Source organism: Lactuca saligna, chromosome 3, assembly GCF_052625555.1.
Source record: "Lactuca saligna cultivar CGN05327 chromosome 3, ASM5262555v1, whole genome shotgun sequence".
Lineage (NCBI taxonomy): Eukaryota > Viridiplantae > Streptophyta > Magnoliopsida > Asterales > Asteraceae > Lactuca > Lactuca saligna.
This window is the reverse complement of record NC_136419.1, coordinates 57,863,977-57,936,065: the sequence shown is the minus strand read 5'-3', so window position 1 is coordinate 57,936,065 and position 72,089 is coordinate 57,863,977. Positions and strand designations below refer to the sequence as shown.

General features: G+C 33.7%; 2 protein-coding genes across 2 annotated transcripts; both read left to right on the top strand.

The window, feature by feature from the left end:
- Positions 1 to 24,419: 24,419 nt before the first annotated feature.
- On the top strand, positions 24,420 to 25,845 carry LOC145033693 (uncharacterized). Its single transcript, XM_078982255.1, has 2 exons — positions 24,420 to 24,770; positions 24,842 to 25,845. Exons 1-2 carry the CDS (start codon positions 24,454 to 24,456, stop codon positions 25,710 to 25,712), a joined length of 1,188 nt encoding a protein of 395 aa, XP_078838381.1. The 5' UTR covers positions 24,420 to 24,453; the 3' UTR covers positions 25,713 to 25,845.
- A 9,839-nt stretch (positions 25,846 to 35,684) lies between these two features.
- Positions 35,685 to 37,782, top strand: LOC145036640 (uncharacterized). The gene is made up of 2 exons (XM_078985100.1): positions 35,685 to 36,058; positions 36,763 to 37,782. The coding sequence occupies exons 1-2, from the start codon at positions 35,742 to 35,744 to the stop codon at positions 37,640 to 37,642; spliced, it is 1,197 nt and encodes a 398-aa protein (XP_078841226.1). The 5' UTR covers positions 35,685 to 35,741; the 3' UTR covers positions 37,643 to 37,782.
- The last annotated feature ends 34,307 nt before the right edge of the window (positions 37,783 to 72,089 follow it).

Genomic DNA, 72,089 nt, shown 5'->3' with positions numbered 1-72,089 from the left:
AGTTGCTAAAATGACTTCCATATGGATTTTTCTTTCCATGGCTGCAATTCATCAATGGCCTCTCTACCAGTTGGACATAAAAAATGCTTTCTTACATGTGGAGTTGCAAGAAGAAGTTTATATAGAGCAACCTCCTGGGTTTGTTGCTCAGGGGGAGTCTAAATTGGTATGTCGACTGAGGCGTTCTCTCTATGGGCTTAAACAATCCCCACGAGCATGGTTTGGTCGCTTTAGCTCGGTCCTTCAAAAATTTGGTATGAAGCGGAGCGAGACTGATCATTTTGTCTTCTATCGTTGCTCCTCTAACCATTGCATATATTTGGTTGTTTATGTTGATGACATCGTGATTACCGGAAATGATCAGGATGGAATTCAGAAGCTCAAGCAACATCTATTCCAGCACTTTGAGACAAAAGATTTGGGAAAACTCAAGTACTTCTTGGGAATAGAAGTGGCACAATCCCAACAGGGTGTCTTTATCTCCCAACGAAAGTATGCATTGGATATTTTGAAAGAAACCGGCATGACTGATTGCAAACCAGTAGACAGTACAATGGATCCAAATGTCAAGCTGCTTCCAGATCAAGGGGAGCCCTTATCAGACCCAAGCAAATACCGAAGGCTTATTGGCAAACTTAACTACCTCACGGTAACTCGTCCTGATATAACGTTCCCGATGAGTGTCCTTAGCCAATTCCTGAGTACACCATGTGACAGCCACTGGAATGCAGCCGTCCGGGTTTTGAGATACATTAAGAAAACTCCGGGAAAGGGCCTATTATATGAGAACAAAGGAAACACTCAAGTAGTAAGCTATACAGATGCTAATGGTGCAGTTTGTCCATTTGAAAGACGCTCAACCACAGGGTATTGCGTTTTTATTGGGGGTAATCTTGTTTCATGGAAAAGCAAGAAACAGTATGTAGTTGCTTTATCAACTGCCGAAGCCGAATATCGAGCCATGGCAAAAGCAACATGTGAGCTTATATGGATGAAGCATTTCTTTGAAGAGTTGAAACTTATAAAGGTTCAACGGATGCAATTGATATGCGACAATCAAGCGGCCCTTCATATTGCATCAAATCCGGTCTTTCATGAACGAACCAAGCACATAGAGATTGACTGCCATTTCATTCGACAGAAAATTCTTTCAGGGGAGATTGCTACAAGTTTTGTCAAGTCAAATGATCAACTAGCAGACATATTCACAAAGTCTCCCGTAGGTCCAAGGATTAATTATATTTGTAACAAGCTTGGAACATACAATTTGTACGCTCCAGCTTGAGGGGGAGTGTTGAAAATTAACTGTAAATTAGTTGTATATTAGGCTGTCAATAAGGAGTAAATCAAGGTGTATAATCTCCATGTTTAAATAGTTGCCTAGATTAGTGAGATAGGCTCTAGTATAAATTAAGGCCCTGTACTTCTTTATTCCTTACGAAATACATATCACAATCTTCTTTAATGTTTGGGATATATCTTCAAGAAATGTTATATGCCTTTTGCATGCCATGAAATGTTAGTGGATTAGTAAGGGTATTTATTGTGTAGCGGGTTTCAAGTGTTCGGGTATTATTCTGGTTTTCGGTCAGGCTCGGTTAGGGGCATCGTGTTGAAGACTTATGGTCCGGGTTCAGTAGGATAATTCTCCAACATCGTTAGGGTTTGATGGCATTATCATGGTACTGGGTTGGCCTTTGGATGTGCCAAAGGAAGTGGTCTATTTGCGGAGGTTTTGTTCTGAGCATCTGTTCTTCGGACTTTAGGATTTGAGTGTGGTATCATTTTATAGTATTTAGGGTTATCAATATTGTTGGGATTTGGGAAGTGCTCAACTGGTCTTCAGGGGTTGTGTGGTATTTAGGATGGATAGCGTTGGATCTCTAGCCATGATAGGCGCCGGTTGTCGGTAGATCGATCATTGGAGGGTAAGAAGGATTGGGAATCCTTCAATTCTAGTATGCTACGAGGAATTAGTCCAATCCAAGTGGGGGAGATGTTGGGTTTTGAGCAATCTAACACTCCTAAGTGTACATGCAACCCTAAATACCTTGGATCTATGTTTTCTCTATTATACATCCAAATATCAACTTTCCAATGTATTGTACTATTCTAGCATACAAAACTTTGAATAACACAAGTTAGAATAACATACCTTTTGTTGGTGCTTGTCTTCATGAAGCTTGAGTGCCTAGTGCCCCAAGTGTGACACCTCAAATGCTTCACACAACACCATAAGCACTTGGAATAACTTAGAGAGAAACTTGAACACTCCATGAAATCGTTTAGCCCTCACACACACACATAGTCCGATTTCTTGAGCCATGGGTTTCTTTTATATGGTGGCTATTAGGGTTACACCATGTAACTCATGACTTTACCCATTCCTTATGCTCCATGGATTTTAACCTCCATGGAGTATCCATGGGTCACCCCATGGACTTAGTCCAACATAAGGAATCTTGGATCACAAGCCCACATATATAAGAATGAATGATTTACACAATCAACCCATATATTTAATTAGTCTCCTTTTGATCACTTAATTAATTCAAAATTAATTCTTGATCAATACTAATTAAATAACCTTATTAATATATTAGAACTTATAATATATTAATAAACCTTAAGTGTTATTTCTCTCATGCAAAGTGAAACACAAAATAATACTAGTCCTATATGGCCTCAACACTTTGAGCGTAAATAAAACACATTTTATCTAAGCACCATATTGATCACTCATTATTCATGTTTCGATTAATCAACTTAATACTTCAATTGAAACAGTAGTGATGCCATGCTCCAAGCATGCATACTATGTTTCTCTAAACAATAGCTATGCCATACTCCAAGTATGCACACTATGTTTACATATGGTCATCTCTTTGTGAAATGTATATCAATTGAACATGACCTCAATGATTCTCATTTCACAATCCCAATCCTTATTGTAAATGTAAGAATACCAAGTTCTTGTCATTTACCGTAATCTATGCAATAATCCTGTTGTAATGATATTCACACAAGTCACAAAGACTTGGCAACAAACATTACAAAGTATTCCAATGGAAAGCAATTCCATGGAGATGAAGTCTCAAATTCAAAGTACATTCCTTTGAACATCCTTCTTTGCATTTACACAGATTCAAAGAATAACTTCCACCTATGGAAACGATTCCATATTCCCATCTTGACCATCACTTTTGAACAAGAGTTTCCTCTTTCCAAAATATGTCAATACGATCCTTACTCTATACTTCTAATTGTCCATGAGTAACCAAACTTTGGAAAACCCCAAATTGTTCTCGACAATTGCTTAATCATCTTAGTCATATCCAGTTCTAATCCCTTTCCCTTCTTAACGCCCTAAGCATTAGGAAAATTTAGAATGGATGAATATTATAACACATGCAATCGATCCTATATCCGAAGCATATGGGATACGATTCATGCTATAATATTTTTATTTGCCATGTTCTCATAATTCGAACTATGAAGAGGGATGCCGTAATCATAATCGAATTTTGAGAAAGCAACATATATAGAAATTCCTTATGTTGAACCATTTCAACATAACATTCATATATATTCTTGACTAAAGTTGATTAAAATCTCAATCTAAGCTTGTAGAATTGAAATGAAGTATAAATTTCTCTCCCTTAATTATAGTAAAACAACTTTTCAAAGCGAGTTGAAACTTTTGTTTTCTATAATTAACATTGCTAACTTGCAACATATTCATCATGTTCCCACTAGCATAATGATTATTATCTAACTAGCATAACACTTTATGCTCCCACTAGCTTTGACATGTACCTAGAAATCAGTCATATTTCTGATACTAGATTGTCTTGATAAGACTTTATCAAATCATACACCTGGAGTCTAACCCTTTCCTTAGATAGCTCACATGTGAGTCAAAACCTTTGCCATTCTCATTAGTTAATGTGCCGGTTAACCACACACGCTCCACTAACGACATGAGAATCCAAACTTCACACTTGCTATCCACTTAAATCTACTTAGTGAAAGAGTTTCCTCACTATCATTTTCATGAATCAGAGAGAAACCTTATGACACTTAGATTTTGATGGTGTATGTGTTCTTATCCATGTGAATTGTCAAAACCAGAGTCACAAGACAAAGATAATGACAAATCCAAACTCATATGGACTGAACTCAATCTAATTTCTTGCAACCTGGCAGCTCAAGGGCCTGCCATTGCTTCCAAGCTGTTATGCAACCAGTTGAGAACTCTTAGAACTCCAATGCAAAACCAACTTTAACTGGAATGGGCACAGAATATGTCAACACGATAGGTTACAAACCTCAGGTCGTGGTCTAGTGATTAACAAAACTCTTGATTAGTTCTTGAATCTACCTTAGGATCCTTTTAAGGCTCCCACTGACCTCTTGACATATAAGACTCTCTTTGTCAAGAACCATTCCTCGACAAAAACGAATATTCAAGAGTTAGTGCAGATTCTTATCAAGTTAAACACTTCTCACAATTGGTCTTAGTTGGTCTTTGTTTTATCCAAAACATCACAACTTACCAATTACAAAAGTACAAGAGTAAGAACACATTCTACTCTACATTTAACAAGTGTTTTAAACCTTTTTTAAGATTATGTCACTCAAGGCTTAATCTTGGAGTATGACTCTAAGATTTAATTTTGGAACGAAGTATAATTTATCTTTTGATCTAACCATTTCATCAATTCACGATTCCTCTCCTTTAGCCAAACAAAATGAACTAAGGTGTCCTTAGAGGATCAATTGTGACATGGTTTCATAATCATTAAGATAATCATAAAACAAGATACTCAAGTACTCTCCCATCTCTTCAGATTAGAAAAAGTTTTATCTTTCTGCCTTATTTGATTCTTCTTACTCATTATATCTATCATTGAAACTTTTCCAATGATCCAAAACTATACTTAAACATGTAAGTATAACCATATTTACTAAACTTTAGTAAATCATAATGAATAACCTTATCAACTTTGTGGTGGACCTGATCAGCGCACAACCAAGTGTATCCGATCGCTTAGTCCTTCACTTGACTCACATGCGAATGTGAACAAGGAATTAGTCTTAATTTCCCAAATATATAAAAATTCTCATGATCATACAATACAAGTTGCACGATTCCAAGTTTCTATCCAACTGAAACTTGGGTGATGAGAATCTTTCCTCATTTGGTAAATTATGACACTACCACTAATGAAAGAATCAAATCCATTTACCCATATTGCTTATCAATGGAAACATATAATCAACAATTTTTCACAAATGCCATTGTAAGGATACTTAAAATAAATAAAACGAAAACCATATTTCTTTTATTTTAAAACTTTGCGGAAAAAATTTATCCTTACAATCCATATGGAAAACTTGTTGTTATCTATTCATAAGAAATATATCATAACTCTTAAGTAACGGCTCAAAATTCTGATCACCGAACCATGCGATCGAAATCCATCTTCGCGATCAGAATCAGCATATACTTCCTTTAAGTTTCTTCACCTTTTCTTTGATTCTTAAACCATCAACATGTGACCTCGTCACATTATGCAATAAGAATCTTAGAATAGAAACTTAATAGAGTTAGACAATGGACTTTACCTGAAGTAGAGTCAAACCTATTGACTTTACCATCCTTAATATGTTTCAGGTAAATTTAGCAGCTTCGCAACCAAAATCTTTCCTTTGGCAACAAAATCATATGGACTCTTTGGAAACGTACATGGAACTATCACAGACTTAACCTTTCTCTTTACCATTTGGTCAACCGAATTGACTATGTCCGATCCCTTTCCATTGGGAAGAGAAAGTTTTTCCTGGACCTCCAATGTCACCATTTTCAATGTCCAAATAGGTTTGGAAAGTAGATCTTCCAATCCAATTTGCTTTACTAATGCTCCAAATCATTGCTGATTTAGCATCATCGAGCAAATAGGTAAGATCATTAAGGGTCTTGTCGCGACCTGTCATCAGGGAGTGACTGAAGAACCAAGTCAGCAGCCAGCTACCTCGAGACTTCGACACCCGACTCTCCCGACTTGTCAATATGTGGCTTAATCCCCAAGATCTAGGCACACATATAAACTTTGCTTGCCAATAGGGATAGAGTGACTTAGAACTTATCAAGTCTTAAAACTTGTGGGATAGGGAGATTTATTGGAGGAGGTGGATTAAGTGAAGTATGATTTCTGGTCCCACAAATGCCCAACAAATGGATTGATCTTTCACCTTCATTTCCATTTGGGATATCATCTTCATTAGGAAGCTTGTTCCTAAAGATTTGGGAAGACCATAGCTGTCTAAACTAGACATCTATAATGGGAGAAATTCAAGTTAGTTGATTTAAAGTCCTTAATACAACACCCAATATGAAGTATTAAGGCTAGGACCCAATAACCTATTTATAATTGGAAAAGGGATGCCGTAATCCAAGTTATAAAATAGTTAAAGGTAGGCAAATGAGATTTACCAATTTCCACCATGAAAACGAAATATTTTATTATTAGGTTTTATTGGTTTTGAAACTCCTAGATCTTTTGAGATACATTGAACTTTTCAATGGCATGTTTGAATCTCGATTGTGCCCTCTCAAGTTTGTGACTGGGATGCCGAGGATCACAAACAAGGTGTGAATAACCATACAAATTGACTTGGTACCCTCAACAATATTACCTAATCGATGTGCTGGTTAACCACACGCGCTCCACCGATCTATAATAAAGTCAAGTTACCCTTTGCCACTCTTACTAGTCCATATTAGTGTGCCGGTTAACCACACACGCTCCACTAACGACTTGGTAAGGTACAAAGTGTAATTTTATGGGCTAGCACCTTTTCACATTTTCCTAAGTAACTAAGATTGGGAATTTATAAGTGTTTAGTTACTTAGTATTTTTCATTATACTTTTAATGAAGGGAGAATTATAGTCCATTCCTACCCGTTCCGCTAACGACCCTCCACCAGTCAAGGAAGCGGTGGGTGAGAGTGGACTCCCATTAAACTGCCGTTTTATAGGCAGTAACCTTATACCCCCCTTATAGACTGGCTTCGTGAATGAGGCCTACTAACGGTAAGATTGACTTCATCTTATACATATCTATATAATTAAAATTATAATAATAGTATAAGGGTTGAATTTTAAACTTTTAAAATTTCAATGTTCAATTTTGGAATTAAAGTATACATGTGGAGTAACTTTTCAAATTCCAAAACTTGAGGGCAAGTTTTGAAACTATTTCAAGACTCTTTAAATCACAACTTATGAGTTTAATGGTTCATTAAAATGAAGACTCTTCATTTTAATGTAACCCCTTATTCTTTTAAAAACACTTTAAAGAAGTGTCTCTTCAACATCCATAACATGAGGACAAGTTATGGAGTCATTAAACTATTTAATGGAAAAAACTCTTACATTTTATGTAACCTACAAAACTTTTATGAGTTTTTAAGATTCATAAATATGACTTTTCACATAACTTGAAGACAAGTTACAAAAACATATTTTATAAACTTCTTTTAGACTAATATGGATTGAAAACAACTAAAACATAATTTTGTCATTATCAATCTAAACTAACTCATAAATCAAGGAAACATAAAATTCTTGAAAAATTCATAACTTGAGGACAAGTTATGAACTCCATACAATTTTCAACAAGATCATGAATTATATCAACAAACTATTTGCACACAATTCCTATGATCTAACAAAACTCATAACCATGATCATTCATAATCAACAATTTTCAAGAATAACATGAACACATATAAACTTGAAATTTTTATTATAGCATTGAAATTGGTTTAACATAATTATTACCACATTCAAAACAAGTTTTATAAGCCCAAAACAGTCAAAGGTAATGATTCTAGACCAATTCCAGCACCAAAACTCGTAAATATGTTGTCTGGGGGTCCAACTCGTCGAGTGCATGAACAAACTCGGCGAGTTGGATGCATTTTGCCTTGGACTCGTCGAGTCCCTTCATGGACTCGGCGAGTCTGCTGGGCAGACAGCACCAAAAGTCGATTTTTAAGCAGTTTAAGCAAGTACAATAAGAAAACAAGCCTTGGCTCTGATACCACTGTTGGGTTTTGAGCAATCTAACACTCCTAAGTGTACATGCAACCCTAAATACCTTGGATCTATGTTTTCTCTATTATACATGCAAATATCAACTTTCCAAGGTATTGTACTATTCTAGCATACAAAACTTTGAATAACACAAGTTATAATAACATACCTTTTGTTGGTGCTTGTCTTCATGAAGCTTGAGTGCCTAGTGCCCCAAGTGTGACACCTCAAATGATTCACACAACACCATAAGCACTTGGAATAACTTAGAGAGAAACTTGAACACTCCATGAAATTGTTTAGCCCTCACACACACACATAGTCCGATTTCTTGAGCCATGGGTTTCTTTTATATGGTGGCTATTAGGGTTACACCATGTAACTCATGACTTTACCCATTCCTTATGCTCCATGGATTTTAACCTCCATGGAGTATCCATGGGTCACCCCATGGACTTAGTCCAACATAAGGAATCTTGGATCACAAGCCCACATATATAAGAATGAATGATTTACACAATCAACCCATATATTTAATTAGTCTCCTTTTGATCACTTAATTAATTCAAAATTAATTCTTGATCAATACTAACTAAATAACCTTATTAATATATTAGAACTTATAATATATTAATAAACCTTAAGTGTTATTTCTCTCATTTTAGTTTATCCAAGTGCATGATGCCATGCAACCCAAATGGACCATGCCGCGTCGGGTTAAGTCTTACCAATTATAGTTATGGACTTAGACATTAATCCAACAGTCTCCCACTTGGGTAAGTCTAAAACTATTATTGCAAGTATGACTTCAAAACCCGACTAGCAATCGTAGCTCTCAAAAGCTTCTATCGAACTCTGACCTTGTAGATGAACTCTGACCTTTGTCAATGACTTGTCCATTAGATAAGTGATCATATATTCCTCCATTCTAGATATCATATGGACTGAGACATGGATTATAATCATTCTCTCTGTCCATTTGTTGCTTCCCGATTTCTGATTTATGACGACTGACTAATTGAACTAATCAAATCAGTCCAGGCCCGGCCGAGCACTTACTTTTGTCATCACTAAATCATCGAGGGGCCCACAGATATCGCTTTTATCCTGAAGGTAAAAGGAATGGATAAACTTCGACTCATATGCTTGTACTAACTATTTGTTGAATCATACACAAAGGCACGTTTTATAACATCGAGTTACCAATGCGTTTACGTGCAATCAATGTATAACCAACTCATAGTCAACAACTCATATCTCAAGGTTTGAAGAATATAAGATATTATCGTCTCATGATTCACTCGTGATAAAATCCATGAATTGAATCCAAATGAGCGTGGGTTGAATCCAATACTCATCCCTTATGAGTACTCATGAACGTTGTAGCAACTATTGCATTTTCTAAAGCACTTTAGACAAATCATACAAGCCAAATTCATGACAGTCTTGATTCATATCTACTTCCAACATATGACCGATTGTGGATGGTTTGAATGACTTGGTCATTCGGGAGAATGACCTAGTTATTCTGGAAGTCAAAACATGCAAAGTGAAACACAAAATAATACTAGTCCTATATGGCCTCAACACTTTGAGCGTAAATAAAACACATTTTATCTAAGCACCATATTGATCACTCATTATTCATGTTTCGATTAATCAACTTAATACTTCAATTGAAACAGTAGTGATGCCATGCTCCAAGCATGCATACTATGTTTCTCTAAACAATAGCTATGCCATACTCCAAGTATGCACACTATGTTTACATATGGTCATCTCTTTGTGAAATGTATATCAATTGAACATGACCTCAGTGATTCTCATTTCACAATCCCAATCCTTATTGTAAATGTAAGAATACCAAGTTCTTGTCATTTACCGTAATCTATGCAATAATCCTGTTGTAATGATATTCACACAAGTCACAAAGACTTGGCAACAAACATTACAAAGTATTCCAATGGAAAGCAATTCCATGGAGATGAAGTCTCAAATTCAAAGTACATTCCTTTGAACATCCTTCTTTGCATTTACACAGATTCAAAGAATAACTTCCACCTATGGAAACGATTCCATATTCCCATCTTGACCATCACTTTTGAACAAGAGTTTCCTCTTTCCAAAATATGTCAATACGATCCTTACTCTATACTTCTAATTGTCCATGAGTAACCAAACTTTGGAAAACCCCAAATTGTTCTCGACAATTGCTTAATCATCTTAGTCATATCCAGTTCTAATCCCTTTCCCTTCTTAACGCCCTAAGCATTAGGAAAATTTAGAATGGATGAATATTATAACACATGCAATCGATCCTATATCCGAAGCATATGGGATACGATTCATGCTATAATATTTTTATTTGCCATGTTCTCATAATTCGAACTATGAAGAGGGATGCCGTAATCATAATCGAATTTTGAGAAAGCAACATATATAGAAATTCCTTATGTTGAACCATTTCAACATAACATTCATATATATTCTTGACTAAAGTTGATTAAAATCTCAATCTAAGCTTGTAGAATTGAAATGAAGTATAAATTTCTCTCCCTTAATTATAGTAAAACAACTTTTCAAAGCGAGTTGAAACTTTTGTTTTCTATAATTAACATTGCTAACTTGCAACATATTCATCATGTTCCCACTAGCATAATGATTATTATCTAACTAGCATAACACTTTATGCTCCCACTAGCTTTGACATGTACCTAGAAATCAGTCATATTTCTGATACTAGATTGTCTTGATAAGACTTTATCAAATCATACACCTGGAGTCTAACCCTTTCCTTAGATAGCTCACATGTGAGTCAAAACCTTTGCCATTCTCATTAGTTAATGTGCCGGTTAACCACACACGCTCCACTAACGACATGAGAATCCAAACTTCACACTTGCTATCCACTTAAATCTACTTAGTGAAAGAGTTTCCTCACTATCATTTTCATGAATCAGAGAGAAACCTTATGACACTTAGATTTTGATGGTGTATGTGTTCTTATCCATGTGAATTGTCAAAACCAGAGTCACAAGACAAAGATAATGACAAATCCAAACTCATATGGACTGAACTCAATCTAATTTCTTGCAACCTGGCAGCTCAAGGGCCTGCCATTGCTTCCAAGTTGTTATGCAACCAGTTGAGAACTCTTAGAACTCCAATGCAAAACCAACTTTAACTGGAATGGGCACAGAATATGTCAACACGATAGGTTACAAACCTCAGGTCGTGGTCTAGTGATTAACAAAACTCTTGATTAGTTCTTGAATCTACCTTAGGATCCTTTTAAGGCTCCCACTGACCTCTTGACATATAAGACTCTCTTTGTCAAGAACCATTCCTCGACAAAAACGAATATTCAAGAGTTAGTGCAGATTCTTATCAAGTTAAACACTTCTCACAATTGGTCTTAGTTGGTCTTTGTTTTATCCAAAACATCACAACTTACCAATTACAAAAGTACAAGAGTAAGAACACATTCTACTCTACATTTAACAAGTGTTTTAAACCTTTTTTAAGATTATGTCACTCAAGGCTTAATCTTGGAGTATGACTCTAAGATTTAATTTTGGAACGAAGTATAATTTATCTTTTGATCTAACCATTTCATCAATTCACGATTCCTCTCCTTTAGCCAAACAAAATGAACTAAGGTGTCCTTAGAGGATCAATTGTGACATGGTTTCATAATCATTAAGATAATCATAAAACAAGATACTCAAGTACTCTCCCATCTCTTCAGATTAGAAAAAGTTTTATCTTTCTGCCTTATTTGATTCTTCTTACTCATTATATCTATCATTGAAACTTTTCTAATGATCCAAAACTATACTTAAACATGTAAGTATAACCATATTTACTAAACTTTAGTAAATCATAATGAATAACCTTATCAACTTTGTGGTGGACCTGATCAGCGCACAACCAAGTGTATCCGATCGCTTAGTCCTTCACTTGACTCACATGCGAATGTGAACAAGGAATTAGTCTTAATTTCCCAAATATATAAAAATTCTCATGATCATACAATACAAGTTGCACGATTCCAAGTTTCTATCCAACTGAAACTTGGGTGATGAGAATCTTTCCTCATTTGGTAAATTATGACACTACCACTAATGAAAGAATCAAATCCATTTACCCATATTGCTTATCAATGGAAACATATAATCAACAATTTTTCACAAATGCCATTGTAAGGATACTTAAAATAAATAAAACGAAAACCATATTTCTTTTATTTTAAAACTTTGCGGAAAAAATTTATCCTTACAATCCATATGGAAAACTTGTTGTTATCTATTCATAAGAAATATATCATAACTCTTAAGTAACGGCTCAAAATTCTGATCACCGAACCATGCGATCGAAATCCATCTTCGCGATCAGAATCAGCATATACTTCCTTTAAGTTTCTTCACCTTTTCTTTGATTCTTAAACCATCAACATGTGACCTCGTCACATTATGCAATAAGAATCTTAGAATAGAAACTTAATAGAGTTAGACAATGGACTTTACCTGAAGTAGAGTCAAACCTATTGACTTTACCATCCTTAATATGTTTCAGGTAAATTTAGCAGCTTCGCAACCAAAATCTTTCCTTTGGCAACAAAATCATATGGACTCTTTGGAAACGTACATGGAACTATCACAGACTTAACCTTTCTCTTTACCATTTGGTCAACCGAATTGACTATGTCCGATCCCTTTCCATTGGGAAGAGAAAGTTTTTCCTGGACCTCCAATGTCACCATTTTCAATGTCCAAATAGGTTTGGAAAGTAGATCTTCCAATCCAATTTGCTTTACTAATGCTCCAAATCATTGCTGATTTAGCATCATCGAGCAAATAGGTAAGATCATTAAGGGTCTTGTCGCGACCTGTCATCAGGGAGTGACTGAAGAACCAAGTCAGCAGCCAGCTACCTCGAGACTTCGACACCCGACTCTCCCGACTTGTCAATATGTGGCTTAATCCCCAAGATCTAGGCACACATATAAACTTTGCTTGCCAATAGGGATAGAGTGACTTAGAACTTATCAAGTCTTAAAACTTGTGGGATAGGGAGATTTATTGGAGGAGGTGGATTAAGTGAAGTATGATTTCTGGTCCCACAAATGCCCAACAAATGGATTGATCTTTCACCTTCATTTCCATTTGGGATATCATCTTCATTAGGAAGCTTGTTCCTAAAGATTTGGGAAGACCATAGCTGTCTAAACTAGACATCTATAATGGGAGAAATTCAAGTTAGTTGATTTAAAGTCCTTAATACAACACCCAATATGAAGTATTAAGGCTAGGACCCAATAACCTATTTATAATTGGAAAAGGGATGCCGTAATCCAAGTTATAAAATAGTTAAAGGTAGGCAAATGAGATTTACCAATTTCCACCATGAAAACGAAATATTTTATTATTAGGTTTTATTGGTTTTGAAACTCCTAGATCTTTTGAGATACATTGAACTTTTCAATGGCATGTTTGAATCTCGATTGTGCCCTCTCAAGTTTGTGACTGGGATGCCGAGGATCACAAACAAGGTGTGAATAACCATACAAATTGACTTGGTACCCTCAACAATATTACCTAATCGATGTGCTGGTTAACCACACGCGCTCCACCGATCTATAATAAAGTCAAGTTACCCTTTGCCACTCTTACTAGTCCATATTAGTGTGCCGGTTAACCACACACGCTCCACTAACGACTTGGTAAGGTACAAAGTGTAATTTTATGGGCTAGCACCTTTTCACATTTTCCTAAGTAACTAAGATTGGGAATTTATAAGTGTTTAGTTACTTAGTATTTTTCATTATACTTTTAATGAAGGGAGAATTATAGTCCATTCCTACCCGTTCGGCTAACGACCCTCCACCAGTCAAGGAAGCGGTGGGTGAGAGTGGACTCCCATTAAACTGCCGTTTTATAGGCAGTAACCTTATACCCCCCTTATAGACCGGCTTCGTGAATGAGGCCTACTAACGGTAAGATTGACTTCATCTTATACATATCTATATAATTAAAATTATAATAATAGTATAAGGGTTGAATTTTAAACTTTTAAAATTTCAATGTTCAATTTTGGAATTAAAGTATACATGTGGAGTAACTTTTCAAATTCCAAAACTTGAGGGCAAGTTTTGAAACTATTTCAAGACTCTTTAAATCATAACTTATGAGTTTAATGGTTCATTAAAATGAAGACTCTTCATTTTAATGTAACCCCTTATTCTTTTAAAAACACTTTAAAGAAGTGTCTCTTCAACATCCATAACATGAGGACAAGTTATGGAGTCATTAAACTATTTAATGGAAAAAACTCTTACATTTTATGTAACCTACAAAACTTTTATGAGTTTTTAAGATTCATAAATATGACTTTTCACATAACTTGAAGACAAGTTACAAAAACATATTTTATAAACTTCTTTTAGACTAATATGGATTGAAAACAACTAAAACATAATTTTGTCATTATCAATCTAAACTAACTCATAAATCAAGGAAACATAAAATTCTTGAAAAATTCATAACTTGAGGACAAGTTATGAACTCCATACAATTTTCAACAAGATCATGAATTATATCAACAAACTATTTGCACACAATTCCTATGATCTAACAAAACTCATAACCATGATCATTCATAATCAACAATTTTCAAGAATAACATGAACACATATAAACTTGAAATTTTTATTATAGCATTGAAATTGGTTTAACATAATTATTACCACATTCAAAACAAGTTTTATAAGCCCAAAACAGTCAAAGGTAATGATTCTAGACCAATTCCAGCACCAAAACTCGTAAATATGTTGTCTGGGGGTCCAACTCGTCGAGTGCATGAACAAACTCGGCGAGTTGGATGCATTTTGCCTTGGACTCGTCGAGTCCCTTCATGGACTCGGCGAGTCTGCTGGGCAGACAGCACCAAAAGTCGATTTTTAAGCAGTTTAAGCAAGTACAATAAGAAAACAAGCCTTGGCTCTGATACCACTGTTGGGTTTTGAGCAATCTAACACTCCTAAGTGTACATGCAACCCTAAATACCTTGGATCTATGTTTTCTCTATTATACATGCAAATATCAACTTTCCAAGGTATTGTACTATTCTAGCATACAAAACTTTGAATAACACAAGTTATAATAACATACCTTTTGTTGGTGCTTGTCTTCATGAAGCTTGAGTGCCTAGTGCCCCAAGTGTGACACCTCAAATGGTTCACACAACACCATAAGCACTTGGAATAACTTAGAGAGAAACTTGAACACTCCATGAAATTGTTTAGCCCTCACACACACACATAGTCCGATTTCTTGAGCCATGGGTTTCTTTTATATGGTGGCTATTAGGGTTACACCATGTAACTCATGACTTTACCCATTCCTTATGCTCCATGGATTTTAACCTCCATGGAGTATCCATGGGTCACCCCATGGACTTAGTCTAACATAAGGAATCTTGGATCACAAGCCCACATATATAAGAATGAATGATTTACACAATCAACCCATATATTTAATTAGTCTCCTTTTGATCACTTAATTAATTCAAAATTAATTCTTGATCAATACTAATTAAATAACCTTATTAATATATTAGAACTTATAATATATTAATAAACCTTAAGTGTTATTTCTCTCATTTTAGTTTATCCAAGTGCATGATGCCATGCAACCCAAATGGACCATGCCGCGTCGGGTTAAGTCTTACCAATTATAGTTATGGACTTAGACATTAATCCAACAGGAGAATCATTCATGAATTCAGGCGCAGGAACTAATATGGAACTAGGATAGGTTTCGCATCCCCATAGGCAAGGCCCGTGTAATTATGGCAATACAGGTGGGACCTGGTAGAGACTGTTGGGTCAAGGGTTTAAAACTCAAGTTGTAGGACTTAGTGTGTAGTTAGTATGTGACGTGGAAGGGTTTATAGGCTGGGTATCCTAGTTATTTGGACTCTTGAGGAACGGGTGGTTGGATCAGGTGCGAGGCTGGTAGTCTCAGCAATGGATTGGGAACCTTTTACCTTCCGATTTTGGGAGGGGTGTCTTGAATCATAGGATTTTGGGAGAACTTCAAGTGTAGATCTTTTGGTCTCAGATTGGTTCTAGTGAGAACTCACATTAGGAATTGCGGGTGTTATGGAATAAGGCATCAATTTGCCGAGGGCATCTATGGAAGGTTCAGAGGTAATTAATATTTTCAATTTATTGGCAGGTCAGGCTCCTGTGCTTGAGTGTGGCCTAATATGTGTGGGGTCAAGCTAGTAAGGGGTTCCGGATTTTTAGATAGGTTTCATTATTGATTAGTCAAAGATTTCTTCAGGTAGTTAGCCTAGGATGGGTCAGTTCGTAAGTCTATGGGAAGACCGCATCATGTATGAAACCAGTAAGGTGTAGGTCGTGGAAGATTGGGTATGAGGTAAGATTATAGTTGGACATGTAGCATTCAGATTAGCATCAGGTTGATGTTAGGATGGTTTGGGTAGTTATTACATGTGAGGCTTTCCTTCGGAAGTCGTGAGGGGCGAAGGTGCGGGAGTCTCTTGGCTCACCAACCGTGCAGGAACCCGGTAATTTCAGACAATTGGCAGATGAATTGGGACCAGGGAGGTCTCGGTGGATTTTGGAAAGCATCCAGAAAGAAGCCTGTTGTTTCGGGCAGTTTCAGTGTTTCAGGCATTTTCAGTTTTCCGGGTAGTTTAAGTGTTTTGGGTGGTTTCTGTGTTTCTGGCAGTATTAGCGATTTGGGTTTTTGTGTGTATGAGAAGTATCTTGGTGTTTGGGTAATGCTAAGTCACTCACAACAACATTAAATAATCTCAGAGTAATTGATTTGACCTTGTTGCGCAACACTCGTTTGAGTCTAACCGTTGCAGGGATGAATCTTCTACTCGAATGATCATTTGAGCCTTCTGTTGAGTATAAGTTTTCTGTAACTATATATGGTCAGTGATTTTTTCCCCTTTGAAACATTTATTTGGTTCAAAATTCTATGGGGTTGGCTTGGTGGCAGTTCGGTGTAAGAGGTCTGACATGGAGTCAGACCATTGCGATTGAAGGTTTCGGAACTCAGGCGAGATACGACTGGGTTTTATTCAAATACTGAGGATTCATTCTTCACCGGGATTGAAGAATTATTCTAAGGATTGTTTTAGTAGATCAAGATAGGCTGTTGTATGATCAGAGTTGGAAGGGTTAGGATTGGTTTACTATTCGTTGAGAGAGGGCATGGGTTGTTTTAGCACGGGCGATCTGTCGGGAATTCAGGTCATTGTAGATTTGAGGTCTCAGAAGGTAAATGTGGTTTGCAAGGGTTTAAGGTTTGGGTGTTATTCTCGGGATAGAAGTTGCAGTTTGGGTTTTGGTTACCTAGGGAAGGTTATTTTTATGCGTAGAATTTCCAATCACGGTCATTACATTGATTCTTTTGATATGAGTGTTAACAAGGAGCGATTTCGAGGACGAAATCTAATTTAAGTGGGGGAGAGTTGTAACATCTTGAATCTAGAAGTTTGATTGTGGAAATAAAACCTCATTGCTAAAGGCCAACTCGTCGAGTTTGGGGGAAGAAACTCAACGTGTTGGAAGTGTTGTTCGTGTGTGTTTTGAAGACCAACTCGACGAGTTGGAAGTGGTTTGAGAAACCCTAATTTCGGGGTTTTTCACCCTATTAAGCAACTTAAACCCCATATGTTGGCCTCATTTCCAACTACTATTGTCCTAAACCCTAACATCGAAACTATAAGGCATTTTTTTTAATGTTGTGAGCCATTTTGAGTGCTTTTGTGGTGTGTTTAAAGCAATTGGAAGGAAGGGAAGTTTGGTGAGAGTTGGTGATACAAGAAGGAGCTGCTAGATCTCGAATCGTTGCTTCATTTTCAACACTTTCCGGGTAAAAAGTCTCAACCTTGCTTTGTGAATTCATAGATCTCCTTCTTAGGGTTCTTTTGCATGTTTTGGTCCAAATGGAGTGGTTGTTGGGAGTTGGACGTCCTATTTGGACAAACCCTTTCATATCTAGGGTCATAGGGAGCTCTTTTGGTATAAAGGTGCCAACTTTAAGGTCTTAAGGGCTCCATGCATCCATTAAGCCTTTCTTCTAGCTTATTTTGAGCTTTTGAGCTTCTTCTAGCCTTGCATAAGAGTAAAGTTGGAGAATTTACTCATCAATACATTGTTAAGGGACCAGATATGCAATTTGAAGCCTTATCTTGGTGATTAAGTGGCTTAATAGATTAAATGGGTTTGATGACTGAAGAACTCGAGGAGTTCATAGGAGAACTTGGGGAGTTGGTTTGGATTGTCCCGATTCTGATGAAAATGAGGGGAAAACTCGACGAGTTGGATCGATTCTTCACGATTCTACGGTTTGATGAGAACTCGGCGGGTTGAAGGACCAACTCGATGAGTTGGGTCACCTGGACCGTTGACTTTGGCGTTGACTTTGACTTTTGACTTATGCTTTTGACCAAGTTTGTCCCAAGGGGTGTTTGAGGTATCCTAAATTGTATTCAAGGAAAATATGGGCTTACGATAAAACCCATATGGGATTGGGCCCAATTTGAAAAATTAGGCCAATGGTTGATTAGTGGGCCTTTAGACCTTTCAGATTGAAGTTTAGGTCATAGTTTTGGACAAGGATGGGATACGGGTAAAATGGTCTTTTTACCCTAGGTATGAAGTTGGTTATGGATTGGAACCTAATTGCTAATTGGGTGTTATTTTTTGACCTGTTAGTTTGGAGGTGTCGTTAGGGCAACGGCTGGGGAATTCCTTCAGGAAGCTTCTGTATTCGAGGCGAGTCTCCCTTCGCAGAAATCGGGGGTCGAAGGTACCAATGTCGGCCCACTAGTTGATGCTTATACTAAGATAATTGTCTGGTTTGCCACTACTTGTTGGTGTTTCTGTGATTGCGTATGCTATTATGTGGTAGTGATAGGGGTGAAATAGACTAGGTATCCGGTTGAAATAAATTGAAGGGGAGGCCATCACCCAGATATGCTCGGCAGTATCCGGGCAGGGTCGGATGTCAGGCGGGGCCCATTATATGTTTATTATATGGTATGTGGTATTTGGGTTATTCATTAAGCTTTGTGCTTACGGTTTTCGGTTTATGTTTCAAGTACTCCAGTTTTCTAATGAAGAGCTCGGGACGATCGCAGCGCATGTGATCTTTGGGATTGAACTCTGATAATTATTTATTTGAAATGTTTTCCAATGTCTTAAACAAGTTGCAATAGTGTTTTGAATATAATAAAAATAAAAAATTTTAACCTTAATTTTTGGGATATTACATTATAGAACCAATTTAGACCAATCTGGCAAAACAATATTTTTATGTTTTTTTTTTCATTTATGATATTTGTTTGATAACTTTGGTTAGTATTTTGCGGTTTATATTTTTTACATAAAGGAAGTGAGAAGAAACATATTAATTGTTAGTTTTTGCATGTTTTAGAGAGATGTTTGTGAGTTGGTTCCCTTACATGAAACAGGGACATGCCATAGATATCATGCTAAAAGCAAATAAAGTTTTTCTTTATAAAAATATAATAGTTTAATATATGTTTATGAATATAACTTGATAAATCTTTTTGGTTATTATCATATGTTTAATAAATAAAAATAAAATAGATCAAACAGAACATAATTAATTATATCATATATTTATCGTTAATTATAAAATATATATTATAATTTAATGATTTTAACATGACTAACATTAAGAAAAATATCGAGGCAACAAAAGTGAATTATTTTTACCTCCACACATAGACCAAAAAAACATATAAACATATGCATAGATGGGTGCTTGTATAAAGTGGACGCATGTTGGACAAAGCCTGCTTGTGGTCTATTATTACATCACTACTTTTGCTTATTAATTACTTAATACATCAACTTTTTTTATGTTTTTCTCCAATCATTTGGTTTGTTAACTTATTAGATTTTTTTTAGAAGTTCTGTGAAACATGTAGAAAATTCAAACTAGAGGTTTCTGGAAGATGATTTACTCAACCTCAAAAGATTCAAACTAGAGGTTTCTTGAAGATGGTTTAATCAAAGACTCAAAAGATCAAGTATTGGTTAGGTTTTGCTTTGATATACAGATTTTTAAAATTTTGATAATGTTAATATATCTGCATCAAAGAAAAAAAAAATTACTGAAACTTAAACAAGTTGATATTAATAATTACAAATGTACAAATTATATTTTTAAGTGGTATTATTTATTAGTTTTTTAAATTGAAATAATTGAACATGAGATTGAACATAAAGTAGATTGAATGTTATCTTCAATGATTTAAGATTTTACAATTATTGTTTTATCTTTTAAGATATCTTTAACAACCTAGTAAAATAATCTAAAGTTCTAGACACAAATTTAATCAAATTTCTACATTTAACTTCATTATAGAACTTCATAATCGATGTCCAGACGATCTGATCGAAGGATCATTTATATCATACAAATGAAAGTAAATAACGGAAATATACAGATAAAATTCAAATTCCACAAAAATATAAAAGACACAAATACTTATACAAGAAGAAGATAACTTATTTTCATAAACATATCGTACCACCTAATCAAAATTCTAGTTCAAGCATATAATTTAAAAGTTTTAGAAAACCATAGAAATAGAAAAACATCATTTTTGAGCCATAAACAATCTTGAAGTACTGACAAAAAAAGAATAATGTGTTATGGAAAAGTGATGAGTTTTGCTAATTGGACTATTTTTGTAACCCATGAGAATTTTGTCCAAAACCGACACTCTAAAATCACTTCGGTAGATTCGGGGATAATATCACCAAACCTTCAATTCTACAAGTGATAACTTGTCATTAATTGTACTCCCTTAATCAAACATTTTTAAGCTTCAATTTATCACTAACTTAAGAACGTGTTTTTTTTTTTTTTTTGAACTACAATAAAATTTATAAAGAAACTAAAGCTAGCAAGAAACTAGCAAAAACACAAAATTTAAATAAGGATTGGATTATTCATCCAAATAGTCCAACTAATCCTAATTTAATAAAAAAATATTATAAAAACTCAAGTAAACTACAAAAAATGATCTTTGTGGTTGGCAAAAAATTAAAGGTTCAGTCCAAAAACGTTTGGAACTGCACAATTGGTATTTTGGTTATTTTTGATGATTTTGGCCGTGATGGTTGACAATTTTGTGGTTTCATTTCACACCCAACTTAAAATGACTAATACTACTCTAAAATTATTGATATTTAATTTAATTTATTTCTTAATTAAAAAAAAAAACAAAAAGATCATCTCATTTACCCAGCCTCTCTCTCTCTCTCTCTCTCTCTCTCTCTCTCTCTCGTGTGTGTGTGTGTGTGTGTGGGTGGGGGTGCCCGGGGGGGGGGGGGGGGGGGGGGGGATGCCATCCTCCTAACACTACCACCGCAATATATGTTGTTGGAACCCTAACTTTCTTGACACTGACTTCGCTATGGAGGACGTTTTTTTATGGTGCCTCAAGGGAATTTGGTTTGAAGAGCGATAAGCAAAGCTTATTTTTTTTTTTTTCTGGTGCATGTTTTTTTATTTACAACAATAAATAATCAAAAACATATATTTGTTCCTGTTTTTACATCTGTGTAATACCCACTTAGATACTCCGACATCACTAAAAAAACACGAAAACAATGCTTCATTACTTAGGCATCACCAACTTCCTCTTAGACATCCTTTCTTTAAACTACTTACACTCATTCTTATAGTTCTCATCTCAATTTATTCCATAACCCAATAACAACTCGCCGTCGTCGATCTCTGTACACTTTATCTGATCATAAACACACTCACCGATGTAGAAAATGGTAAATTCTTCTAAACCTGGAACTTCGCCTCAAGGAAAACCCTTATTCTTCTTTCGTTGGCACCTTTATCAGTTCAATTAAGGGTTTGACGATCGGGGCGATGTAAGAGAACAATAAAAGATACAATGGTTGTGTACGAAAGGAAACGACGATGGTGGTAGATCTACCACAGATGTTGGTTGGATGTTATGCTGATGATACTGAAGGAACGATCGTGTGTTTGATGGATATGCAAGAAAGGTAAAAGTTAAGCGATGTAACACTTATGTTGGATGCACAAACAAAGAAAACGTTCATGGAATGATGACTAATTAGAGAGAGAGAGAGAGAGAGAGAGAGAGAGGTGAACATCTTTGCAACTTTCTCTAGAAACATTATTGAATGGTATTAAAAAAAAAATCTAAAGATTAATTTACTATCATCTATCTAAAATATTTTATAAAGTCTTTTCATCTAATTTATCATTTTAAGACAAACGAGACAAGAAATCTTAACAGGTTCGGATTCAAGGGGATCCCGGGGTAGCCCGAGATGCCCCTAAAAAAGTTTAAGGTAATTTTTTTAGGAAAATTTTATTTTATGTAGTGTATATATACACATCCTTTTACTTATAAACACAAACAAACAATTGCTCAACATGTTAGGGCATTGGCTTATTGAAGCAAGTGTCTCATGATCGATTCTTATTCCTTACGTATCCTTTGTTTACATTTGTTTTATTTTCCTTGTTATTCTATCTCATATTGCCAAACACATGTAAACATGTTATCTTGATGTTTTATTTGATAACTACTTTGAGTCACATCGAAGTATCCTAGAAAAAAAATTGGGCCCCCCTAAAATATAATGGAATACTCCTTTACTTTGATCTTGATTCCGTCACTAGAAATATAACACCAAATTTAAGATAAATAGTGGAAAAAAAAATTGGGCCATCCTAAAAAATAATGGAATGCCCCTTTACTTTGATCTTAACTCTACTATTAGAAATATAACACCAAATTTAAGATAAATAGTTGCACGATGAAGTATTTCAAATAGAAATATTACCTCCTGTTTATTTACCGAGAAAAAGATAAATTTAGTCTAATTATATAATTATTCTGCAAAAAAAATATAAGAAATACTCCAAATAACCATTGAAATCGCAACATAAGACACTTGATGACCCATAATTTGGCCATAATGGGTTTTGATGTCACTTATGGGCTCAATTTCGACACGAGTGTCAAGCCCATGATCTGATGTATCTAATGTTTGAAAAGAAATTACTCTCATTTGTATACAAATAAGATTGTGTAAGTTTTTAATGCATAATCTTATATTCTTATGCATTAGACAATAATATAATCTCGATTGAGTAGAGGGAATTGTAGACGAGATTGTGTAAGTGTTTAATGCATAATCTTATGTATAAGCCCCCAATTACGGTCTAAATGACAGAAATCACATACCATGAAACTCCACATGCAATTTCGATGGCTATATAGATCGTTTCTTATTTTTATGGTTATTTCTTTATTTTTCAAAGAATAGGCTGAAATTTGTCATTTTCTCTATAAACGTTGTGTGTTGGGGTTTCTATTATGAAATCAATACATTGAACCTTATTATAAACAAATTTTGTGCCAAATTATTCAAATAAATGTCGACTACCTTATCATTAGGAGCCGCCAAACCTGACGCAATTCGTTTTCATGGGCATTTTTGTCTACGTTTATGTCATATAGCTTATGTACTTTTATGAAGCAATTTTTAAGCTTCTTTTTTTTTTTTTTTAAACATTCAAGTTTTTTATATAGCTTATGTCATATTTATTAGAAACGCCTAAATGATAGTGTAGTAATTTTATTTGGGATAAGGGTCAAAATCATTTTAAAACTTCAAAATAAGAATAAAATTTGCAGCATGGACCATTTTAGGATAAAAATATGAAATCAACTAAACTCGGGACCAAAAATGCAAATTACTCTATTTTAATTTTGTGCAACATAGGACATTTACAATTTACATAGCAATAACAATAAAAGGATATGAAATCATAAAATGAAAACCGTAAATAAATAAATAAAACCCAAAATTTTACCAACTTGTAACCCAAATTAAAAAACTCCAAAGGGCTCACAGTCCATATGTTTAATTAGTTTAGCCTTAAAAATAGCCCAAAACACTTCAAACATTTTTTTTTTTCCTTCGAAAAGATACTACATAGTATTATCTAGACATCCTACAAGAGTTTTCATTTAGCTTCCAACGCGAGGAAACATCCTACATAGTACATCGGATAATCATTGATGTCTACAGAAAAAGTCTAACATCATGACTTGGTCAAAAACAGAAAAGTCAATTACTTGTTTAACTTCTCCATGTTAGTTAACGAACTTGAATCTCAAAAGTCAAATCTTTCTTGTATATATACAAAGTCAAAAACATCAACATAATCATTTTCTAAACAGTAAACTAAAACCATAAGTTTCGATCAATATGTATGTAACTCGATCTCTTTCTCACTATAAGAGATTTCCTGAAGCTCTTCATTTGCCTCCCGAAGGTCCAAACTCGGGCTACTTGGTAATCCAAGACGAAGCGTCTGAAACGTACTCATTCTTTGGGCTGCACAAAAATAAGTCTCTTAAAGAGTTGCCTTTTCCTCAAAACAAAAGATTAACCACACGTTATTCATCAGGGGCGGGTGAAAATGCAAGAGCTTCTTTTGATGAAGTTGTTTTTATTCCAGTTCTTAATCAACCCTTATCTTCAAATCGTTACTATGCCATAAAACCACATGGTTCGCATAAAGGGTATGTATCATATATAACTCATTGTTGTCTTTGAACTTCAAATTGACGTTTTTTTTCTTCATTTTTTCTAGGGAAGCGTTTGCATGTTCAAAGGAGGAAGACATGGCGCCTTGTTGTTGTGGTGGTTCTCTTATTGATGTAAAACCAAGGCCATTGAATCCACATGATGTATACCAACAGTTTGAGATCATTCCATACAAAGCATTTTTAAGTGGTGATGGTAGATTTTATGCCAAATCTCTCATGGAAGATGGTGATCCTCCGTATTTCTTAAAGAGAAAAGGTTGGGAGATCTATACTAAGACACCTAAAAACTACACGTTACATGAAGCAAATGGAATCGATGATGCCCTTCGTTCACGTCTCCCTGAATTTAGTTTCCTACCTTTAACCAAAACTTCGAATTCTGTGGTTGTTGGCAAGTGGTATTGTCCATTCATGTTCATCAAAGAAGGAAGACAGATCGACCAGGTGAAAACCTCTATGTATTATGAAATGACATTGGAACAAAGATGGGAACGAGTTTTTGAAAAAGAAAACGAGGATAATACCAAAGGAGATGTTGTGTTTGTTGATGCTGTATTTAATAGTGAAGCAGTTTTTGTTGGTGAGAGTTTGAGGGAGGCTGAGAGAAATGTGGTAAATGGAGTTGTGTGGTTTTTCTGTCGAGGGGGTGAAAATGAGAAAGAAGAAAGTGTAGGGTTGAGAAGAGAAATTGTTGAAAGAATGAGGTGGGAAGAAGAAAAAGTTGGATGGGTTGATGGTGGAGAGAACAGGATACATATGATTACGAGAGAAGAGAAGTTTGAAGGAAGTGGTGGATGGAAGAGATTTGGTTGTTATGTTTTGGTTGAAAGATTTGTGCTCAAAAGAATGGATGGGAGTTTAGTTTTGGCGTATGAATTTGGTCACAGACATCAAATTAGAACCATTTTCGAATAATTTATATGTTTATTCTTTATATTTGTAACAAATGATAGTATATTAGTATCATGTATTTTTAGATTCAGTGCTTATATGTCAAATAGTTTTAGAAATATTGTTTTGTCGTGTATTCTTTAATGGAATGAATAAAAATTAAATTATTATTTCCTGTTAAGCTTTAAAACACGATCATTCTTTACAATGTCAAGTGTACAAGACGTCGTTAGTTTATAAAAGGAGAAACATTTTAAAACCTTATAACATTTCATAATCTATATGAATTAAATAAGGATACTATTGTTCTAAGAAGGTAACTATAATTTTCAACACAATTTAGCATTTTAAGATTAAGGGCTCTCTGATATGCTATGGTAAGGGGTTGAATTTGACCCAATCAGATTTTGACCATTTGATAATACACTTAAAAGCCTCTGAGTTGGTTCTGATTCTTCTGATATATCTTTTACTCGACTAGATTTAAGATTGTTTATAACCAGACTTTTGCTCAATCAGATATGATTCGGTTAATATATATCAAACAACCCTAAATTAAAAAATTATATGTAGAAGTTGTGTTATGTAGGTTTTTTTTTTTTTTTTTTTTTTTTTTTTTTTTTTTTAAATTTTTATTTTTATAAATAAATAGTCCATTTTTAATAAACAAGACATGGAAAAATATTCACCAAGCCTAATCAAAGTCTCTTCGCCCAAAGCTAATGAACAATCACAGGGTGATATATATTAGGGATAAGGATGATATTGGATCCGGACCGATCCGAGAAAATCTTATACCAAATTGGGTTGAAAAACGATACCCAATACCAAATCCTAATTTTTTGTAATTTTAGAGTACCGTGTACGGTATCATATATTTAAATTTGTATCGGCACAATATCATGATTTGATAAATGCTCATCCCTAATAAAATTCGTTTAAACTAAAAAGAGAAAAAAAAAACATAAAACAAAATTAAATTTGGATGGAAACAATACACGTATTAAAATACACTACACAAGAAGTTGTATACGGATTATAATCTTACATACTTATAAAGCTTGCATTTCTCCTTGAATGTCATGCATTTGAAACCCCCCACAATAATTTGCTAAAACCTCGTGCATTTGAAACCCCCAAACATTTTCACCTTCTTAATAATTAATCACATATAATCAATGGTAATTCATATGAGATAATAATTTGCTAAAACATCATACATTTGTATGGTATTAGAACATGTTTGAGTTTTTGGGTTTTAGACTTTAGTAAATGGGTAATCCGTTTGATACGTTGGATTTGAAGCTATCTTATTTGAATTACCCAAAACAATAGATAAATTAATAATATATGCACATGCATGTTTTGTACAAGCCCCAATCAAAATACAATATATCATGATCGTACAATTAAGTGTGTCTTTTATTCCATTTTTGGCCTTATAACAAAAGTTTGTTTACGTGGCGAAGAAAGAAAACTTGAAGATGAATATTTAGGTTGGATGTTTATATAAGATTTATTTTAAATATATAATATAGATATAAATACACAAATGTGTGTCAAATACAGTCCATCACAAATTTAATGTTATAAACTACAATATAATTCAAAGTGGTTTTCCAAATATAATGCTTATGCTATAATATAATATATTATAAGAATACCATATAGTAGATGAGTCTCACATGTTGTGCAGAAATTTAGTTGCATAGATAATATATTATAATTATATTTCATTTAAAATATGTTATGATCATTTGGTTATTACATTATTGTATTAGACACTGTAGTCTCATATATTTTGAATGACTCTTACAAAAATGATGCTCGTAATTTGAATATAACATAATATCTTATAATGTTTATTGAATGATATTATGTTCGATTGAGCACTTGGTAATTGGAATCAACTTTATTATAATTAAAAAATTTGGCTCCGTTTTTTTTTCATTAGTTATAGAATATGATTTTTTATATTAACTTAAAATATGTCACTATCTTAAAATAGATTCAGAATGAGATTTTTTATATTTACTTAAAATACGGCACCAATTTCTATTCACTTGTAAAACTAACAAAAGTTGTTAAATATGTATTTTTATGAGGTTCAACATAAATAGACGACCACAAATGAGAATCTATATCTAATCAATTATCAATTAATTACATTAAATACTAATGTGTACATAAAAATTACATTAAAAAATTTAAACTAATAGTAAAAAAAATTCATTATTTATTATGATAAAAAATCTGTAAATCAAAAAATATACATGCTATTTAATTGCATACAAGTTTTATGTATGGCTTATTCACAATACATTAAACCATATATAACCATATTAAACTACATAATTATTCCAGTACGCAACGCGCAGACATTCATCTAGTACTCGATAAAAGATAGAGATTAAGAATATGTGGAAACAATGAATTAAAGGCTATATTTATAAGCTTTTTAACAACAATACTAAAACAACCATATAAGTTTTAAACCTTCTAAATAAATGAAAATTTGTTAAAAATTTATGATGTGTTTGTGTTGAAGGAGTTTAAAAGAATTAGAATATATATATATATATATATATATATATATATATATATATATATATATATATATATATATATATATATATATATATATATATAGCGCAGATCTGGGCTAGTCCATTTAGAGACGATAAGCATCAAAAATGACTTTTTGATGGAAAATTATTTAGAAGAATTAATCTTAACTAAGTTATAGTATATGTTACAAGGATTCCGTACATATAAAGAACGCCGAAATCCGAGTTATAACGAAGAAGTTATGACCTATCGAATTTTCGCGAAAGAACCGGCACGACACATAGCGACCTAAATAATGAATTTACGTTAGATCGATATTTAGCCAAAACAATCTAAATGAAGATCTCATCTAGAATAGTGCAACGACAGAAAGACAAACGTAAACGGACGTCGAACGAAAAGAGTTATGAGTTTATAATAGAGTTTTCCTGTCCCGACCTACTAAAAATAATATAAAAACAATATAATAAAAATAAGGTCAAAATTAGACGACTAATTCTAAATGAAATTTGTAGATATTGTTTTTACCTACGCGTCGATATAAAGACCGTCGAAAACGGAGTTCGTATGCGAAAGTTATGAATTTCTAAAGTTCGGGGCGCGAAGCCCCAAAACTGTCAGATACCACGACATGACAAGCAGTGCCACGACGTGGAAAGTCTTATGAAACCTACTGAAGTCCCCCAGACGCAACTTGCGATGACGCATGCAGTGACGATCAAGCCCACGACGTGGAAAATGAAAATTTTGCCCTATAAATAGATTTGAAGGGCCAACCGTTTAGGGTTGCTCCATCTCTTCTCTCCCACTCCCGATACACCCTTTAAGCCCTATTTTAACCCCCCGAAGCCCTGATATCAACCCCGAGACACGAAGCAAGTCCCGAAGCCCGAAGATCCCGAGAAGAAAAGAGTTTCTGAGCCGAAGCTCTGTCCGCGAGAAACCCGGTGTGTGAAGTGATCCCGATTTCACCGATGAATACTACTTTTAGAGTCGTAGTGTTGTCCGATCATCTTCTGATCAAAGTGAGTGTATAGTCCCTTTCATAACACGATTTTAATACAATTATTGTGTGAATGTATTAAGTATATGTTTTGGGTGAGTATGTGATCACTTTCTTCTAACACACACGCACACACACACACACACACACACACACACATATATATATATATATATATATATATATATATATATATATATAAAGGTTGTAAAAATCGTTCGATGTTAGCTAGTAGGTGGAATGGGGTCAAGGATTAATCGGTTAGGCGGAGATTAATCGGGGACCATTAATTGCTAATTTGTTAGATTTTAAAAAATTAAATATGACTAATATCATATAAAAGTTCATAAATACCACTAATATCATAACAAAATAGGTTAATATGATAAATACAACACTAATCATACCTCAAATAGTTTCTATTGAGATATAACTTTTTCAAAGTGTTAAAATTTAATCGGGTTCTACTGTTTCAATCATTTTATATGCATGGATTAATCGCTAAGCGCTCCCTAATCGGTCAAGTAGCGCGTAGGGATTAATCGGAGATTAATCGGGACCTAATCGGGATTATATATATATATATATATATATATATATATATATATATATATATATATATATATATAAAGTATTTGCTATGAAATATGTGCTATGTGTTTATATATTGTTGTTTATTTGAGATGAGTGTGGAATGGATGTTTTATATATGTGTTAAATGAGTTAATCTGTACATGTATTTTATATCTACAAATATGTTGGGTAGAACATGGGTAGATGAATTAGATGAGGTGTGATGATAATTAGATGATGAGAAATAGGTGATGATAATTAGGTGTTGAGAGATAGGTGATGATAGAAAGGTGATGATAAATAGGTGATGTAAGATGAGAGGAGATACTATAACCTTGACCGACGATGTGGCAATTTGGCGATGTAGTCATCTACCGGAGTATAGATGGTGACCACGGACTATTTTAGATGACCCCGTGGAAACACCAGTAGGCTCATAACCTGTAGGTGATGAATTACGAATTCAGGCGATGTTGTAACTACGTATTCATGCGATGATACTCTAACCCTTACAATGAATTACGAGTCCAGGTGATGTTGTGACTACGTATTCAGGCGATAATAGCCTAACCCTTACTATGAGTTACGAGTCCAAGCAATGTTGTGACTACGTATTCATGCTTTAGGAACGAATATATATAAAGGAAATGCGATGTAAGAAGATGAGAGGTAAATATGATGTAGGAGATGACCCTTAAGATAATTCCTTAGGAAAGGTACTTAAGAATAAACGAAGATAATGGGGATGGGTAATTCGGTTGATTGTTTGATGATTGAATATAATAATTATATTATTGTGGGTTGAAAACCCTATATGCTTACCAGGCTCCCAAGCCTGACCCACTCAGTTTTCTTTGCATTACAAGCAATGGCACAAGGGTATAAATTGGTGGACTTGACGAGAGATTTTGGATTATAGATCATTAATTATAAATAACTGTTGTAAGATCTATTTTATACTGTTTATGCTTTTGGTTTGTATCGGAACATGATATTCCAAGATTTTGTTATTTAATGAAAACACATTTCTTTAAGAAATGCTTTGATAAATTTTATTTTATCATATTTTATTCTGGGAACAAATTCCATAACTATTTTCCTTAAAAAGGATTACTCTGATTTTTAAACAAAACATAAACAAATCGGTCTTTTCTGACCGTGAAATTGAGGATGTTAGATATATATATATATATATATATATATATATATATATATATATATATATATATATATATATATATATATATATAAGAATAAACTTACATCCATTAACATATAAAAATAAATATTGTTATATTCGTAGATTATAACATCCTATTTTATTTATTATTTCTATTTATTTTTATGTAACAATTTATTTTGATAGTACATTGGAAAATAATAAAACTTTAATGCTTGATTTTAAAAAATGAAATTATAAATTATTATATTTTGAATATTATTGATGTTCTTTTGTTTGAGGTCACTACAATGTAACAAAAGGGATCAATAACTAGTTTATATATATATATATATATATATATATATATATATATATATATATATATATATATATATATATATTCAAATGTGTGGATGTAAGGATAATATATGAACCAAGTAGTATTTAATTTTATTAAATAATTAGTTAAATCATTTATTAATTATTTATGGTAAATTGTTGATTCAGTTAATAACCGTTTATATAGAAAATTCATTTTTAATTTACACCTAATTCATCTTCATAACCACTAGAAATGATTGACATTCATCTTCATCTTCATCATTAAAAATTATCTTCATTCTTTCAAAATAAACATAAAACATGAACACCATTCTGTAAGAATACAAAAAACATTTTTTTAAGAACACCATTTGCATAGAATTTGAAATTCTTTAAGAACAAAAAAACATGAACATTCTTTAAGAATCTCATGTTCTTCGTTCAACAACATTCGTAAAATCATGATTGTTCTTAGTACATTTTCTTTGATTGTTTAAAATCATAAGCACATTTAAATGCCGATTTGGAAGGTTTGGTGGTGTGCGATAATTAAGGGATACTTATTAAGAATGAAGTATATACTTTTGAAGTTAGTGACGCGGATAATAGTTTTCCTTTTTTTAATAGTATTTAATGATTTAAACCACAACCCTATACGATAATGTGGGTGTTACTTTATTTGTAACCCATACAAATCGGTTTCATTTAATTACAATTATATATATATATTTTTTAATTTTAATTAAAAATATAAATGACATTTTTAGATAAATTAAGATATTGGTTCATATTAATCCATACATCCACACAATATTTATCATCCATATTATAACCTAAGCTTATATATATATATATATATATATATATATATATATATATATATATATATATATATATATATATATATATATATATATATATGTGTGTGTGTGTGTAGTGTGGATGATAAGTATTGTGTGGATGTAGGAATAAATGTGGACCAAGAGTTTAATATACATATTCTCATTGAATACAAATCCCGATATAATACATATTCTGATTGAATGAACATTTTGAAGAATAACAAATTTTTGAATCATGAGTTGAAGAATAACAACATTCTTAAAGAATAATCATTTATTATTAACATTATTAAAGAATCTAAAGTCCAAATATAAAAAAAAAAAATTTACTATCACATTCTATAAAAATACAATATCATTTTTTGAATTTTTGCCACATTCTATAAGAATACAAGCTTTATATTAAGTTATTCTTGAAAAAAATCTTCATTCTATAAGAACATTAAATCCAACCTATAATTATTTCTTTTAAACCTCAACCTAATTATATATATTGTTTCTATACATGTATCCAAGTAAAAGTAAAAACATTAAATTATCTCTGTTGTTGGTCAAATACCACTAAACAATAAGTAAAATTAAGAACACTGTAAAATTATTTATACTAAACCTAAACCCAATATAAATTATATTGGGTATGTAAACATAGTCAATTATACGAAAATCACAAGACTATGATGTTCTTGAAAATTATTTGAGAAAGCCTCAAAACCGTAACATATGATGAATATGAACTCATCGTTAGACAAACCAATTAAAATCTTGATTCTTTAAAACACTTAAACCGTAAGATAACAACGAATTCTATACAGATCACATGTCGATAATGTTCTTGATTTCAAGATGGTGGAACTTGGAAGCAAAGAGCCTGTATCGGTTTCCAACTGATGGTGAGAGATAAGAGAACTGGCATGAGGTCGTGTGATGGGGCCGAAGGTCGATAGAAGCGGGAGGGATACGATTTTGTGGGTGTCGATGGAAAAGGCAATAGGGTTTTAAATAAACTAGTATCCCTAAATTAAAAGGTAGATGATTTAATTATTTATTTATTGAAATTAAATAATACTTGGTCATATTAATCCTTACATCCATACAATATTTGTTCATCCACATTTGATTATATATATATATATATATATATATATATATATATATATATATATATATATATATATATATATATATATATAGATATAACATTTCGAATGAAAAAAATTAAAAAAAAAAAAAACAATCAAATAAATTACTTCAAATCTTGGTCTTGTAATTATCTTATTATATATATACTAAATACAAATGTCAGCTGCCTTCTTTTTTCTTTTCCCTACCTTTTACTTTTCCTAATTTTCATTTCCAGTCATCTCCTTCTAATACTAATATAGCTAACCTTATATGGAATATTCTTCAATTTTTTTTTTCATTTTCTTCCTATTGGACCGCTCTTACTTCTTATCTTTGTCTCCACAGATAAAATTTCTTCATTCTTTTTTCAATTCTCGGTGCTTTCTACCTGCACACGGTTTGTATGTGAAGATGATAGCTAAGTTCCTGAACCAAATTTCAAGTAAATCTCATTCCAACTTGAAAAAGTATACTATTCTTTTACATTGTCTTTTACATTAACCGTTACTATTTTCAAATGACCAGATATTGTGTAAACACAACAATTGCAGATGAAAGTACAAATGCAAAAGCTATGTTCTTCAATGACGCCATGACACAAATGCTTGAAAAAAGTTGCCACGACATGGTCATCACATATGGACATTCAGACCCGGACATAATTCCCCCATAAATACTCGACATACGAGGAAAAACTATGGTCTTCGATATTGCTATGAAGAAGGGCAGAGCAATGGTAATTAACAAGGCAATACTGCAAATGACACTCGAACTAGTAACACCAAATCCCAAGGCAACAGCAAAAAGACAACCGCCCATCATCACAAGGTATACATACCTGCTTATCGCCTTTTTTTAAGTGTGCTACATGTAACATACATTTAATTTCTTTTAGTGCATTTGCAATAGTAGACATGCCGCGTAAACAAAAGAAAAGCTAGATACAATAGTATCACTTTTGTTACGTACCAAAAGAGGAATTTTAACAACGACAAACAACCGGAGATGCAAGTACCAAAAGATAAGGCTCCTCAATCATAAGATAAGGCATCATTTTCTACCCAAAAGAAAAGAGGCAGTTCCTTTTGTATTATGCAAGTACATCCTATAATTGTAGTTAATTATCGTAGCGTTCATACCTTCCAAAGCAGCAACTAAATTTTTGAATGTATGAATGTACATAACCTCTACATACTTCCTATATAATTCTCTGTCCATCATAACAACTAACTTTCTACCATTTCTTAAATACATCACTACTGCTGCAACGCGCAGCACGGGTAAAATTCTTGTATACATACTAAAATCAAAAGTCGGTTATTTATTTCAACTACTTTTTCCTTGTTAAAATAAAACTTTATACCTTTACTTTTTCAAATAGCATTTAGACATTCTTGATTTTTATCGTTCGTAATTATACTTTTACTTTGTAATAAGATACTTTTTAATATTTACCTCTTAAAATATTATTTTCATTTATTTAATTTTTACTTTGTAAAATATCATTTTTACTTCCTTCATTTTCTAAACTTTCAATGTTTATCCCTTTTAGTATATATATATATATATATATATATATATATATATATATATATATATATATATATATAATTTGATTTTTAAGATAGCTTTTGTTGGTTAACTTAAAAAAAATTATCTTTTACGTGTTTATTTTTATATGTATTGATATAGATTTGAGCTGCCCAACGTTTTGATGTAATTTTAGAATTTTGGTTTGTTAATTTTTTTTAAACATACTTATTTGTTTTTTTTATGTATGTTTTTTTGTAAATTAGGTGTACTTTTTTTATGTGGTTATTTTTAGTTACATTTAGAAACATAAAATTAATTTCTAAGTACCTCCAATAAAAGTACTAGTTTACTAGTTTGCTCTAAAATATAAAATAAATCAACATTGTTTCAAATAAACCAATCGAAAGTACCATATAAAAAAAATTAATATGTAAAAATGTGATATGAGACGTGTAGCTTAGGAGCTTGTGTCAACTTTTTGAGATTCGTAAAAAACATCTCTTCACGTTCGACTAGAATTTCTTTATTTATTTATTTATTTATTAAAAATGACAATATCAGTTAACTAGCTTGAAAATGACAATATCAGTTAACTAGCTTGAAGTTAACATTCCAATTTAAAAATACCAACACTTTCCGCGAAGCTACCTAGGATCTTCATCTCTAATCATACACGGATGCAACGAAGTTTCCAACATAATATATTAAACATCCAAAACCTCGATCTGTACCAGATAATATCTTTAATGTCCACAAAAAAGTCAACAGTAGTTGATTTGGTCAAAATAGAATAATCAAAAGAAAATTCAAATTACTTATTTAACTTCTCCAAGATAATCACTTGAATCTCAAATCTCTAATGTATATATATACATGATAACATCAACAACCTATTTTCAAAACCACAAACTAAAACCATAAGTTTTGATATGTATGTGACTCGATCTCTTTCTCATTACAAGAGCTCTCCGGAAGCTCTTTATCAGCCTCCCGAGGGTCCAAACTCGGGTTACTTGGTAATCCAAGACGAAGAGTCCGAAACTTACTCATGCTTTGGGCTCTACAAGAATCGGTATCTTGCAGGGTTACCCTTCCCTCAGAACAAAAGATTGACCACACGTTATGCTTCAGGGAATGGTGAACATCGACGTGTTTATTACAATGAAGTTGTCTTTATTCCTCTCCTTAATCAACCATTGTCTTCAAACCGTTACTATGCAATAAAGCCACGTGGATTGCATAAAGGGTATGTGTGTATGCTATACATCGCTTAGTTTTATCAAGTAACTTTTTCGCTCAAGTAATCTTTTAGATATGTATCATGTGTTTTATGATTTCTCCTATTTGCTTGCATGTCAACTCTTTTTGTCTTCTTAATCCATCAATGTCATTTCACACATTATTAACACATGATTTTATAATGATGATCGAATAAAACCTTAAGGGTGTTTATGTAACTGACACAGTGTAACCACTTGGGTTGTGGTGACATGGTAAGGCATGTGGAAGATATGGTGGATAACCTATTGATCCATGTTCAAATCTTGGCACCACTCAGCCCTTGTGGCCATGGAAGTTCGCCTGCAGTGACTCCAAGGCATGAAGCAAAACTTTATGTTTGCAGCGGGGATTAGTCGGTGCGCGAAAACTGGTCCGGAAACCCTCGTTAGGGAAGATCCCTTTCCAAAAAAAAATAACTGACACAATGTTAGGAAACTATAAATAATGGTAAAGGTATAAAATATGAAGTTTTTGCATCATTATGTAACTTTCAGGAAGTTAAAGTATCAGAAATTGGATCAAAACATTAAAAATTATAAGAGTACAACACCGTTTATCTAAAAAGAAGTTTGGACAGACAATAATAAGCATACTCAAGAAGAACAATAGAAGCATGAGAGAAACACAAGTCCTATTGATGTCGAATAAACTAACATTAAGGCTTTTCAGGGAAGCTTTTGCATGCTCCAAGGAGGAAGACATGACGCCATGTTGTTTCTGTAATTGTGTTAGTGATGTAAAACCAAGGCCATTGGAGCCAAATGATGTGTACCAACATTTTGAGATCGTTCCTTACAAAGCATCTTGTAGAGGTGATGGAAGCTTTAATGCCAAATCTGTCGCTGAAGATGGATACCCTCCACATTTCTTAAGGAGAAAAGGTTGGGAAATCTACACTAAAACTCCTAAAAATTATGAGTTACGTGAAGCAAATGGACTCAATGATTCCCTTCGTTCACGCCTCCCTGAATTTAGTTTCCCACCCTCCACCAAAACTTCAAATTCAGTGGTCGTTGGCAAGTGGTATTGTCCTTTTATGTTCATAAAAGAAGGAAGATTGAACGAACAGGTGAAAATGTCTATATTTTATGAAATGACAATGGAACAAAAATGGGAACGAGTTTTCGAACAGGAAAACGAGAATAATGACAAAGGAAATGATGTGTTTGTGAAAGCTTCATTTCAAAATGAAGCGGTTTTTATTGGTGAGAGTCAGCAGGAGGCTATATGGGATGAGAAAGACATGGTAGATGGAACCTTATGGTTTTTCTGTCGAGGGGGTGATAATGAGAAAGAAGAAAGTGTAGGGTTGAGAAGAGAAATTGTAGAAAGAATGAGGTGGGAAGAAGAAAAAGTTGGATGGGTTGATGCTGGAGAGATCAGGATACATATGGTTACAAGAGAAGAGAAGTTTGAAGGAAGTGGTGGATGGAAGAGATTTGGTTGTTATGTTTTGGTTGAAAGATTTGTGCTCAAAAGAATGGATGGAACTTTAGTAATGGCATATGATTTCCGTCATATCCATCAAATTAAAACCATATTTGAATAAGATTTATATGTTTTTTTGTATTAGAACGAGACGATAATATGTTAATATCCTGTAATTTTATAAGTATGTATATTATATGTCAGGTAGTGTTTGTTTTTCTCTTGTATTTTATGGTGAAATTAATAAAGTTTAAATTGTTATTATGGTGTCTAACAATAAGTTTTTGAGATACGGTTAAATGTTAAAATCATATGTTTTATACGATGATATTTTTATTTTTATATGATGATTTTTTAGAGTATTACAATGTAGACAAAATTTCATAAATGATCCTTGTGGTTTTAAAATTATCCCCAAAAAAATTCTTATGAAACCTTTTTACATTAATGGGCTCTTTCGACAAAATTTAGTACTTCATTGGTCCCTTTTGACAAAAGTAGTAACACCACGGGTCCTTATGACTAACATCGTTAGGTCAATACCGTTAATTACTAGCAGGAATATACGAAATGTCTAAAATACTTTTCTCCCTGTACTTCTCCTTCTCTCCATCTCGATCTCTCAACATTTAAGAACACCATCGTCCCTCGCCATTAACATCTACTCCAACCACCGTCTGCCACTATGTAACGACTCAAAAATCAAGGGTAAAATTTTTATTTTAATTTAGCTAAAACATTGATATCATTTATTTGGAACATTTCAAATCATCATTAAGTAAATTATTTATCAGAGTTCATCCCAAAATTATTCGTTGCGGAAATCATAGGTGTGTGCACTACGATCAATCTGAGCCCTTCTTTTCCAAATTGATGATACCTGAAACCAAAACTGTAAACCGTAATCACAAAGCTTAGTAAGTTCCCAAAGCATACCTCACACACAATCCACATAACACATATCACATTAGCTATAAGCTACACATATCACATAAGCCGTGCATTCAAAAAATAAGGAAGCCCTGGAAACCCTCTCGGGTCTTACACCTAATGCCACGGGAACCCCCACGTGGTATTTCTCTGCCATGGGAACCCCTACATGGTCTTCCTGCCTTGGGAACCCCTACAAGGTCTTCCTTCCTTGAGAACCCCCACAAGGTCTTCCTACCAAACAAGACATAATGCAAACTATACAAGCAAGTATACTAGGATGTCATGGAAACCCTCCAAGGTCTTACACCAAATGCCACGAGAACCCCCACGTGGTCTTCCATACAAATATCATACTATCATATCGTATATTCAATCAACAAACCGCATCTCATAAAATAGGCCGGCCTTGGTGCCTTATATCCATTGATATGGTGAGAAGACTCACCTCTCGAATGCTGAACTAATAAGCTGAAGTCATACATATCCCACGCGCTACTCCTTCTCAACTGCCCATAATCATCAAGTGATTAACTTGACACAAACCCATAAATACTCTCAGTTCAATCGTAGACAAAGTCAAGGTCCACAGTCAAGGTCAATAGTCCATGTTGACCTCAACTCGTCGAGTATAGCTAGCCACTCGTCAAGTTCTTGCTTAACTCGTCAACTAGTCGAGTCACTTAAGTGACTCGGGGAGTTCCCTAATGTTCGCGGCCGCAAAATCTCAACCGCAAACTCCTGACCGAAAACCCATCCAGCCGAAAACCCCTTGGCCATAAACTCCTTGGTAGACTCGTCGAGTTGATAAAAGGACTCGGTGAGTTCCTTTAGTCCCACTCGTTTTCGGCCTTTTCCAGTGGGATCTAGCATCCCAAACTTCAAATCTAGCCTTCCTTAATGTAGAAGTCATGTAAAGTTGCAAAAATTTACGTGCATGAAAGGCCCTCATGGCCATAACACCAAAACTAGTCTTCATACAATGTTTCACTACATGGAAAGGGGTTGAATTGCATAAAGGGAGTTATGCCATTGGGGACCTAAGGAGGTCCAGATCTGGAACCATAAGTCCAGATTCAAGCTTGACTCCATTTTCCCCAAAAATGGTCATTCACTTCCAAGAAAGGAGATCTAAGTAATTAAAGGTAAAGGCCACAACTTTGTACCTTAGACTGATGGCCAATATGATATAGATACTGGATCTACAGCTCCCCTCCTAATTCTTTCTCCTTCAATCTCCACAATCCTCCAAAAGATGCTCACAAAGGCTCTTTTTCTCACCAAAAGAGGGTGTATGGCCGAAAATGCGCTACTCTGGGTAGTAAGTTGCTGAAGGAGGCCACAAATGAGCCATAAGTTCTTTATATAGGGCACAAACCCTTAAAAAATAGGGTTTCTCTTTACAGCTCCTACTCGCCAAGTCGGGGAATTTTGATTTGTCGAGTAGGTCCCGATCCTGCGTCCGAAATAAATACTTCTACTCGGCGAGTTGATCCTTCAACTCGCCGAGTCCACGGCCAAAACCCTAAAATCAAATAGATACAATAATACTTGGAATATGTGTTACAAGTCTCCCCCACTTGAACTAGACTTCGTCCTCGAAGTCTGCTGACCCAAACAAATCCGAATGATGCTCTTGCATCTCCTCTTACGGCTTGCATGCCCATTCGGAGCCCATTCGATGCTGCCATTGCACCTTTACCAGCCCTATTTCCTTATTTCGAAGACCCTTTGTCTTCCTATCAAGAATCGCAATCGCCTTCTCGATATAGTTTCAAATCTCATCCACCTGAAATTTATCCAACGGAGCGATTGCGTGACACACTTCCGAAGTTGAGACACGTGGAAGGTGTTGTGAATCTGGCTAAGCTCCTGTGGTAGATCCAAGCAATATGCCACCTCGCCCACTCGGGTCGAGATCCTGAACGAGCCTATATACCGAGGCCCCAACTTGCCCCTCCTCTGAAACCTAATAATCCATTTCCATGGCGACACGTTTAGCAATGTGAAGTCCAAAAATGAATGAATTCCTTGTAACCTGATCACACCTGCTCCATCTGAAATCTGAAGTCTCGAGATGGTCTGTCTCCCTGACAGACTTCCCTCATCGAACTAGTTCCACAAGAAAAGCAGCCTAAATAGAATACTTCCCACTCACCATACCTTAAGGCTTCCCAAAGAACAAAGTCACCGATCAATTGTGGCTAATGATTAACAAGCAATTCCACACCCAGAATGCAAATCACTGAAGTCGCTCCTACTCCTCTTGCTGCCATATAACTACTTTCATGAAGAACAATCGGGGACCCCTGGTCCCAACCTGTCTGCCAACAACTCAGAACACTGGACACCTACCCGATTACTGAGCCAAAACACACTCAGCAGTCCCTTGAGACCTCCGAAGGATACCTCGTCTAACCATGATTGCCCTATCTCCTTCCAGCCGATTGATTCATCCTATCGGGATAGGCTGACAACCTGTCATCACTAAATCCGATGCAAAACGACGAATACTACCAGAATAGTTGTAGTCTTGCATCATACCCGGTCTCCTTCGACCTACCCTTTCCTGATTCCGACATGTCGTGGCTCTATTACAAATAGAGCCACCCGAGACACATCATAATGGCTTAAACCACCATAAAGCCAACCCATTCACCACCCTAGAAATCTGCCCCCGATGCTCTCGTCATATAGATGCCCCACATCCCATCCCACTAAAACAAAAATCCTGCAAGAATTTCGATTTGGGTTCCTATCCAAATCTGAATTGTTACTACGCTCCTATCAAGAGATCCTCGAATCGACGTTTGCATAATTCCCCATGACTTCCTGTCATCCTTTACTCGACCGATTAATTAAATACCCTTAGCCGATTCCCTAAGACTTCCATTCTTGCACCCGGTCCAGCCACCAAGTTCTTATGAGATCCCATAACAGGGCTACCCAGCCGTAACCCTACGAAAACATGCACTACTCGACCACAAGATCTTGTATCACAAGGTCCAACCCTTAGCTCAGCGGTCTCTACCGGTTCCAACCCAAACTCCCATACATGTCCGGTCTCGCCCCCAGATAACCGATCGATCATTCACCTCCGGTCCTGATCCTAATTAAGTTGTGGCTCTCCCACAACCCTGCGAACTAGCATACCCTAGTCCAGATCTCCTGAAAGAATCTATGAAGCTACGACACCCCCGCAGTCTTACTACACTCTCTACTACTAGTGAATGTTATGGCTCCCCTCGCACTCTTACAGCACTATACCCTAACTAACCATTAGGGAACGCTACGGCTCCCCCGTAGTCTTACATCACTTTCACCCCAACTGAACGTTAGTGAATGCTACGACTCCCCCATAGTCTTAAAACACTTTCACCCTTGCTTCTGACCTGGATGCCTGGGCGGTTCTCCCCACTTAGATTCAACTAAGTCCGCTTTGCACACGAAAATTGAAGGGTTCCCAATCCTCATTACGTTCCAATGCTCACCTTGCTGACGACCGGTGCTTACAAAAGCTATAACACAATGAATATCCCTTCCAAAACAACACAATTCCCAAAAACCAACTAGTACATCTTATGTCCCAACACTGCCAACGACTCTAGCTGTTCACACTAGTATCACATTCAGATCTCGGAGTCTAAAGGTCGGATGCTTCCACAATACTTCAGCGACAGCTTCTCTCTCTCTCTCTCTCTCTCTCTCTCTCTCTTTCATTCGGCAACTCTGAGAGGCTTTCCTAACATAATTTCCAAGGTTACTGAAACCTAGCTAAAATCCCCTCGTACGAACCCTTAAACCAACCCCGACCATACTCAAAATGACACTTAATTGCTAGAAAATCTGCAATATATCAGGAGATGACCCCGTACTATTGCACCCAAATTCACAATATGCAAATGCCATATAGCTCTTCTTGAAGGTTCGTACAACCCAACCACCACCAGAGATAACAACCAATGATACGCATATTCATGCTGATGAGAAATAACCGCTACTAGATACATGGAACGTTGGTGGAGAGGCAAAAAGGTACATACCTCGCACCCTTTGTGACATCCCCAATTTCACGGCCAGAAAAGACCGTTTTGTTTATGATTTGTTTTTAAAATCAGAGTAATCTTTTAAAGAAAACAGTTGCGGAATTTGTTCCTAAAATATGATAAAGATTTATCAAAACATTTCTTTAAAGAAATGTATTTTCATTATATAACAAAATCTCGGGATGTCATGTTCCGATACAGACACATAAGCATAAACAGAACTTACATTATTTACACTAAAGATTTTTCTTCTCCTTTAATCTGTCCGTGAAATATATCTTCGTATCGATACCTGTGATACAAAGAAAACTGAGTGGGTCAGGCTTGGGAGCCTGGTGAGCATTAGGGTTTTCAACCCACAATAATATAATTATTATATTCAACCATCAAACAATCAAACTAATTACCTATCCCCATTATCTTCTTTATTTCTTAGGATTTTACCCTAAGAATTCAACTACCCGTCATTCATTCATTCCTAAGGATTGACCTAAGGAATTAGCACAAAATCTATTGCTACATAAGGCGCATCTACCAATATCATCCTTTAAACGCCTCTGCCATAATTACATCATACACTATGAGGCGCGACTGCCAGGTTTATGACATTCTCTTTTAGGCGCATCTGCCGACATTATCCTATAAGCGCATCTGCCAAGATTACGACATTCACTACTTGGTGCATCTACATATATTATTCTTAAGCATCTTTCATACCTCATCATTTTATCACATACCAACTATCTCATGTACCCATGTTCTACCCAACATATTTGTAGATATAAAATACATATACAGTTTAACTCATTTAAAAACTATATAAAACATCCATTCCACACTCATCTCAAATAAACAACAATATATAAACATATAGCACGTATTTTATAACAAATACTTCATATTTATGTGTTAGAAGAAAGTAACCACACACTCACCCAAACATATACTTAATACATTCAAACAATACTTGTATTATACCCGTGTTTATGAAAGGGACTATACACCCACACATATAAACAACTTTATATTATACACATAGCACGTATTTCATAGCAAATACTTAATATTTATGTGTTACAAGAAAGTAACCACACACTCACACATATAAACAACTTTATATTATACACATAGCACATATTTCATAGCAAATACTTAATATTTATGTGTTAGAAGAAAGTAACCACACACTCACTTGATCAGAAGATGATCGGACAACACTACGGCTTCTGAAGTAGTATTCTTTGGTAGATCTGGAAGATCTTCACAAAAACCGGGCTTCTCGTGGGGAGAGCTTCGACTCGAAAACTCTTTTCTTCTCGGGATCTTCGGGCTTCGGGACTCGGGATGATACCGGGGATCGGGATATTTTTTGCATGTAAATCGAGGTAAAATGGGAGAGAGATGAGAGAAAATAGCAACCCTAAACGGCTGGCCCTTCAAATCTACTTATAGGGCAAAATTTACCCTTGCCACATCGTGGCATATTTTTCCACGTTGTGGGCTTGGTCGTCACTGCATGCGTTATCGCAAGTTGCGTCTGGGGGACTTCGGGAGGTGTCAGAAGACTTGCCACGTCGTGGCACTGCTTGCCACGTCGTGGTATCTGACAGTTTTGGGGTTTCGTGCCCCGAACTTCAGAAATTCATAACTCTCGCATACGAACTCCGTTTTCGACGTTCTTTATATCGACGTGTATGTGAGATTATGATCTACAACTCATGTTTAGACTCCGTTGGCTAATTTTGAATTTATTTTTAATATATTATAAATATATTACTTTTATATTATTTTTAGTAGGCCGCGACAGGAAAACTCCGTTATAAATTCATAACTTCTTCATCTAACGTCCATTTCCGCCTATATTTTTATCGTTTCACTACTATCGATGAGATCTTAGATTCGTATTTAGATTTTTCGGCTAAAAATCACTCAATCTCAAATCGAGGATTCGGGTTGCATACTGCTAAGTCGAAACTTTGGAAAAATCATAACTTACTCATACGAAGTCAGATTTGGGCGTTCTTTTTATGCATGCTTTCGATTTAACGTATTATACAACTTTTGTTTAGATCGCTAGGGCTAAATATTGATCTAACGTAAATTCACTTTTTACCTCATTCAGTGTCGTGCCGGTTCTGTCGCGAAACTTCGACGGGTCATAACTTCTTCGTTATAACTCGGATTTCGGCGTTCTTTATATGCACGGAATCCTTGTAACGTATACTAAAACTTAGTTAAGAGTATTCCATCTAAATAATCTTCCATCAAAAAGTCATTTTTGATGCTTATCATCTCTAAATTGACTAGCCCAGATATACGGGCGTTACACCCTTGTTTGTTGGAGTTCCGATCTCCCCTTACCTGACCCTGCAAAGTGGGGGCCCTACCTACTAGGCTACGACTCTACCCTCTCATCCAATGGTGTTCCTCAAAATAGCCGACGCGGATGCACTCACCGCTCCTCTTTGATTCTCAAACGGTCGACCTCCTTGTCACCCTTCTGATCATAACAAAAATAATGGGCTGACCCCCTGCACGCAATCCTAATGTCGCGACCAAACCTGCTACACCTGTAGCAACCCAGATCACTGAACAGAATCCGACCACAACTCGGAGCAATCATGGTATACACGGAATCCGATCCGGGAGCCACATACGTCTGAAGATCTCTCAAAGATTCCTCGACATGTTGAATGGCATCTGACAACCCTTTCCACCTGATACAAGAGATCCAGGCGAACTCTAAAACTTGGCAGTCCTTCCGCTAACTGGCTCATCACCAAATTCGGGATCAAACCCTGGTTAGGACCATGCGTACTCATCCTCATTCTGCAAAACAGTTATCCCCATGGTCCAACCATAACCAAGAATTCTCCTTCCTAGGCTTCTTAGATTCTCCAAGACTTTCCCCGATTCAAGTATGGATCATGTGCTTTCAGTAGTACGAGTCCAATACTACCTTCCACACCTATCCATAATTTCCTCCGGAATCATCCTAAGTCCTCTAGGTCACCTACTCCCATGATGTACCAAATGTCTGCTAAACAGCAGCACAATATCAATTGAAGCACCTCCTAAGCTCCCCCTAGGTTCCCAACCCACCCAGTCCTCAGCTGTTGAAAGATTCCCAATAATGTCAACTAGCTACCTCATGAATATATCCACATGTAGCAGAGATCAGATAATCCTTCAAGTAAAAGAATCAATCCTAGAACGGTTAGACCCAAACAAGAGTTGTGCAATAGGGCCAAATCCATCACTCTGAGATTATACAACCTGCACCACATGTGACCTTGCATATTCACTTAGTAGCTAGCTCACATTGCTAGAAGTCCCAAAAAGCACAAAGTAAGCAACATTCGGACAATGGAAAACTAACCAACATATTCCAATCAAACAATTCTACCTATACATAAAATTCACCATCAGGTGACTCGTGTCACTAATCTCATCCTGGGCTTACCCTAAGGTAATCCCCAACCCACGAATTATCATTAAACATTCGACCCATAAACCACTACCTATGTTGTCCATAACCACCCTCGCTGTCGGCTGCCTTATGCATGCAAATTATACACAGAACAGGATCTAATAGACTGTCGAATAATAGACTCTACCCTAGGACCACAACTAGACAAGGAACAGGAAATAAGGCCAAATCAATTATTCTAAGGCTATATGATCCTAGCCGTATACAATTTTAAAAGCATACACGTAATAGTTAGTAATTCCAATAATCATTCTCATTTTAGCATGGCATCCAGTATTCCAAGGCTACAAGCATCACATATCAGGCCATTATATCGCTGACTACTTAGCACTAGCATGCAATTCTACCAGCTCATACAACATATAAAGGCATATCTCTTAGCCCTAACTAACATGCGTTACACAGATTCATAATCAAATCATAACAGATAACAAATATTGGTATTCTGAGGAAACTTACTTGAGCTCGGTTGATTGCATGCACCACACCCTTTCTTGTCTTAAAAAGCCTTTTCCTTGAAAACATTTTCTTTTGAAATTTTTTTGAAAACTTTGCAAATCCTCAGTTTGAGTTCAGACACACCCGAAGGTATCCCCGAATCCCTCAAACCAAGGCTCTGATACCAACTTGTAACGACCCAAAAATCAAGGGTAAAAATTTAATTTTAATTTATCTAAAACATCGATACCATTTATTTCGAACATTTCAAATCATCGTTAAGTAAATCAATTATCCGAGTTCATCCCAAAATCATTCATTGCAGAAATCATAGGTTTGTGCACTGCGATCAATCCGAGCCCTTCTTTTCCAAATCGATGATACCTGAAAGCAAAACTATATACCATAAGCACAGAGCTTAATGAGTTCCCCAAATCATACCCCACACACAATCCACATAACACATATCACATTAGCTATAAGCTACACATATCACATAATCCATGTATTCAACAAATAAGGAAGCCTTGGAAACCCTCCCGGATATTACACCTGATGCCACGGGAACCCCCACGTGGTCTTTATCTGCCATGGAAACCCCCACATGGTCTTCCTGCCTTGGACACCCCCACAAGGTCTTCCTGCCTAGAAAACCCCCACAAGGTCTTCCTACCAAACAAGACATAATGCAAACTATACAAGCAAGTATACTAGGATGCCATGGAAACCCTCCAAGGTCTTATACCAAATGCCACGAGAACCCCCACGTGGTCTTCCATACAAATGTCATACTATCATACAACATATTCAATCAACAAACCGCATCTCATAAAATGGGCCGAACTTGGTGCCTTAGACCTACTAGTATGGTGAGAAGACTCACCTCTCGAATGCTGAACTGATAAACTGAAGTCAGATATATCACACATGCTGCTCCTTCTCAACTTCCCATAATCATCAGGTGATTAAGTTGACACAAACCCATAAATACTCTCAGTTCAACCCTGGACAAAGTCAAGGTCCACCATCAAGGTCAACAGTCTATGTTGACCTCAAATCGTCGAGTATAGCCAACCACTCATCGAGTTCTTGCTTAACTCATCAACTCGTCAAGTCACTTGAGTGACTCGTCGAGTTCATTAATGTTTGCGGCCGTAAACTCTCAACCGTAAACTTCTGACTGAAACTCATCCAACCGAAAATCCCTTGGTCGTAAACTCATTAGCAGACTCATCGAGATGATTAAAGGACTCGGCGAGTTCCTTTAGTCTCACTCGTTTTTGGCCTTTTCCAGTGGGATCTAGCATCCCAAGCTTTCGATCTAGCCTTCCCTAATGTAGATGTCACGTAAAGTTGCAAACTTTACGTGCACGCAAGGCCCATCATGGACACAACACCAAAACTAGTCTTCAAACAAGGTTTCACTACATGGAAAGGGGCTGGATTTCATAAAGGGAGCAATTTATGCCATTGGGGACCTAAGGAGGTCCAGATCTGGAACCATAAGTCCATATTCAAGCTTGACTCTATGTTTCCCCAAAAATGGTCATTCACTTCCAAGAAAGGAGATCTAAGCAATTAGAGGTAAAGGCCATGACTTTGTACCTTAGACTGATGGCCAATATAATATAGATGCTAGATCTATAGCTCCTCTCCAGATTCTATCTCCTTCAATCTCCACAATCCTCCAAAAGATGCTCACAAAGGCTCTTTTTCTCACCAAAAGAGGGTTTACGACCAAAAACGCTCTCCTTTGGGTAGTAAGTTGCTAAAGAAGGCCACAAATGGGCCATAAGTTCTTTATATAGGGGACAAACCCTTAAAATTAGGGTTTCTCTTTATAGCTCCTACTCGTCGAGTCGGGGCCTTCCGACTCATCGAGTAGGTCCCGATCCCGCATCCGAAATTAATACTTCTACTCGACGATTTGATCCTTTAACTCGCCGAGTCCACGACCAAAACCCGAAAATCAAATAGATCCAATAATACTTGGAATTGGCGTTAGACGCTACCAGCTCGTACTCCGGCCACAGTCTGCCACCACATACTCTTACTAATGTCCATTGCTACCACCATCGTCCGCCTATTTTCACAACACAAACTCCTACTAAGCAGAAATTAGAAGGAAAAAACAAACAAAACCAACTATTAATGATCCTTCTCTCTTTGGCTCTATCCACACATCCACCATCAACCTCCTCCCCCTTTACCATGTGTTTCAGCAGCGATAACAACCACCACCAAGCGATAACAACCACCACCATGAATACTAGACATGGCAATTCGAGACACGAATACATGAATCTGTGAGTGACACGTAATGACACAAATACTCGACACGAATACATCTTGAAAATTGAGATAAAAGTTATCTATACTATGTTATAAAAGAAATCTCATTATTTCTATAAATAGATTAAATATAATAATAATATATTTTTAAAACGTTCAAGTTTCTAAGCTTAAAGTACAAATAATCACTAATAAAATAATACTAAATTTTAAACTGACCCTTTTATATAAAATCATACAAAAAAATAATACAATAAGTACAAGTTAAAACGTAACCAAAAAAATCGCTTCAAAAGAATCAAATACTCAATCTATCTCTCTAAATCCTCCCACTCTAGAAACCGGCCATTGCTGTTTCTTTTCCCTTTCTCGATGACTCATCCCAACCTCTTCGCTTTGTGTGTGCAGGGAACCAAAAGAATTGTTGGAATATCATGAAGGATGGTGCTAAGAAGAGCGAAATCGGATTCAAAAGGGTGAAATCAGCCAAAGAACCTTAATGGACTGACTTCAAAATCGAATTCATATACATGTATTTGCTATTGATCATGATTTTTAAATAATTTTCTTTCAAACTTCGCACCATCGCCATCACGCCCTAAACTCACTCTCTATCTAGATTTCAATCCCTAAAACTCACCTCGATCTTGACATTTTTCAGCTAGGAAACAGCCTAGGATTTCTATCTATACCCAACATTTGTTATCGGCCACCACAAAACTCCCTAGAATCAATTTTCTCTATGGTGTCAGCCTCTTCAATCTCCTGACCAAGAACAGACCAAGTAAAGCTAAAAATGGTTTTTCTTTTGCTATTGGGTGCACAGGTTGAGGTCTCGCTGGTTATCCATCTACGTTGTCTTACAGATGGTAGTTGTTGTGAGGAACTCATTGATTAGGCAAAGCAAATAGATTTGACCTAGATTCTATTTGATTCTAGGTGAAGTTTTTTTTACCTAGCTTCTCTTTTATTTCAAACCCAAAATGGAGTTTTTGTGCAAGATCACATCTGATACTGTTTGGTTTGATGTGCACGTTTTGTTCCAAATAACACACAACTTACCCTCACTCTTTCTAGTTTAGTTTTTTTTTTCAAATCTTTGATTTGTATAAGCATTTTTGTGTTTTTGTTTTTGTAGTTACCGAACGAGATTTATCCTACAAATTTGGATGAACAAAAAAACAGGGACACGTTTTCTCTCTGGAAAAGACATAGAGGATCACAAAAACTTTAATATTTTTCTTATTTTTAGATATTAGTTTATGGGTTTTTCACTTAATTTGTGTAAATTTTAAATTCTTGATTGGTTATTACACATTCCTACAGATATTGAAGTTTACATTAGGTCTGGATCTTGGGATGAGGTAAAATTTTTCATCAAGATCCCTAAAATTTGTTTTAGGAAGTCAATCTATTCAGATTTATTAACAAACTTACAAGTGGTTGATACACTTTTTGTCATAAACATTGCCAATTACCTTTGATGTTCTTATTTCCATTAATCTATTGTTGGCTAACTAGATGATACTTTCTTTTACAACAAGATGTTGATAATGAGAAGAAAAAGAAGCATGATAACCTTCAAAAGATACCTTGAGTTTAATTGAGGAGTTGTTTAATCCGATGATTACTGGTGATATATGTGCAATTAGGCCATCGGGTGTGGTACGTATTTTGACGCATAAAGGTGATGTGGTGGGGGGGTTCCTACACGTGAACACCGCCCCCTTGTCCATAAACATGGTGCGGATTGATGCCATTCACGTGTTGTTATGACCAATCAATGTCAAATGTTTTATACCGTAAATATTTGAGCCGTTGGAAATAATAAAAAAAATCAAGTTTTTAAACTTATATAAATACCAAACATTTTACACCATTTCACACCACAAAATCCTTCACATACCCCTCTACTTTCTCAGTTTTTTTCAAAAGTGTGGAGCAAAATCAAAATACCTCTACCACTCCAAACACCCCCAACAACTCCAAACACTCCAAATGATCAATATAAAGGTTACATTCACATGCTAACATTCCAACAACAAGCTCTATTTTACCAACATTCCATTTCAACCAAACTACTTCCAACAACAAATACCACAACAATTCAATCAACCCCAATTCCAAGGCTTTAAACAATTTCAACCCCAACAATTCGAAACACAACCATCTCAACAACTCCAAACACAACAATCTCAAGTCTGTTTTTCTCAATCCCCACCTTATAATTTGGACAACGATGACAACGACCGGGTCGAAGCAACACAACCATCTAGGAGAAGGAAAGCAAAAGGAAAAGCTACAAATAAAATAGGAACAGCTTGGATCGAAGAAGAGGATGAAGCTTTAGCTAAAGCTTAGATTCTATATTGTGTGACTCGAGGACGGGCAGTGCGCAAATGAGAAACAATTTTTGGCTTTGTGTTTTAGATCACTTTCACTTGCTTTTGGGAAGACAAACGGGCCGAACGTACGATGCGGTCAATAGAAAATGGCGTGAACTACGAGTGGCTTGCACCAAGTTTAACGGTATATTTGAAAATCTGGAAAATATGCATAAAAGTGACAGCGACGATTTCAATATTTTATCAACTGCTTGCCAACAATACAAGGTTACCAACGGAAAACGTTCGGCCACCAAAAAACGTGAAAAATTTGCCGTAAGGGTCCAAAATGGATCCTTAACCCAAAGACTTCGCATTCAGAATCGACCACCGACTCCAACAAAAGGTCAAGAACTTTTGAGTCGGATGTGGGTTTTGGTGACGACCTTAATGACGACTTCGATGGGACCGAATGGGAGGGTCCACGGGAAGTCCAACTTTGTCAAACATCGGGAAGGAATAATGGGAAAAATGCGGCATCTTCAAGCGGAAAAATGAGTAACGAAGACGTACTTGCGGAAAGAATAGACAAAACTCTAAGTTTTTTATAAAAAGAAATATGAAGCAATGGAGGAAACTCGGCGCCGGAAACAAGCACTCACCGATCTTCAAATTTTAAACACAAAGCCACAATCTAGTCGTGTTTCTGAAAATCCAACAACAAGTTTGGAAAAACGTATGAAAATTAGGTTTTAACATTTTTATTATATATGTTTAATTTCTATGGTTTTTTAGTTATTTAGGTTTAACTTTTTATGTTTTAATGGTTTTTAGTAATTTAGGTTTGAAATTTTATGTTTTTATGTTTTTTTAATAATTTAAGTTATGTAATGTGTTTTTATGTAATGTGAAATATTTTAATTATGTTATTAATGTTATTAATTTAGGTTTTTTTTTTTAATTTTAATCTAAATATTAAAAAAAAAAAAAAAAAAAAAAAAAAAACAACAACAACAAAACAAAACAATGTGTAGTGATAACCATTTCCAATGCTAATGAACATGTAATGAATATGTAGTGACCAGTGACCACACCCCATAGCCTTACCATAAAAAAAAGTTGAGAACGAGCTGCTCCATGATGCCACTATAAGAGAAGCTTGTGGTTTGAATCATGAAATGTTCCATTTATTTAGGAGAACAACGAGGAGTGGCTCAGAAGGTTAGTTCTATCCTATGTAATTAGTGGCTATGGAGCTTTTCTTTTTTATTATGGTAATTAACTTTTATTAATATTTTACAAATTTATACGGTGTTGCAGCTTCATTTTAATCTTGCTCTTAAAAACATGCAATTAGAGTTGTGGCCATTATAGATGAAGGTGTTCCTTAATATAGCATAAGGGAGTTGATTTCCTAATAATGGTAAAAGAGCTAGGTAATTACAAATTTACAATAATACCCTTACATGGCTAGAGGATTGCATCTTTAATCTTAGTTAAAACATTAATGTTTCTTAGTTAAAACACCCCACTTACCCTCTCTCTTTTTTATTTAGTTTTTTTTTCTTACAGGTTATTATTTGAGCATCAACATTTGGTCGGCTTAAAGCCTAAACTTTCAAGATTGGTGATATTTTTAGAATGTTTACAACAATCACGGAGTTAATTTATAAACTTTCAAGATTGTGTTTGCAGGAGGTCACCATACAAGCATCTGGTAGAGCATCAAGGTCCCCATGTGGATCAACATACTATTAATGTAGGAAGCTATTAAATTAATAAGTTTATGATGAAACTAAAGTAGGATACTATTAATGTATGGATATGAGGTGTTTGATCCAAGAATATAGCTAATTTTTACAAAGTTTGTTCCCGAAAACATCTGTTGCAATATAGTTTCGTATTTTGACGTTCCATAATTTTTTTGTTCTATATGTTGTCTAAGTTGATAGCCATGTGTTGTATTTTTAAAATGACCATTTTGTTTATAGACCAAAACTAACAAATAGTACACCAAATTTATAACTCTTTATAATTTTTAAATTAAGGTGTATTACATTTTAACTGCATATGATTTTTTTTATTTTTTACAATTTTTAGAGGACACCTAATGAATTTTAGATGTCTTTTTACCGTGAGGAAGACATGCGATCGAGAGAGATTTTTTTTAGAAGCCCTTCATCAAATGCATTATAACAATAACAAATTTAGGTTAATTATCACTACTTTTATTTATTATTTAATAAAATAAAATGAAACATCAAAATTAATTTTTCTGCCATTGGTTGTTGCTAGCCTGCTAAATAACACAATCAAGTTGTCCCTTGGCCCTTGGTTGTTGGCTGGTTATCGGATTTTTTTTAGTTTGTCCCTTAAAATTTGAATTAAATAATTGGCTCAAGTTTGAGTTTTGACAAATGACAAGTTTGGAAGTAGTGCTGAATAGTTTGAGAAATACCAATAAATCATCTAAAAAAATTGGTAAAGCGTAAAAGTTTCCAATTAATACATAACAATATAACTTTTATTTTAGGGTTATTGTCACTCTGGTCCAACTATCTTTCGTATATTGGTTTAAATGGTCCCTCGTGACTATTTTTTGCTTTTAAAGGGCTTATACTTGTCATTTTATGGTTTAAAATGTCACATTTCTATATTTGAAGGGTGCAACCGGTCACACCCATCTGACTAGGACGTTTTCTTATTCCACCTCAATGTCAAGTAGATTAAATATGCCATGTCATTGCCACGTGTTATGTCACTAAATGAAACTATATCCGTTTAAACCCTCTCAACTTTCCCTTTCATTTATTCTACTACCGTTTGCATTCGTATACTTTTTTCAAACCGTGATTGACACGAATCCATTTCTTAAACTCTTCCTCCCTGAAATCGGCCAACATAATCAATCCTATGGCTGTCTACATAAAGATAGATCTCCATTTTGCCGGATTTTTTTCGAGGTACCCTGCTATTTGTTACTCAGATGGTGCAGAACAAAGGTTCGATGATGTCGATTTTGCTGGAATGGATAAGAACGAGTTTGTGGGGTTCATTCAAAGATTCGCTAATGAGGTATGCATCAATGTTTACTTTTGCATGCCCGATGTGGTGTTCCCTGATGGATTGAGGTTAATAGCTACTGATATAGACTATATGGACTTCATTGAAGTAAGATATGCTTCTGGTAGTGTTATTAATGTACACATGGACCAGCTTGGTGTTAATGTACATCAATGGATCATTGAGGAGCAAGGCGAAATATGTAGTTCATTAGATGAATTGTCTGCTAGAATTAAAGTTGGTGAAGAAGTGCAAGGTGGTATGGATATGGATGATGGAATTAAGATTGAGGATCTGTTGGGTCATAGTTGGCAAGGTGTTACGGAGGATTTGCAAGGAACTAGGGAAGAGTTGCAAGATGGGGAAGGTAATGACATTAACATTGAAGTTGAGAATGATCAAGGTGATATAGAGGATCTGCAAGGTAGTACGGAGGATTGGCAAGGTAAGGAAGATGATGGCATTGACTTGGAAGTTGACAATGAACCTGATGAATGTATTCCTATGAATAGGACAAAAGATGATGAGTTTTTGATCAAACTATGCCCAAATAACCAAGTTACCCCTAACAGTCCTCCTCATGAAGAGCTATATGAGCATGTAGTCGATGATGAAGTAATATCTAATGAGAAAGTTATTTTAATGACAATGTTCATTGGAAAAAACAGATGCCTATATTAGGTATGAGATTTGTGAATCCTAAACAACTGAAACACATGTTGTGTAACTATGTTGTTGCAAATGGTTATCAGTTATGCTACAAGAAAAATGATAGCAGGAGACTTTTAGTGAAATGTTGTTCCGATGCTTGCAAGTTTAGATTGTGGGCATCTTGGATGAGTGAGGAAAAATCTTTCCAAATTAAGAGTCTCATAAATGAGCATAACTGTGCAAGAAACCTCAAATTAGGTTCAATTGTCAACTATGCTTGGATAGGTACCCATTACACCACCCAATTCTTATAGAAACAAAAGGTTAGTGTTAGGCTCCTTAGGGATGAGGTTAAAGAGAAATTTGGGATAGATGTAAGTATGGGATAGTGTAGAACAGCTAAGAAGTATGCAATTGAGTTGATTGAGGGAACATTAGTGGATCACTATGCAAAGCTATGGTCATATGGTGAGGAGATAAGAAGATCAAATCCTAGATCAACAGTCAAAATGGATGTCAATGCTATGCCAGATGGTAAGACTTATTTTAGAAAGTTTTACATTTGTTTTGATGCCCTAAAGCAAGGGTGGAGAGGGAGCTACAGAAGAATTATAAATTTGGATGGGTGTTTCTTAAAGGGTTTATGTTCAGGAGAGCTAATTGTTGTTGTAGGAAGGGATGCTAATAATCACATATTCCCAATTGCATGGGCAGTTGTATATGTAGAAAACAAAGCAAATTGGAAATGGTTCTTGGAAAATCTAAAAGATGACCTTCATCTAGAGGATGGTTTTGGTATATCATTGATGTCAGATCAACACAAGGTATGTCATATACTTACAACTTTTATATGTTTCACAATTAAGTTACATGATGTTTAAAATATGACTATTATTATGTAGGGGTTGTTAGAGGCTGTTAAGGAAGTGCTTCCTATTACTGAACATAGGTAATGTGCAAGGAATATTGTAGCCAACTTTAGGAAAAGATTTAGTGGTTTACACTTTGAGAACATGTTTTGGAAGGCAAGCAAAGCATCCACTGATCCTTTATTCAATGCTTCCATGAAGGAGATTTAAGTACTTAATCCTGCAGCCTATGATTACCTTATGGAAACAAACCCAAAATCTTGGAGTAGAGCATTCTTTCAAGAAGGAAAGATGTGTGATGCAGTGGAAAATGGATTGTCTGAGAGCTTTAACAGTGTCATCAGGGATGCAAGGAAAAGGCTAATCATCACCATGTTAGAGGAGATTAGACTATATGTTATGGAGAGGCTGTACAATTTGAAGATGAAAAGTTGTTCATGGCCTGATTACAAACCCTACCCATCAATAACACTCCTACTAAATAAATTGAAAAGTGCTCAAAGGTACTTTCTAGTCTTTACACTTTTAATATAAGTGACATACTAACTAATAAGGTGGGTTTAATAGGTGTTGGTAGGTTTTACCAAGTGGTCTTAACCAATTTGAAACTAGAAACCTAGCAGAATCATATGTTGTTGACCTTGACAAGAAGACTTGTACTTGTAGAGTATAGCAACTTAATGGGTATGGTTGTGTGCACTCAGTAGCTACTATATCATATTTGAATAGAGATGTAGCCACTTATGTTGATCCAATGTTTTATGATGCCTTCTACAAGAACACTTACAAATACCAAATACATGGGATGAATGGCAGCAACATGTGGCTGGTTACTGAGTTCATACCCCCCTTACCACCATTGAAAAGAATAATGCCAGGTAGACCAAAGGTAAATAGAAGAAGAGATGCATCAGAAAAGCTTCCAAGGCACATTGTGTTTAAGGCAGGGAAAATTATCTTGTGTAGTGTGTGTAGACAATCAGGGCATAACAAGGTTACTTGTCCCAAAGTTGAAAGGCCACATGTAGAAAGGTCAAGGGTGCAAAGGAGCATGAAACTAAAGGTCAACAAAAGGAAAACAGTTGACAAGGGTAAAGATGGTGAAGGAAGTAGTGGACCAACTAGAGGTGGTGAAAGAAGGAGTGGACCAACTACAGGTTATAAAGGAAGGAGTGGACCAAAAATTGGTGGTAAAAGGAAAAAATCTTAGAGGATCATAAAAAAGAAACTTGCAAAGAAGGTTAAGACCAAGGATAGGAAAAGTGAAACTAGTGCAAACCCAGTAGACCTTAATGAGTAGGTATAATTTGATGGTTTCCTATGGGTATGTTTGACAATGGCTTTATGTTGTACTTGTTTGTTTGGTTTGACAGTTACTTGTTTGTGTGAAGTTAGTATGTTTACATTGACAATGGTTTGTAATATTATCATGCTTTGGTTCTTTAAGACTTTCGGATTCCTATTACTTTTCACCTAGCATGCAGTCAATTCCCATTATTTTCATGTGCTATTTGTGTGCTTAATGGACAAAAATGTGGTCCTTGTAAGTAAGGGTATTGGCACAAGACATTATACGTAATGACATTAAGCAACCCAAGAACATTAACAGTTGCTTTTATTTGACTAGATTAAGGGTAATGACACAACAACACATCAATGAACCATCACATAACTACATAGTGTTCTTAATTCACCAAACCAAGTACATAACTTATAAATGATTAAAGTACATTTGATTACAACTTATAAATGATTAAACCCAAAAAAACACCCAACTACAAAGTAAAAGCAGCTTCAACTTCAACACCTCTGCTTGCAGGTTTTTCTTCGACCTCAGGAGTACACTTAAAATTATGTCTTCATTGTTGCATTTTGTTTCATCCACCCAAGAAATGAAACTTGATCGTGGTCCCTAAAACAGAAATTAAGGTAACATTAAAAAACCGATCATCAAACTAGGGTTCTAAACATATGAATACAATTACCTGGTTTGGACATGCATAAAATGGTCTTCCAGTGTTATTGACAGTCTTCGATGTGCGAATTATCGCTGGACTTCCACACCCACACACAATCTTCATGTGCGAATTTTTGAATCTCACTCCACAGTACCTTTGAAAAAGAGAAAACAAAATGAAGGATCATAGTTGCTTTGAAAAAGAGAAAACAAAATGGTCTTCCAGGGTTCTTACAGCCGTTAGAAGCATCAAATGACTAAAATACCCACACCATGCAACGCACGTGGGGTACAACAACCCAACACATGTTATCATTCTTGTTCTTGCATGATCTTACAACCAAACTAAAACTGGTCAAATGTACTATGATACAAAACGCCTGAGAGCTACTCAGGTCCTTTTCCATTTAAAAACTTAACATATGAACAAAATACCTGTCATTAACACAGGTCTTTTAACATGATCGTTATATATGAAACACAAAAAAACTAAGAACAGAAAATCCATAACTATCCTAGCTTCATAATGTACCCAAAGCATCTTATCCAAGCTTCATAAGGACTTTTACCCCAACCATCATCATCCCAAGCATTGCCACCATGACGCCGCCCATCACCAGAGCAATCGCTTTTAACTTCCTCTCATGATCTTCCAACTTGTGATGCAGACTGATGTGATCAACACGACACACAATGAAATCATTACCCACTTGATCTTTGAGCGTCTGCATCTCGATCTGGTTGGCAGCAATCTTGTCTCCACAGTCGCAAAAAATCGAATGCAAGTCGCTGAGGTTAACAAACTCTCCAGAATTTATCGAGTCGGGTGAGGGAGGTGGTGGAGCCGACATTGATAGATTTTAGGGTGTTGGTCGGAATCGTGTTTGACTTATTAGGGGTAAAAAGGTATCGATTTCTGCTACCTTAAGCACCAAAGAGTTGTGAAGAAGACTTTATGCCCCCACCACCGACTCTTCCTTGTCCTCTACGGGTTGTTGGATGGTTGGTAGACATAACGGCTAATTAATGAAGGTTAATTGGACGCTTAGGTGGAGGATGAGTAAACGAGTCCAGATCAATGCTGAGTAAGCTGCTTAGTTAGCAAGTCAAAAAGTTCTTTTACCTTCGATTGTGGGTTAAAGTCCCATATTAACCGGTCATTTACAAGTATAAGCCCTTTAAAAGCAAAAAAATAGTCACGAGGGGCCATTTAAACCAATATACGAAAGATAGTTGGGCCAGAGTGACAATAACCCTAAAAAAACAAACAGTCTTCTTTTTTCAGACTGCAGACGTTTGGTCCACATCTTCTGCTGCAGTGGTCTACAGATGTGGTTCGCAAACTACAGATATTTTACCTCAGAAAAAACAAACACCACCTAATTCATTAATCCATCTACACATACACATACAAATATACAGATAACATGTTAACATCACTTACTTAAATAAAGCTTTTAGTTTCCAAAAAAATTTAAATAAAGCTTTAACGAGGTTAAACTAACATTCGACAGCATGAGATCTAAACAAATATTAATAACACTTAAAGGCAAAGTGTAACATCTTGTACATCTTTACTCCTTAAGGGGTGTGTGTGTGTGTGTGTGTGTGTATATATATATATATATATATATATATATATATATATATATATATATAAAAATGGTTCTAACATTTATTGTGGGCTAAAATACACTAATAAGAATTTAGTAAAAATTAAATAATTATTTAATCAAATAAATAATTATTTAATTAAATGATTTATATATATTAAATTATATTCATGTTTATAATTCTTTTTTATGGAAACTAATTATATCCGTTATTAATATCAACAATAATATTCTTTCAGAATGAAATCGCATCTAGTTTTTCATGTATGAGTTCGTATTTTATTTCGTGATCCACTCACTTTAAATAACAACAAAGTTGTCTACAACATATAGAACGATAATGCATTCTAGTAGAATGAGAGTTTATTCTAGAATAATAAAAATATACTCTAACAGAATAAGAGTGTATTCTAGTAGAATACACTATCGTTCTTCATATTTCATGCAACTTTGTTGTATTTTAGGTGAGTGAGTCCATGAAAAAAACACGAACCCATACATGAAACCTGGATGTGAATTCATTTTGAAAGAATGCTATTGTTGACATTAATGATGAATTTAATTAGCTTCCATAAAAAAATTATAATTATGAATATCATTTAATATGCATATAATTATGGAAACAATTTAATATCTATCTTTATTTAATTAAATAATTATTTAATTTACTAAATTCTTATTGGTGCATTCTGCCACACAATAAATGTAAGAAACACATGAACCTATATATATATATATATATATATATATATATATATATATATATAGAGAGAGAGAGAGAGAGAGAGAGAGATTCATTTGAGACTACCTATATTTTATGAGACATGGAGACCAAGTGTGAGCCTTTAATCAAAACTGTTCATGTGGCTCATAAGAAAACATGATTAACACTAATTAATCTAAAAGATTAGTTAATTAGGGATAGATTAGTGCCTAGGTTAAATTTTAGATCATCGAATCTAATACATAATGTTAGGATTATCTTCACGTCATCAAAAAACCTAGTTGTTTCGATTCTTTCTACCAATTCACGCTAATCAATCAACATTCCTTAATCTTCGATTCAGGCTAATCAATATTTTGTGTGGTTTGATTTGAGTGATTGAGGTTTGTGTTCATCTATCGACATCAACAATTCATTACAAGATTGTTATCGATTTTAGCTTTGTGATCATCGATTTCATCCAAGGTAGAGGTTCAAGTGTTCAGTCGATTTCTGCTAATATTCATCTTCAACAATTGTTAAAGATCTTTCAATTTGTGCTTTTTACTCTACATCATGATTTCATCAATTAATCAAGGTTTGAGTTTTTTTCCTTGAGTTTTCCACACTTTCATTGTTACTTTCATATAATATGTTCAATTATTAACTGTAACGGTCGCGTTTTTGGCTAAGCAATAATATTATGATGTAATAGTTAAGGTCAATAATTGTAACATATTTTGAAGTAATGAAGAAAAATTATTTAAGTATTATGTGTTTTATGTGCAACATATGTGTTTATATCGATATAACAAAATAATTAAAAAAAAATATGCATCAAAAATAAAATAATAAATAGACCCAATATATATGAAGAAAGTTGAAGTGGTTGTGACAAGGATTCCAGAGATATAACGAACGTTGAAATCCGACTTATAACGAAGAAGTTATGAATCATCAAAGTTTTGCGACAAAACCGGGACAACGTTGTGTATCATAAAAAGTAAGTTTGTGATAACATACTTTTTAGCCTTAGTGAACTAAAAAAAGTCGTGGTATACGTTAAACCAAGAGCGTGCATATAGAGAACGTCCAAATCTGACTTCGTTAGAGGAAGTTATGATATTTCTAAGATTTGGCGTGACAGTATGCAGCCCGGAAAACGAGTTTTAGATTGATCAATTTTTAGCTGACACAATCTAAACGAGAATTGAATATCTTTTTAATATGAGCTCAACGATATAAAGACAGACGAAAATGGACATCGGATGACAAAGTTATGATTTTTTAACGGACTTTAACTATCTAAGGTTGTTAAAAGATAAATTTAAAAATAAATTCAAAATTAGCCGACGTAATCTAGACAAAAGTTGTATATTTCGTTGCTACCTACGCGTGGATATAAAGAACGTCAAAAATCGAGCTCGTATGTGAAAGTTACGGATTTTAGAAGATAATTAGTTTTTGGAGCAATCTGCGAGTGACACGTGGCAGAATCCTGACCATTGCTTTCTCCTCACGCCTTGCCACCAGATTGTGACACTTGGAACCCCCAACACGTCGTGTAGGGCTCAAAAACACGCCATGTTGAGCCATTTCTCAGCCTATAAATAGAGGCGTAAATATTCCATTTTTCTCACACCTTTCCCATTCTTTCTCTCTCAAACACCCATCTTAGACCCTCTGATTCCCTAGCACTTCCCAAGTGCTAGAGGCGAGTCCCAGAGCGCCAGAAGGCTCCGAGAAGAAGAGATTTTGGCTCAAAAGTTCTGCCCTGTAGAGCTCGGCTCCTAGCTAAAACCCTATTGTAGGTGAGTTATGTTTACCCTACTCTAAGTATAAGTTATGTTAAAGTTCATTATCGCTATTATGAACCTATAAACAATATTTTGGGAGAGAATACATGTGGTAAGTATTATAAATGTTATTATAATACCTTTTAACTACTCGTTGTATGGAGAATCTGGTTTGAAGGGTCGCTTGAGTTGTTGGATTTTAGAATGGCTTAATTGCTAAAATGATCCTGCCCTCCGATGTTTCATGTATGACCCCTATTTGTACATACAGTTGAAAAGTATTGTTTAACACTTACATAATACAAGAAAAACCAACATTGCTCGTAGACCTTGAGTTAATAATTAGACGCAATAAATATTAGACTAAAATCTAGTAATAATGATATTAGGTTTCGTCAAAGGAAAATAAAATTATTAGAAGCGAATCGTTGCCCGAGTTTGGAGTTATCACTTTAACAAGTGAGTGCATAAATATTTTCATCTTACACATAGATATGAAGTATCTAATATAAATTATGTGTTATGTGTGCATATTATCTATGTTCTTGATATCTATGTTGGATGAACGATTTATACATGCTTTTACTTAAACTGTATATGTATTTTATATCTACAAATATGTTCGGTGACGATGGGTATATGAAATAGATGATGTGCGATGAAATAATATGATGAGATACCTCGGTGTTTAATTTGATTCAGTCATCTAGTGGAGTACAGATGATGACCACAGACTATTCTAGACAGTTTAGTGGAACGCTAGCAGACTCGCAACCTATAGGTGTTTGTGAACGATATGTTCACCGGTTTACTCCATCCCCCGCATGGTTGCCTTACATACATATATTACATACATATATTTTGAGTTGAAAACCGAATAAACATATATATATATATATATATATATATATATATATATATATATATATATATATATATATATTAATTTTGTAATTTATTTTTTTAGATAGGTTCAAAACGTTTCACCAAAAAAAAAGTAATACACATTTTCTCTGAAAAGTTTTCTATCTAAAAAATATTTGAACTATAATATATATTTTTATTATTTGTTTATAAATTTCAAATCACAACTAAATAATTTGTTTTTGATTCTTGTGTAAAGTTGGGTAATATTATAATTATATGTCGTTTTAAAATGTTTTGGCTTTTGAAAACCGAATTTTAAAAACCGATCCAACCGAATTGTAATTGGATCGGATCAGATCAGATTTGAATTTAGTTTAGTTTATTCGGATCCATGTTTTGAAAACCGAAATCAATTTGGATTCACTTTATTGGATCAGATTAAACTGATCCATCCAAACGAACACCCCTAATTACATGTAGTGGCACAAGAGCATATATGTGATGATCGGATAAGAGATTATGGATTATATGCCAGTAGAAAGAAATAAATGTTGTTAGGCCTATGTTGTTTCTGTTTATGCTTTTCATCTGTATTGACAATGACATCCTGAGGTTTTTAATATAATGAAATACATTTCTTCGGAAATGATTTGATAAAATCTTTATCATATTTTTGGGAACAAATTCTGCAACATTTTACTTCAAAAAGATACTCTGGTTTTTAATAAAGCATAAACAAATCGTTCTATTCTGGCCGTGAAATTGGGGATATTAAATTAACCAAGTAACATGAACTAATTGAATCATCAAGCTATTAGCGATTTATTCAATTCATGTATGTATGATTCATGATTTCAACAATCAAACATCAAATTGATTGTTTGAAATCAATTATTGTTCTTGAGCACATTCTCTTAAACTATACATGCATTCTACCTATCTGATGAAAGTCCTAAATGAATAAATATTTTGACGTATCACCCATTCCTTCCCACAAATAAAGTCATCTTTAAGAATAAGTATACTTCTCAAATATGAGTTAGAACTAGAGTAAAATAATTCAGTATCGACTAATGTTATTAAATTTACCTTAGTTTTGTTAAAATATATCATCTATTTCAAGGCCTAATTTTGAAATTTCATTCAAGGAATATGTTTCTCAACAATCTCTTAAATTATACATGCATTCTACTAAGAATAGGAGTATGCTTCCAAAATATTAGTAACAATTGGTGTAAAATAATGTAATGTTACTACTCTTATTAAATTAACCATATTTTTGTTAAAAACATGTTTTTTTCAACCACAGAATGTTGGAGATATCTTTTTAGCATTGTTTTGTTGAATATGCTATTTTCAAATTATAGGAATAAGTTGGACTACAGAAAAGATTGGTTGCTCTTAAATATGTATTTAGAATGTGATTCTTTGCATAATTTTGTTGAAATATTTGTTTTCTTCAAACACAAAAGGGTGGAGACGTGTATCATTATTGAATGCTCTTACTAATGTGCAGTAAATGATATACAAAAGAAGAGATTATTACATTCAAGGTATTTTTAACAATGTTTACATTGTGTAATGTGTGATTATTTACATTACTATAACACATTTTTAATTTAAAATCTTTGATTGTATAATCCATATTCGAGTCTAAAAATTCATTCATTTTTGGTGGCGGAAAATTTAAGATGATGAAACCCAACTTGAAAGGAGCTTCATTATTTCAAGCTAAAAGTTTTCAACTACAAGTGTCGAGTTTAATGAATATGCAATAGATTTTATATGTTGTAAAATTGTAATATATTTTTATGGTTTTTGGTGCATTCTTATTTGACTATAACTTTTTAAGACCCTTTTTAGATTCACATTCTTCTCTTTATCTAACAATGTACCCATGTTGTATAGTTTTATATTACAAACTTGAAATATGATTTTTTTAATTATTTGTGTTTTACTTATTACTAAAATTCTTTGTATTAATTTCAATAACTCCTTTGGATATTGATTTTGTCATTCTATTCAATTCACCAGAGTAATCAAATTTAATGTAGATATTCAAATTCAACAGTATTATGAAAAGTATACCTTAATATACAACACAGTAATTATTAAACGAACAACATTCTTGTAACATTAATGTTTAATTTTAGAATATTACATATTCTAAAATCAGAACATTACACATAATTTCACAATATTTCACATTACTTCATTGTTATCAAGTACTATCTCACCACTTAACAAAAAGGTTCAAAATAAGTTGTTTCCAACAAAAGAAGAATGTCTAAAATTATATATTGCATATTATTTAACAAAAATATTCGAAGCAATTTGTTTCCAACAAAATTGGAATGCTTAAAATGATTACATGACACATAATTTCAAAATCTTTCATATTACTTCATATATGTCAAATACTATCATCACACATTACTTGAATAAAAGGATTAAAGCAAGTAGTTTGTGACAAAAGAACATCTAAAAAAAGCAACATCTAACTCGTCAAATCAATATATATATATATATATATATATATATATATATATATATATATATATATATATATATATAATATCAAATTTTCAAATACAAATTTATAATATTAGAATGTTACATAATATAACTTCATTTTACACACTAAATTTTTTTAGAATATTACACTTTAATATCATAATATTACACACAATTTCAGAATATTAAATATCAACACAATATTAAATATTATATTGTTAGAATAGCCAGAATAATAACATATCAATGAGTATTAAGCAAGCCTAAATTTAATTAGGTATTATTCTATCAAAATAGTCTAGATATAACTTAGAATATCCTATAACTTTATTTTTTTAAAATAATATATATATATATATATATATATATATATATATATATATATATATATATATATATATATAACTTTTGGAAAATATATAACATATAACAATATTCTAGTAGAATATTTCATATATGTACGATATTTTCAAATAATAAATCAATTTATTCCATTGAAAACCTACAACATAATTCTATTAAAATATTCTACATAAAAATAGACAACATATCATATTATTATATTAGACTATTATACATCTATTTATTATTACATAAATCATAGAATATTACTCTAATAGAATAATTTTAAACATAAAACTTATATAACATAAAACATAGAATAATACAACATAAAACATAGAATAATACTAACATTTATACACACAAAATTTAATTTTAAACTTATATAGCATAAAACATAGAATAATACTAACATTAAATTACATAAATTATAACATTACATCTATTATTCTATAAAATACACAACACAAATTGAATATCAAAATTATACATCTTATATTCTAAAATTATAACTATATTGTCATATATACTTGTTTCATATTTTGATGGCATGAATTTGATTAGTTGACGAGGTACCATGAACTACAGATTTTTATAGACCTTGTCGTACATTCTTTTCTTTAGGATCAAAAATCCATTTTCCCTTGATTTGGTAATTTCGTCATTTCATTTGCTTCAAAAAAAATAAACCATACTTTTGTTAAAACAATAAACTAGGATATAAACAATAAATTTTAAAAAAATGTTCTAAACATGTTGTTTCCAACTAAATTCATCTCGTCTAAAATCATATATTACACATTTCTTAACAAAAATGTTCAAAACAAGTTGTTTCAACAAATTTAAAATGTATAAAATAATATTACATTTACTTACCAAAAAGTTTGAAAGAAAGTTGTTTCCAACAAAACCAAAATGTCTGAAATTAGAATATGACACATAATTTTAAAATATTTTATATAACTTCATAGTATATCAAATGCTCTCTGAATATTACACGTTACTTCACCAAAAGGTTCAAATCAAGTAGTTTTGACAAAATCAAAATATTTAGATAGCAAAACTCATATCACTCTATGTGTACTACATCTTTCAATTAAATAATGCATTAACGTTTGAACTTGGATTATACTAATAAGAATATGTAGAATAACAAATTTGAAAACACCTTTTTACTAAATTTATACTAGAAGATAACTAATTAACATAATACCTAAAATAACTCATATATGGTTCTCATTGGAATCATAATGTTACTTTGTTTGAGAACTTTCTTTGAATCCTTTATCATCAACTCTTTGGTATTGAATTTTCTAAAAATATAAAATTCATAGCTAAACCTGTTGACAATAAAACTACATCATAAATTTAAAAGAATTCAAAAACATTTAGACTTCAATGTTATAAAACAGTATATCATCTAATGAAATAAAGTTATGAAGTAACATTTGGCATCATATTAGAATACCTAGAATATCAACTTATAGAACATCACATTATTAAACTTTTCTGCAATATCCAACTAATCAGCAAAATAGCAATAACATCTATGATTGTATTATAGCTCAGACACCTGTAACATCTTAGAAAATTCTAAAATTCATAGCTAAACCTATATCATAAACTCTAAAGAAATCGTAAACAATTAGACTTCAATGTTATAAAACACTATATCATATAATAAAATAAAGTTATGAACTAACATATGAAATCATATCAGAATACCTAGAATATCAACTTATGAAACATCAATGTATTAAACTTTTTCTAGAATATTCAACTAATAAGCAAAATAACAATAACATATCAGATTAAATTATAGTCCAAACACCTGTAACATCTCAGAAACTCTAGAAAAAAAATTATACGATGTTATAAATTCATTGTTAAATGTAGCTAGAGTACACAATTTCATAAAAAAATGCTTCATAAATCATAATCGCTGAATAATCAGAATCAAAATCAATGATAATTCAAGAGCATGTAGAATAAAATTGCTTGAATTGTTGTTGATTTATAAATCATAGTAACTATATTATAAACCCTAACTATGTAAATCGGAATGGTTTTATTACCAAGTTATAGTTGAAATATATAAAAAATCATTATCTGTTTTGTGAATTGGAGAATGATCAAGTGTCTAATCCGAATATGAATCTATAGAATGAAGCATTTCTATGATCGTTTTAGTGTTTATCGTGATGAAATCTGAAACAAATTATAATCATAAAAAACATGTTGATTTAGAAATAGATGAAAACCGAGCTTGATGATTCTGTTTTCTAGGTTTTGAATTTTTACAACAACACATAATAGCAAGCATAATATATATATATATATATATATATATATATATATAATTTTATATTAAAACACACATTTCAATTCATAGACTAACAAGATATCATGTAATAACATTTCAGAATATATAAAATATTATACTAGAACATACATTATAATAATTAGAATAGCTAAAATATATCATAATAACAATCAAGAATATAAAAAATAAATATCTATCCAAAGTATACATAGTATTCAACTAAAACATACATTATACTTCATATTACAATTAGAATATAACATAAAACATTCCAAAACTTATAGACTTTAGTGGAATTATAAAGTCCATGTTTTGCAGAGTGGAGATCCATTATGGATATAATCATAATCTGATTGTGTAGAATAAGCCATTTTTGTGATCATTTTAGTGTTTTGTTGTGATGAATATGAAACAAACTAACTTAAATTAAATACAAATATCAAATATTAGTAACATTCTAAAGCTTTGCAACATACAAGAGATTCAATTAAATATCAAATCAAAAAATTAAACTGATAATCCATAGATTAATATAAATCAAAATCATATAAGAATGTCTAGAATACTAACATTTCAACCTATATTGTAGAGATTTAGTACCAGATCATGTCATTAATCAACAAATCAACTTCTAAAATCAAATCTATAATTCACCAAATAAGCAAATCCAATATTATTAAGACATTACAAGGATATGAAACCTAATTTATCAATTATTGAAACCTAAAATACATGCAATAAATGTAATTTCCTCATGTTTTGGTTCTTTTAAGTCGTAAGGATAAGTTTTTGGGTAAATGTCACAAAAAACATTCTTTTTACACAAAAATTCGATTTTGACACCGTGTTTTTTTTCTCAATTTTGACACTCTGTTTTCCAATTTGTTACAATTCTGACCACTTGACCGGTTAACCAGGTTACATGCTGACGTGGCATGATGACGTGTCAGTTTTGATGATGTGGCATGCTGATATGATATGCTGACGTGTCAAAATTGATTTTTTTTCCATAAAAAACACTAAGTTTTCATTTTTTTTTTCGATTTTGACACTAAGTTTAACTTTTTATTTCAATTTTGACACTATATTTTTTTTGTTCCAATCGAACATCTTTTATCAAATTTTGTTCAATTTTATCAATTTTCTATTTGAAACTATATAAATATATTTTTTTATTACATTTTAAACCGTATAAACATATTTTTTTCGTTTAAAAACTATATTTTTATTTAAATACAATGTGTTTTTTTTCATACATTCAAAGTATTAGTTATATCATAAGAATCACACTAACCATAAGTTTCTAATAAGATATAAAAATTTGATGGGTTGCAAACTTGATATCTGAGTTTTAATCGACTACACGTCTCCAAACCTCCAAACACATTTGAAAGTTGCATATTTAATATAAAATACAATTTTTATATAACTAATACATATTTATATATAAAATTATGGTTTGAGTGTAAAAAAATGTATTTATACAAAAATATGGTTTTTAAATGAAAAAAAACAAATTTATACGGTTTTAATATATTAAAAAAATATTTATACGGTTTCAAATAGAAAATTGTCAACATTGAACAAAATTGGAAAAAATGATGTTTGATTTGGAACAAAAAAACATAGTGTCAAAGTTGAAAGAAAAAATTAAACTTAGTGTCAAAATCGAAAAAAATTAAAAACTTAGTGTTTTTTATGAGAAAAAAATTCAATTTTGATACATCAGCATATAATGTCAGCATGCCACGTCATCAAAAACTGACACGTCATCATGCCACGTCAGCATGTAACCTGGTTAACCGGTCAAATGGTCAAAATTATAACAAATTGGAAAACACAGTGTCAAAATTGACACAAAAAAAACACAGTGTCAAAATCGAATTTCTATGTAAAAAGAGTGTTTTTTGTGTTATTTACCCTAAGTTTTTTGTATAAAAACTTAGATCTGAAGCCTTTGATTGAGAATCAACTACTTCTGACGAATCATCACACAAACCAGAGCAAGAATTAGAATCAATTTTAGTAGAACGAGCCATGATTGATAAACCCTAAAAACCAACAACATTTAACATTATTCTAATAGAATATTCTAAATGTCAATTTTTGCTTCGTCAATTACTTTCTTCTAGTATTTTTTATTGTGTGTATATAAAACTTTGCAGCATAATTTTGTATGCTTCTTATTATGCAGAAAACCTTCTTTACCTAAGTCAATATTCCATATGTTCACTTACTGACATGTTCCAGAATAAATTTCCATTTGTCGCATTAAGAACACATCAGAATCGATTATAAGTTACTGAGTTTTCCAAAGAAAGTTCATCCTACTTACTTGAAAGTAAGTTTCTTATAATGTATTTTAATAACACTACATTATTTCTTTTTTCTAAGCAAAATCATACAATACTTAAAAACCATAATATTATCGACATATGGAATTTGAATCTGATTTATTAAAACCATCCATGATCAATACATAAGTAATAACCAGAAGATTATCAACTAATATATTCTATTACAAAATATCTTAAATTAACAACAAACATTACTAATTGTAACATATTTCAAAATTACAACCATAAAACCAAGAACACATCTAGTCTTATACCATGTTGTTAAATCAAACGAATCTAACACAAACTACCTTAGATTAATTACAAACATCATGCATCCATATTATTCTAATGTTTTACAACATATAAGAGATTCCATTAATTACCAAATTAGAAAAAATTAAATCAGTAATCTACGGATTCATAGAAATAAGAATTATACATAAATCAAAATAATATAAACACTGAATTCTTAGATACCATAATCATAAAAAAAAAAAAAAAAAAACAACCTAAACGGTATATTGGTTTCCTCTTGTTGTTGAACTCTACATTTTATACTGCTAGAATTCAAATCAAGAGATTCAAAATCATATGTACCTAAGATTCGATTTGGTTGAATGAAATTGTGGTTTTTAGAATATGAATCATAATCAATTTCTTCGTGTTTTTCGTCGGAGTTTGGAAACAAAGTTTAATCATAAACGAACTTTGAATCGATGAAAGCAAAATATAATCACGATTCAAGATCAGAATATGAATCAGAACATTTAAATTCAAAATGACAGTGAATCATAATCGATTTTTAGGATTTATCGAGGGTTTTCGAAGATCGGTGGAAAGTAGAATCGGAATGAGAATAAATCGAATCCTGGTAAGTTCTTCAATCAGGATTGCAGATCAAGAAGGAAGAATGTTTTTAGGGTTCATAGTGATTTAATATATTGTATGTTGTATAATACTATATTCCATTACAGCTTGAGTTTGATATATAACTCAATAGTGATATATCTCGATTATAATACATTTTTTGGAGATACACAATTATTTACAGTAAAAAATTTCCTATAATAAGAACAAAAAAAGTTTATAGAATATCTCATAGATGACTACATCAACTCATAATCACATACATATAATAAAATCTACAATTAGAATATTTTAACACCAAATTACTCACAAATATAAAATTAAGAAGAAGTTATAGTATTATATGTTACATGGATTAACTCTAAATTCAAAATCTGAATCTGATTTTGTATAATGGCCCACTTGTTGTAAACTAAGCTTCGATTTTGTTTGATTCAAGAATGTTGATGCTCGAGAACTTGATTCGATTTTAGAATCAAAATAACAATTTTGAAATTCGAATCAGAATGAAGCAGAAGATGTTGATGATCGATATTGAATAAGACAAATTTTGGTTTTCGTACCGAGGTTACTTAGGGTTTTGCCGATCAAAATGAAGAAGAATGAAGAGGATATAAAGTGTTTTTGCGACAAAAATGAAATATAAAGTAAAATCCCCTTACCGCCCCTCTGCGCCCTTATTATAATCTTGAAGTTCCATTTAATTGCAAAAATGCCACCGCCTCCTTGTGCTTCCTTGAGGTGTAATCAGATTTAATTATAGTCTTAGATTATTCCAGATGAGTGGTTAAGATTTAGTCCCCTTGTCTCACAAAATACTATTGTCTCATATGAACCTAACCATATATATATATATATATATAATTAGTGCATGCCTTAAGCTATATATCTTGTAAGTTGTAACCTCCAGTACACTTGTTTTATGTATAAAAATATTGAACACAAAAATGCTATCATAATCGTCAATTAACTAACAAAAAGACTTTTCAGGGAGGCATTTGCATATTCGAAGGAGGAAGATGTGATGTCATGTTGTTTTTCTAAATGTGTTTGTGATGCAAAACCAATGCCAATTAACCTACATGATTTATGCCAACAATTGGAGAGTTTTCCTTGTGAAGCAGCTTATAAAGGTTCTATTAGT

What these genes read in the sequence shown, in the direction of transcription:
- LOC145033693 (XM_078982255.1), top strand. Translation starts at nt 24,454, where the DNA reads ATGTATGTAACTCGATCTCTTTCTCACTATAAGAGATTTCCTGAAGCT. An exon ending in CCACATGGTTCGCATAAAGG is followed by an intron (nt 24,771 to 24,841) that starts GTATGTATCATA and finishes CATTTTTTCTAG; the next exon opens with GGAAGCGTTTGCATGTTCAA.
- LOC145036640 (XM_078985100.1), top strand. Translation starts at nt 35,742, where the DNA reads ATGTATGTGACTCGATCTCTTTCTCATTACAAGAGCTCTCCGGAAGCT. An exon ending in CCACGTGGATTGCATAAAGG is followed by an intron (nt 36,059 to 36,762) that starts GTATGTGTGTAT and finishes AAGGCTTTTCAG; the next exon opens with GGAAGCTTTTGCATGCTCCA.